This window comes from Neltuma alba, unplaced genomic scaffold, assembly GCF_004799145.2.
Source record: "Neltuma alba isolate B1F8T4 unplaced genomic scaffold, ASM479914v2 tig00011576_pilon, whole genome shotgun sequence".
Classification (NCBI taxonomy): Eukaryota; Viridiplantae; Streptophyta; class Magnoliopsida; order Fabales; family Fabaceae; genus Neltuma; species Neltuma alba.
This window is the reverse complement of record NW_021636230.1, coordinates 183156-255244: the sequence shown is the minus strand read 5'-3', so window position 1 is coordinate 255244 and position 72089 is coordinate 183156. Positions and strand designations below refer to the sequence as shown.

Below are 72089 nucleotides of genomic sequence, written 5' to 3'. Positions count from 1 at the left end.
GAGTAATATCTTGCAACCTATGTGATCTCTGCTGTATGGAAGAATCCCTACCTTATCCAACTCAAGCTCCTTATGAAGGTCACAGAGTACGATCAAAATTTTCTGTTCAACCTTTATCCTCTCAATCAATTCTTGGGCTCTTCCATTTTAGGATTTGTAATCAAATGTGAGGTCTAGTTGGCTTGCAATCTCCTGTTGAATCATCTTCATATCAGGTTTCTTCGTTACAGTTGCACTCAGAACCATATCAAGCAGTTTGTCTCGGCGGACTCTTCGACAAACTTTTACAAGCAAACTGTCTTTGATCTCATCATGTGAGCCATAAAATCCGATTAAGTGAATATTAGGATCAGCTAATGCCTCCATAGCATTACTCAGAAGTGGCCTTCTCAATACTAAAGCATCAGAAACATTTGAATTGGACATGCACCCATATTGTTCACATATTATACCCTCCATTTCGTTACAGTGATCGTTCAAACTCTTGAGAATAGTATTAAACTCGTCCAAAGCATTAATACCATCGGAATTGGACATCATTTGTTCTTGTTCTATGCACCCAGCTTTGTTCTGGTTCTTGTCTTGCGATTGAGGCCTGGGTCTCTGCGATTTTCGTGGAGTGAGATAATGAGGAAGAAGATGCTGTGAAGTTGCAGCAAATCCAATCATTCCGGCAATAATAGCTACCACCCACACTTAATCCTGTAGTGATGTGAGAATTTGCCGTGGCACAAGCAATTCATCAAGAGCGGAAGATAAATACTACCTTTGGTTCTATTTATAAGACTTCGTTTGTAAACTATAAATAAGATCTTATAAATATGACAGGAGGTAGTGTATAGAAACAGAGGAGTACTTTTCTCAGGGAGACCAAGGGTTGCTGACTTGATCTCGGGGAATTAGCTTCTTTTACACAGTCTCCTCTAAGAGGAACAAGTAATAGAATTTAGACACGAAACGCATGTCAACTATGGAGGAGTCAAAGATCCCAGAAACGGGAATGTAGTTTCGTGATTTATATTTTCCTATGACAAGCCAATGTGAATACTTGTTTTTGAGACAAAAAGCAAAAGAAACCGATGCAAAACAGAAGGACAAAGTCATAGTGCTCTGAAAGGTATATTTGATTGTTGTATATCAAATGTTTACAGTAACATCTTATTTATAGAATTCATATCCTATCAGAAACAGACACGCATATATGAAAAGAGGAATCTAGAATACTAATTGAAACATATCTGATATGAACAATGTGGGCTACTTGGGCTTGACATCTTCATACGCTTCAATACTCCCCCGCGAGTGGAACTGGGTTGGAGACACAATGAGACTCGATCTCAGAGTGGCAAACCGGGAGGCAGGTGGTGGTTTGGTGAGTATATCAGCAATTTGATCTATGCAGGAGACATGAAGGATATGAAGAAGACCAGCTACGAGCCGTTCTCGGACAAAATGGTAGTCAAGAGATATGTGTTTGGCACGCGAGTGAAAGACAGGATTAGCTGCTAAGTAGGTAGCACCAAGATTGTCACAGAACAGGAATGGTGCCTCAGGAAGAAATATGCATAATTCATAGAGAAGACTTTGAAGCCAGATAAGTTCAGAAGCTGCCATGGCAATGGCTTTATATTCGGCCTCTGTGCTAGAGCGAGCCACAGAGGGTTGTTTCTTAGAGCTCCAGGCCACCAAGTTAGGTCCAAAGTAAATGGCAAAGGCACCAGTGGATCGACAATCATCAGAATTACCTCCCCAATCATCATCATTGAAGGCAGACAGAGTGGTGGAAGAGGAGGGGGTAATCTGGAGAGCAAAATGAGAGCTACCGCGAAGATAACGCAGGATGCATTTAACGGCGGTCCAGTAGTGATCTTTTGGAGAATGCATGAACTGACAGACTTGATTGACAGCAAAACTAATGTCCAGTCTAGTGAAACTAAGATATTTCAGACTGACAACGATGCTGCAAAAATGGTGAGGGTCTGAAAAATCAGGTCCAAGATGGGCAGACAGAAGGGAAGTTGAAGCCAAGGGAGTAGAAACAGGACGGGCATTGGACATATTTGCTCGAGAAAGAAGGTCAAGAATGTATTTCTGTTGTGACAGAATAAGACCGGAAGAAGAGGGAAGCACTTCAACACCCAAAAAATAGTGTAATTTGCAAAGGTTTTTGATTGGAGGAAAGATTAAGAGCAGGAGTGAGATCAGCAATAGTAGTGGCAGAGGAACCAGTAACCAGGATATCATCAACATGGATGTTTGCCCAAACCATGGTTTGGGTAGAAAATTGCCCAAACAGTCATCCCAAAAACCAAACCATGGTTTTGGGTTAAAACCATGGTTTTGACTCCAAAACAATGGTTTTGGAAAAAGCAAAAATTTTTTGCTTTTGGAGAATAAAGAGAGAGTGTGAGAGCCTATAAGATATGTATCTTGTTATTTTTTTTATAAACATGTTTTTTTTATAAACATATTTAATCTTATATTTTATAAATATATATACATATTAATTATTTATTAATTATATTATCTTATGTATTATTAATTATGTTGGTAAAAAATATATTATTAACAATTTTATTCCTTCAAATTAAAATATATCATAAAATCTATTTTTCTGTAATTATCATATTAACTTATGTCTTTTTTTTTAGTAATTTGTGTATATAAAAAGTGCTTTTGATAACAACTATCCAAATACTCTCACTTCTCAAAATCACTCCAGAATCTATTTTTCACAGAATCTATTCTCTAGAATCACTTTTCTAAACTACGGTTTGGTTTTATCCAAACACACCCTAAAACGTAGAGAGTGACTTGAGAGTTATGACAGATAAATAAGAGCAGAAGTGAGATCAGCAATACTTGTGTTGCAGAAATTAAAACGCTTTATTTGGTGTGGTATGAGATCATGTTTTGACAGGGAAAAATTGACTTGGAACACTTCTCTTTGTTTATTGTGAAATTAATTTAATCCAAACTCTGTTTCCTTTACCATCACTCTTGCCAAAACCAAAAATCAAAATCAATTCAATAATAACAAAACACGAACACAGAAACCGGCAGAATTGCATATTCTACCTTAACCATGGGACTGGGCTTCATGTATGTGGTCCTTTGTGATGTTCCAAATTGACATTGTGCGTTGCCATAAGTGTGTAAGTTTATGAAAGCAAGTCAACATAGAGTCATTAATTTCAACTCGGTGGGACCCATATTGTGGAATTAACATCAACGCCATACACATTTCCAGAACAGTGATCTTCCACATATATCCTTAAAAAGATTATATGTATAACACAAGCTTCCAAGTGTTACACCGAAAACTAAGAAAAATTATTAGAGAACGGAAGCGAGACATATTATTATTATACAAAATCCTATCACAAGAAAAACAAAAACAAAAAAGAAGACATATAATAAGTCCCTTATAACATATATGATTCCGAAAATGTCAACAAAAGTTTAAAGCTTTTATAGCTGAAGAGAATCATCAGACCATGAAATTTATCTGGGTATACATGTGTTTGGACAACATATCTTCAGATGTAGAAGTGAGTAATATCTTTTAGCTTGTATGATCTGCTCCATATGGAATTCCTATGTTACTAAGGTCACGTCCTTTGTACAGGTCACGAAGTACAATGAGAATATTCTGCTCGTTCTTAATACTATGAATCAATTCTCTGGCTCTTTGGATTTGTTCTTAACAGTAAATCCTAGCTGACAAGCAATATCTTCTTGAATCTTCCTCATATCAGGATATTTGGTTACGGATGCGGTCACAACCATGCATACCAAATAGTTGGTCTCTTCGAACTCTTCTGTAAATTCTTTGAAGCAAAGTGTCTTTGATTTAATCATGAGAATCATAAACTCACATTGAAGGGGTGTTTGGATAGAAACCAAACCATGGTTTCAGAAGTGCTTTTACGGATTACGAAGCAAATATGTGGAGGAGATTACCTCGTTTTGCAGAAAAGTGCTTCTGAAATCATGGTTTTGGGTTTCCCAAACACGTATTAGGATCAGCTAATGCCTTCATGGGAATTGTACATATTCACTTGTAATTCTTTTGTAGCCTTCAGTTCATAACATAGCGATTCCTGGATCAACTTGAAAAGAGTATTAAGATCATTCAAAACATCAATATCATTAGAATTGGACATCATCGCTTCTGGTTCTGTGCACCCAGCTTTGTTTTGGTGCTTATCTTGCGATTGAGGCTTATGTGTCTGGGATTTGCTTAAGTTAGACAATGACGAAGAAGATGATGCAAAATTGCGGCAAGGCCAATACCTCCAGTAATTGCCACAGCATACCGCAACATGATTAATCCTATGCAATGAAACTCAAGACTTCAGAGAATCAAATTATTCATAGCACAAAATAGAAACACAGTGATACAGGACAGTGCCTGATCCCCTTATTTTGTAAGCTCTTAAATTAATTAACTAAATTAACTCTATATAGTATAGAGGTCAACCTACATCATCTCTCTCTATGAAGAGCTTTGTTAAAATTTTGAAAATCTTTTTAATTAATAAAAACATGATGTAGAAAAAGAAGTAGTAGGAAAGGAAATTGATTAATTTTTTGTTTCACGTTGAAACGGCGTCGTTTCTGGCTCAAGTGAAATGCCCCATTTCACTTATTAAGAATATGGGTCGGATGAAATTGGGCCATGAATTGGGCTTCTGTGTTTGGTTTTTAGGTTGTTTGTTTTATTTAATTTTTAAATTGGACCGAAAACTATGGGCTTTTGCAATTTTTGTTTCATTTTTATCTTTTTATTTCATTTGGGCTTTTCTGTTTGGGCCACTTTTGTTCAAAAACCTTCTGCACAGTGACATTAAGCAATGATTTGGGCTTCAGATTGAGCTTATTTTTTTACATAAATTTTGTTGTCACTGTTTATTGGGAAAAAAACTTCTATGTGAAAAACTTTTAATTTCTACACATTTATTCTTATTTCCCAAACTAACATTTTGATCTATATAAAAATGTCCAATGTTGCTTATAAAAAAAGACGAAGGGAGTAAAAAATTGATTATAAAATAGTAATAAAACTAATTAAAAACCATGCAAGTAAAGATGATGAGTAAAACTATAATTTAAAAAACAACCAAATCTTTCATTATGCAAAAAAAAATTATGAGAGGTAAGATAATGGAATATATAATATTTTATGAATTATATTTTTATAATATATATATGCACACACACACACACACACCTATTTCATGTCCATTTGTTCACCAAGTCTTTCTTTTTTATACTTCCAAACTCTATATGTAAGCACAGGCCGATGTTTAAATACTTAGTTTACTGAGTCTTTCTTTTTTATGCTTCTAAATTCTAAGACACATGTAAGCATAGACGCATATATAGTATTTTATTATGCATAATCCCAAAAAGAAGAAGAAAATCAGAACAAACATTTAATAAGCCCATCAGAACATAAACATATATAATTTAGGAATCACAATACTTATATCAAGTTCCTATGGTGATGATTTATTTATGCGAATTAAATAACGTGATGAAAAGTCCACCCTGAGAAGATTGTGGCCAGTTTGTATGTGAATGCGTGTGTCTATATAATATCTTAATTTATGAAAGCATTGTCATCCATTTCCAGTCGGAGGGATGCATCTTTGTTTATAATATATAGCTCTTTCTTGTCCATTTGGTTACTTAGTGTTTCTTTTTTATGCTTTCTAAATTTCTACGGTAAATGCAACCATAAACCAAAGTCTGAATACCTAGTTTAAATTTGAAAAATAAAATAAAATAAAATAAAAAAGGCATCAGCTAGTTCAATCGATTAATCAGTTTTATCATTTTCAGTTTCTGTGAATTTTAAAATAATAGACGACGTTCTAGTTCTTCAAATTTTTAATTACGTCATACATTTAGAAAATTAAGAAAAATTAAAGAACACATTGATAATAGACATAATGTTTTATGATGCATGATCCCAAAAAGAAGAAGAAAACAAGAGCAATCATTTACCCATCACAACACACACACACACACAATTCAGAATCTCTGCAACAAAAAGCTGGAGGTTTTTCCAGCAAGTAGAATCATCAGACCATAAAATTTTTTTGGATATGCATGTGTTTGGATAGCATATCTTCAGATGTAGATGTGAATAATATCTTGCAGCCCGTGTGATCTGCACCATATCGAATTCCAACCTTACCCAAGTCAAGCCCCTTGCAGAGATCACGGAGTACGATCAGAATTTTTTGCCCCTTTTTGATCCCATCAATCAGATCATTGGCTCTTTTATCTTTTGACTTTTGATTAAGCGTAAGCCCTAGTTGACTTGCAAGTTCATCTTGAATCTTCCTCACATCAGGTTTTCTCGTTACAGTTGCAGTAAGAACCATATCAAACAAGTTATCTCTTCGAATTCTTCCGTAAACTCTTTCAAGCAACGCAAAGTGTTTTTGATTTCGTCATCTGAGCCATAAACTCCAAATAAGTAAGCATTAGGATCAGCTAATGCCTCCATAACACTCCCCAGCACTGGCTTTCTCCATTCCAAAGCATCAAAAGGATCGCAAATGTAGCTCCCTGAAGGTTTTTGTTCCTCATCCCAAGCTATCATGGTTGGCACTTGGTTCGGGTTCTCATCAAAAGCATTGAAAATGAAGCTGCCTGAAGGTGGTCCGTCATTCCAAACCATCACGTTTGGCTCATGGTTCGGCTTCTCATCAGAAGCATTGGAATTGGACATCATCGACGCTTCACTTGGCTAGGCTTCGAATGGTATCTTCTTCACATCAAAAGCATTTGAATTGGACATCATTGATTCTTCTCTTTGCCAGACTTGGACCTGGTTCGGTTCCTCATCTTTCTTTCTTTCAGACATGTCCGTGCATGTTTCACTAAAATTCAGATTAAGACCAAGACAATGCCAAATAGCAGATATAACAGCCCCCATTATGATCCTGTATTAAAACTCAATAGATCAAATCAGGAAATGGAAATATTTCGGCAGAGAAGTACCTTTCTACGGGAGACCGATGAATGAAAGGAGATTTAAAAAGATCAGAAGCATCTCGCAGAAGCTGACATGTATCAAACCTCAAGCTAAACAGACAAAATAATATAGAGAGGAAATATTGTATTCATCAATATAGAGGCTTGTCAGAAGGATGAGAATGAATTAGATATTGACACGTGTTGCTACAATCGATAACCAAAAAAAAAAAACTGGATAATGTAATGATGATTTATTTATGCAAATTATTAATGACATGAATGAAGTACGTGAAAAGTGAATGCATGAATGAAAAGTCCACCCTCCGCACCTTCAGGCAACTTTAATTTGTGTGAGAATATATCTTACTATTTCAATATTAAATATAAGACTCATTTTGTAGTATAATTTATACTATAAAATAAGTCTTAAAATTATACTACAAAATGAGTTTCATATGTAGGACCGAAAGAGTGTAATTTATGGAAGCATTTGACATTTCCATAACAATGACCTTTTACACAAACAGGACAGAAACTTCAAAAGTGTCACACCCAAAACAAAGCAAAATTATTAGAACGCAAGCACGCAAAGCCACACATATTAGTATTATACATAATCCCCTGTCAAGGAAACAAGATGAAACATATAATAGGCGCCCTACAACATACACATACACACACTTAGATATATATAGTGTGACCACAGTAAAGTGAGGGGAAAACTAACTTACTTTTCATTAATGAAACTGATCATATATATATACAATTGGTTCGGATATATAACAAACTTTACACTGTACAAACTTAACAAAATGTTAACTATTATCACTTGTCACCCCCCCGCAAGCTGGAGCATGAATGTTTTTCATGCCTAGCTTGGATATGAGATCATGAAAACGTGCAGGATGCAGGGGTTTCGTAAACACATCAGCAATCTGATTTGTGGTGCGAACAGGGAGAAGGTGTATGACTTTGGCTTGGACTTTTTCTCTGACAAGATGACAGTCCAACTCTATGTGTTTTGTACGTTCATGAAAGGTGGGATTGGCTGCTATCTGGATGGCAGATTGATTATCACAATATAACAGAGCTGGATGGATATGAGAAACATTAAAATCAGTCAATAAGTAAAGTATCCATTGTAGTTCACAAGTAGTGGAGGCAAGTGCTCGGTATTCAGCCTCTGAAGAGGAACGAGAAACAGTAACTTGTTTCTTGGCTTTCCATGAAATTAAGGAAGAACCAATGAAGATTGCAAAGCCAGTGACAGATCGACGTGAGTCCACACAGCTTGCCCAATCAGAATCACTAAAACTTCTGAGTTTGAGATCTGAAGTAGAAGAGAAAAAGATGCCAGCACCTGGAGATGATTTAATGTATCTGAGCACTCTATGTGCAGCCTGTAAATGAACATCCAGAGGACTAGCCATGAATTGACTTAGCTGCTGAGTTGCAAAACTCAAATCAGGCCGCGTAGTAGTCAAATATTGCAATCTGCCAATAAGTTTTCTGTAGACTTGAGGATTTTCTAAAGGTTGTCCTTTTGTTTTTGAGAGCTTCAAGTGAGGATCCATGGGGGTAGAAGCAGGTTTACAAGCCAAATAACCTGTATCCTCAAGTAATTCAAGAGCAAACTTCCTTTGTGAAAGAAAAATACCTTCTTTGGAGCGAGCAAGCTCTAACCCAAGAAAGTATCTGAGCTCACCAAGATCCTTTATTGTAAAAGTATCATCTAGCTTCTTTTTGACAGAATTAATCTCAGTCATACAATTACCAGCAAGGACTACATCATCAACATAGATAAGAATCACAGTAAAAGAAGAAGCAGATGCTTTATAAAATAAGGAATGATCAGAAGGGGACTGTGAATATCCATAAGAAATCAAAGCCGTAGACAGTTTGGAGTACCATTGACGACTGGCTTGCTTGAGTCCATAGAGGGACTTCTGTAGTTTACAAACCATGTTAGGCTTAGAAGGTGTGAATCCCCTAGGAAGTTCCATATAAACCTCTTCATGTAGGTCACCATGAAGGAAAGCATTATTGACATCAAGTTGATGTAAAAACCAGTTTTTGGTAGAAGCTATAGACAGTAATAAACGTAGTGTAGTCATTTTAGCAACAGGACTAAATGTATCAAAATAATCAACACCCTCAGTTTGAGTATAGCCCTTTGCTACAAGCCGGGCTTTGTACCTTTCTATCTCACCATTTGCCTTAAACTTGGTTTTATACACCCATTTACAGCCAATAGTTTTCTTACCAGGTGGTAATTCTGTGAGAACCCATGTCTGATTCTGCTCAAGAGCATGAATTTCTGCATTCATAGCATCTTGCCAGTGTGAATGTTTAACAGCTTGCGAGTATGTTTTAGGATCAGGGACAGAAGTAATAGTCATGACAAAATTTTTATAACTAGAAGAAAGAGAGGAATAAGAAAGAACAGATGAAAGAGGATACCTAGGAGTTCCTTTGCTTGATGATTGGTTAGTAGTAGAGGTAAGGGCACAGTGATATTCCTGCAGATATGAAGGAGGTTTGTGTGATCTGGTGGAGCGCCGAAGAGTCTGAAAAGAGTCAGGGTTGGTGTGTAGAGGAACAGAGCAAGTTGGAGGGGAGGGAGCAGAAACAACAGGGGGTTCTGGAGTTGGTGTGGAAGTAACAGTAGGTGCAGAAGAATGAATAGAAGATGGAATATCTTCCAAAAAGGTAGGAAAGGATTGAATAGTGGGTTCATTGTCTGTAATAATAGGAGAGGAGGAATTGGTTTTGAAGGGAAACTCAAATTCATAAAAGAAAACATCTCGAGATAGAAAAATATTATTTGTGTGTAAATCTAAAACAATGTAAGCTTTAGAACCAGATGGATAACCAAGAAAAACACACTTTTTAGCTCTAGGATCAAACTTAGAACGATCATGTTGTAAAGTAGATGCAAAACAGAGGGAACCAAAGACTTTAAAATCAGCATAAGAAGGCTTACTATTGTATAATCTCTCAAAGGGTGTAAAATTCTTAATAATGGGAGATGGAAGACGGTTTATAATAAAGACAGCATGGGAAACTGCAAAGGACCAGTAAGCAATAGGGATATTTGAGTGAAACAAAAGTGCTCTAGAAACATTCAAAATGTGCTGATGCTTACGCTCAACAACACCATTCTGTTGAGGAGTGGCTACACAAGATTTTTGATGAATAATGCCCTTTGAAGCATAGAAATCAGTCATGGAAAACTCAGGTCCATTGTCAGATCGTAAAATCTTAACAGAAGTAGAAAATTGATTTTCTACTAAGACTAAAAAATTCCGAAGCTTAGTTCTAGCATCTGATTTATTTTGCATTAAAAACAACCATGTAAAACGAGAGTAATCATCGACAATAGTTAGAAAATATTTGTGTCCTTGGGCAGAAGGGACAGAGAAGGGACCCCAGATATCTACATGTATCAACTCAAAAATTTTATTACTGAAAGTATTGCTTACAGGGAATGAAAGCCTTTTTTGTTTGGCAAAGTGACAAGTATCACATATGATTGAACGAGGATTACAATTGAAACCAGAAAAATTATTGTTCAAAATGGAAAAGGTAGAATTGGATAGATGACCCAACCGTAAATGCCAAAGATTGAAGTCTGAAACGGAAGTTGTAGAAGACACATGAATCTGAGATTGGTGAGTTGATGGTAGCATATCTGCATTTAAAACATATAGCCCCTCAAAAACTTTAGCTGAACCAATCATCTGCAAAGGTTGAAGTAAGTGTATCTGACAAGAATGAGAATAGAAGGTCAGAAAACAATGTAAAGATAGAGTGATTTGAGAAACAGATATAATGTTGAATGTGAAGTCAGGGAGATACAAAACATTGGTCAAGATTAAAGTAGATGAAAGAGTGACTGTCCCTGAGAAAGAGGCAATTGAATGAGATCCGGTAGGCAAACTAACAGAAATTGGAGAAATAGACTGATAGGAAGAAAACAATTCAAGAGAACAGCAGACATGATCAGTTGCACCAGAATCAATGATCCAGGTAGACAAATTTTTAGAAGAAGTAGAAAGAATTTTACCTGAAACAGGAGAGGAAGCGGAAGCAGAGAAATGATTAATAGAAGAAGTAGAAGATTGTGGAGGATTAAGCAGAGTAAGGAGACGTTGATACTGAGCAGGAGACAATTGTGGAAGAATAGCAGCTGTTGAAGAATTTGGTGGCAGAGGCTTAGCAGTAGGAATTGCTTGAGCAGATGCAGAATCATGAGCACTTAATTGATTAACCATGGTAGGAAAACCAGACGAGCGAAATTTGAAGCCAGGAGGAAAACCGTGTTTACGGTAGCATGTGTCTTCAGTGTGGCGAGGTTTTCCGCAGTAGGTACATTGTTTATTAGTAACCTGCTTAGAGGCAGAGGAGGCAGGTCGAGGAGCTTTAGCCATCAAGATCTTGGAGTCAGGAACTATTTGAAGTTCACGCTCTTGTTGAAGAACAAGAGAGAAAACGCGATTCAGCGATGGTAGAGGATCAATGAGCATTATTTGAGACTTAACTGAGGAAAATTGCTCGTTCAAGCCTTTCAAGAACCGAATAACTTGATCCTCTTCACGATGTTTGAGAGCACTCTCAGTGGAACCACAATCGCAAACCTTGAGCGGGCGAATATTGAACAATTCGTCCCATAGAATCTTGAGACGAGTATAGTACTCACTGACGGTCATATTACCTTGTTTCAAAGCATAAACCTCCTCCTGTAAATCAGCCACTCTGAAGAGGTCCGATTGGGAGTAACGCGATTTCAAATCATTCCAGATTTCAGAAGCCTGATCAAACCATAGGATACTTCTAGCAATGGTCGGTGATAAAGATTTAATAATCCACCCCTGTACCAGATTATTGCAACGCTCCCATGCAGGATACAACGGATCTTTGACGGAAGGTGGAGAAATGGAGCCATCAACGAATTTCAGCTTATTTTTGGAAAGCAACGCCATCTTCATCGATCTTGCCCAGCCATGGTAGTTAGCTCCGTCTAGTGGTGGAGCAACGAGCACTAATGCCGGATTCTCACTCGGATGAATATAATATGGACTATTCTGATCAGTGACAGAGGAGGAGTTGAAAGATTCAGAAGAGGAGGCCATGATAGGACGTATCTGGAGGAAAGAAAGCTCGAAAAGAAACAAGAAAGAAACAAGAAAGAGAGAGAAAAAGTGGAAGACAACTGGAAAAGGAAGTCAGAGAAGAAGAAAAAGTGGAATGGCTCGTGATACCATGTGACCACAGTAAAGTGAGGGGAAAACTAACTTACTTTTCATTAATGAAACTGATCATATATATATACAATTGGTTCGGATATATAACAAACTTTACACTGTACAAACTTAACAAAATGTTAACTATTATCACTTGTCATATAGATCTGGAAAACTCTCAACAAAAATTTAACCCTTCGTGCGAAGAAAAGTTGGAAGGAAAAAATATGAGAGAAAATATTATCACCCTTCTTATTTGACTGGATGAGAGAAAACATTAAAAAAAGAAGAAGCAAATATATGAATAACTAAAATACCATTGTCCCATGTTAAAATATATCATGTTTAGAATCAAATTAAGTATCACAATGACAAAATTGTACTAATACTAACATCATTAAATACTAATTGCAGGGATAAAATTATTAAATAAATATTGATGACTCCGTACTTGACCTATATTAAAGACCAAAGAATTTTTCTGAAAAAAACACTACACATATAATGCGGATAGGGAGTAGGGATCAATGGGAGTATATGTAAAGTCGTGGTTGGTGGCATAGATTTTTAGAATTTTCAATTGTGTCTGCAATTAAAACCACCGCTTTTTTGTTACGTGAAAATGTGATCTTAAAGTCATGTTATGTCGCCTAATTTCTACAAGTAACTTCTTTTCTAATTTGTACTCAATTTCTCTCAGAAGGTTAAATGAAGAGGTCTTGGGGAACTTGAATTAGGCTCGTATAGTGCGAAACTAATAAAAATATATGTATTTGATACCTCTAAATTATTTTTATTTTACTATTAAATTAAGTTAAATTTTATTAATGAAATATTAAAAACCAGACCGAGATCAAAGACTCACAGTCACAGACGCGAATGTTAAACTATATTCCAACAAATCATAATTGACTAAATTAATATGAGACAAAACTTAAGTCAAGTTACTTATATTTATTAGGTTAAATTTTACTATTATACTTGTCATTTTATTATTTTTAATTGTTAAAATGTATATGTATACTTATAAATTCACATATGAACACGATTAAATTTTATATAGACTCTTATAAAATAAATTAGGATTTATAAATTTTTATATAAATATTTGTTATTTTATTATTTTTAATTGTTAAAATAGTTATATGCACTTATAAATTCACCTTTGAAATATGTACATTTGTTATTTTGTTATTATTGTCAAAATACGTATGTTCTCTTGTAAATTCACCGGCAAACTTGATCTGATAGATATAAGCAACTTAGCCTCAATGTTGTCTATTTTATGAATAAAACTTAGGTTAAATCAACTTAATATACAATTTTATTTCATTTATTGATGTGTAAACTTTAGATTCCTAAGATAGAGCCTAGTTTGAATTTGACCAAAAAAAAAATCAGCTATTTCAAATGATTCATCAGTTTTATCATTTTTAATTTCTGCTGATTTTAAAATATACCACGTCCTAGTTCATCGATTTCTTTAATTAAGACATGCATATAGAAAAATTACAGAACGCTCGGATTGACACGCAGTAGTTTATTATACATAATCCCAAGACGACCAGAGAATACACCAGAGCATACATTTAATAAGCTGATTATAAGACATATACATATATAAAATTCGGAAGCTCTGCTTCAACAGAAAGCTGAGGCTTTTGTCAACAAATAGAATCATCAAACGATGAAATTCTTTTGGGTATGCATGTGGTTGGATAACACGTTTTCAGCTGTAGAAGTGGGTAATATCTTACAACCTGTGTGATCTGTACCATATGAAATTCCAAACTTACCCAAGTCAAGCCCCTTGTAGATATCACGAAGTACGATGAGAATTTTTTGCTTGTTCTTAATCCTATGAATTTGATGGCTCTGTTATCTTTTGACTTTTCATTAAGTGTAAGTCCTAGTTGACGAGCGATATCATCTTGAATCTTCCTCACATCAGGTTTTCTTGTTACAGTTGTGGTAAGACCCCATGAAAGGGATTATCTCTTTGAGTTCTTCTATAAACTCTTTGAAGAAGAGTGTCTTTGATTTCTTCATCTGAGCCAGAAACTCCGATTAAATGGGTATTAGGATCAGCTATTGGCTCCATAGCATTCCCCAGCACTGGCTTTCTCCATTCCAAAGCATCCGAAGCATTGGAATTGTACGACTATGAAAGTTTTACCCTTCTTACATTCGAGTTTTCTTTTGACCACCCGACTTCGTTCGGTTTCTCAACTTCCTTTGTTTCAGGCATGTCCGTGGGTGTTTCAGTTAAATTCAGATAATGACGAAGACGATGCAAAATAGCAGATATAACAGCCCCCACTATGATCCTGCAGTAAGACTCAATGGATGATGAAACATATGCAAGTACTAGTACTGCACATGAAATGAATTCAGAGCTCGCAAGAAATGGAAATGTAGTACCTTTCTTGAGTGGATCAATGTTAAGATTTAAAAGATCGTTGTTGAGGAATTGAGGAAACTTGATTTAAAAGAACCCTTACATCAACTGATAATTTTAGCTTTGGATCCTATGCGCGCGCACACACATATATGCAAATATATGAACTTGCTCCCTAGGGCATGAAGATGAGAAGCGTCTCGCAGAAGACAGATATCAAGCTAAAAAGACAAAATCATAGAAAAGAAATGCTGTATTGATCATCCTAGAAATGTACAGAGATGAAATACATCAATACGTAGGCTTAATAGAAGAAATAGAATGAATGAGATATTGACACATGTTACAATATATAACAGAAAAAAAATATCTGGATGATTCTAATAGGCTGTGATGATGTTTTATTTATGGTAATAAAATAACACAAATATATTGAAGCACTTGAAAAGTGAGAACATGGATGAAAAGTCCACACTCCGCACCATGCGTCAAGTTTGTGTGTGAAAGCATGTCTATATATATTAATTTATGAAAGCGTCATTACATCTCGTGGTTCCATGACAACAACCTCATATAAATATATATATGTATGTATTTATATCCTCAGTATCCTCAGATTATATAGGGGGCACAAACTTCTAAAGTCTTACACCGAAAACGAAGGAAAATTATCATAGAACGCAAGCATGCAAGCCACACATATTATTATTATTATACATAATCCTATCAACGAAACAAGAGCAAACATACCTTTGACATCAAGTTCCTATGTTACTGATGCTGTTGGAAACATATCAGTCTGTCTCTTGTAACTCTTAACTGCAAACTCCTTGAAGCAAAGTGTCTTCGATCTGTTCATCTAAGCCATAAACTTCAATTATATGAGTATTTGGATCAAACAATGGCCTCCATATCATCATTTAGAATTGGCCCCCTCCACTTTTATCAATCAAAGATGGCTTCAGATTAATTATGAAGTAGCTTCCCCTTGCTCTACCAAAGATGTAGTAGCTGACAATTTTAGTTGTGTTAGTCTCTTCGCTTTTGTTTATGCACTGAAACCAAGAGGAAATAGACAGTCTAAATGACAAACCAAGATCAATCACTTGTTACTTGGAATGCTCAGTATCCTAAAACCCGACGTAGGAACTCTAGTTTAATTTGGATGCTACAGATCGACTTGTTCCCTTATGGGAGGAATAAGAAGAGATTTACATTCAGGTGTGAAGCAAGAGGAAAGCGAGGGGATGAATGAAAAGTTCTCACTCTGTAGTACTTTTCTTACAGGAAACTTGACCTGTAAAAGTTTACTCTTTCCTTTCTTTTCTCCCACCTCTTGGCTGCATCATATTTCCTTCCCCATCTATCATTAACATGTAATGAACTCAGAAAAACCAAAGCTTCAATAATAGCAATGGAAGTGTATGAAGCTGCGGATATAATTTTATTAACTGATCATAAGGTGTATACGGTCATAAACATCCCAAGGATAGCAACAACCCAATCACATGCATAAAATGGAAATAACCAAAAGGTCCGGATGGAAGAGAAATACCTTGGGTGATTACAAGCCACGTGTCTTCCTTGGGTCCCACAAATATGTGGCAGATTCATGCCAACACTATTTTTCCCATTGCACAAACAGTTAGCTAGGCTCATAGCACTCTGTGCATTTTGTCTCTCCTAATTGTTATTCTAGCAACTTCTCCTGAAACTTTAGAGCATGCGTTGGTTTTGAGGGCAACTATCCCAAAGTTTAACTATTTAAACTTTCAAGAAATTTAGATGCTCTGCAATAAAAAAATTTATGTTTTTATAAAGATTTAATATTCAAAATGGTTCAGTTTTTTTTTTAACTTAGAGCATTAAATGTTCAAAAAATTGTAAAAAAATTGAAAATTAAACCTCTTTTTTTTTTTAAAGAAATAAGATATTAAAATGTCACTCATTTTATGTAGAATGTAATAATAAAAAAAGCTCACAAAAAAATTTAGAAAGAGCCCCAAAATTAATAGGCAGCCGGGGCGCAGGTGACACCTCCAACACACACACACAGATATATATATATATATATATATCCTTTAAAGATTATATAGAACACAGGCAATACATAGCAAAAGGAGCAAATATATAATAAACCCCCTACGACAAACTCCCTCCCATTATTCAATTTATAAGTTATTTTCAAAAACAAATATTTCATAAAGCAAAAAAAAAATTGTGAGACATAGGATAATGTAATACAAATTATTTTATAATTATACTTGGATAATATATCCCTCTTTCAGGTGCATTTGTTTACTAGTCTTTCTTATGCGTCTAAATTCTAAAGTGTATGTAAGCATAAACCAAAGTCAAAATACCTAGTTTAATTTTGAAAAAAAAAATTAGCTAGTTCAAATGATTCATCAGTTTCATCATTTTCAGTTTATGCTAATTTTAAAATAAACCATGTTCTAGTTCATTGATTTTTTTAATTAAAACACACATATAGCACTACAAAAAAAAACAGCTCATTACCAATTGAATTAGCGACGGAATAATATCCGACAGATTACCGATGAAGATTCAGTCGCTAAATTTATCGACAGATTAGCAACAAAATTTTTCTGTTACTAATATTAGTAAAGGATTAGCGACGGAATTTCTGTCCACTGCTAAATTTAGTCACTAATCCGTCAGTAAATATTTAGTGACCGAAAATTTTCGTCACTAATTCTGTCGCTAATTTTAATTATAAAATTTTTAGTGATAGAATTAGAGATGAAAAATTTATGTCGCTAAATTGTCTGTCACAGAAGTTTTTATCACTAATTTCGTCACTAATTTTAAATTTTATTATTTTATATTATAACTTACAACAATATATAATAACATAATTAAGAATATAATGATTTAAATATATTTTTAATTGTAAAATAAATTGAAATATTTGTGGAGTTGGTCTTAATGAAGGTATCGACATCATTCAGGTCATCATTAGGTACCTGCTGAGAATAGGAAGACAATCTCATAGAAAACTTGTTTATATGTCATTAAAATCAATTCCCCTTGATTATTAATAATGATTAAAAAATATAATAAGAATATTAGTAACTTTCTTATACAAATTGATATAAGAAAGAAATAATTTTATCATATGTACAATATATTGAAAGATACAATACTCCTCCTATCTTTAATATAAGACCTATTTAACTAATTTGATTAGATTAAAAAAGTTAGGTAAGTTAGTTAATTATAAAAAATATGACATATTTTTTCTACAATGTAACACCCTATCTAGAAACTTGTCATATTTAATACAATATAGGAATGTCAACACTATTTCAAAATTAAAGAAAACAAGTTACAAACTTTATTTCAAAATTTTCTTACTTATTATGTCATAACCATGATATAAAAGAATGAGAGATACAGTTACCAATATAACATATCATGGTTATAAAAGGATTATACTTACTCATTATGCATAACCATGTTAGGAAAGGATTATACCCCTAACATGGTTATAAATAGCCTTTCATATGCCTGATTGACACAGTTTGTCATAATTAATCTAATAAAATTAAGTTTAACTCATTTCGAAGACATCCTCATAAATGTTTCAACATTGATAATATAAAAAGAGATGCATAATGATATCCTAGGTGGCAAATAACTAATGACTAAACATAACCAGTGTTCGGGGTGTGATCGCCAATGAAGGTGACCTCACACCTCCGACTCCTTTCCCGCCGTGGCTCCTCTGTTACGCTTACCTGAAAATTGTAGATGTAACAGAATGAGACTACCGTCTCAGTAACAAAAACTCCTACCTACCTCACCTACCAGCACCCCTAAGAGGCACCAAGTGGGACTAACAATTAAGATAATCATTAAATATGTTACTATCACATAACAGATACCAGGTATCATAAACATATAAGCTAAAAGAAAATATCAACATATGTGCTTGCTTGACTCATCATTTATTATCATTATTCATCATTTGATTCCTACCTCACATCCTCCTTATACCCGTCGACTTGAACCCATGTGCTAAGTCTTAATCATGTGACTGATGACTCTGAAGAGCTTCCCACATGTGTGATGTGGACCGGCCAAAGTTGGCAGAGCACACGTGAGCCATGGGTTCTTCCAGAAAAGGGAGATTCTGCCCCAATAGGTTTACTGCCCAGTATCTTGACAGGGATGCTGCCCTCGGGGGATACTGTCCCAGGATACTCTTGGAGTGTCGCAAATGAGGAGATATTATCCTCTCTAATAGGCCAACCATAGTGCGCTATGGAGGCAAATCACGTGATAATATGTGTATATCAAGCTCCATCACCACACCTATTCCCGAATATTAAACGAATTAATCACAGTCATGACAGTTCTAAATTCTCATCAGGTATCTCAAGAACATGTATCTTAAGAGATTCAAAACATACATTAACCATATAAGATACTTAATATCATATCATACAATAGCATTCTTAGATAATCAAGGGCATAAACATATCATTCCAGAAGCTCATGCTAACATATAAAGCACAATCAAATAAAATAGCAACTTGGATAAATCGCCTTGATCAACAAATAACCTTTCGCCACAACAGACTACACAGTACATCTCAAGTCCACAATTTCATCCAAAAATCACTCATCAGGCTCCTCTCCAGTCCTAAAGTTGTAGCAATTCATTCATTTTTCACAAATCACTCCCATCAAGCAACTTCCAAATGTCTATAAAGTTTTCTGATAGTTTCAAAACAGCTTTCCTATTCCATATTATTCAAGCCTATCCTAAAAGGGTTCAACTTAATTAAAAACTCTTCTTAGAGGAAACGATAGGAGAAAACAAGTAAGAATTCACGTTACCTGGTGTCCAACAAGTACTTACAAGTTAAAGATTAAGACCATGAACTTGGGATCGTCAAACCAATTATCATATCCACAAATAGAAAATATACGTTACTACAGTATCTTTTGGGTAAGCTACGTATCAAATTTTAACCCATAACTCCCTCTTTAAAGTTTCCGAATTATTACTCAGGATTCTAGTTCGTACAATTTTTCTAAGATTTGGAGTAAGAACATGGATACTATGCTTTAGATTCAATTCTTAAGTTTCTTTAGCTTATATTATCTTTAAATTTCTAAATCATGTCATTATAATTTATTCATAAGCCAAGTACAAAATCTTCAACTTATAGCCTATATTCTATTTTTGAAAACTTAGAAAAACATATTTAATACAATTTAAATTATTCTCACTAAAGATGTTTAATTATTAATCTAACCGTTGAAATTAAAATATTATATGTCTTGAGTCTGTTCTCCAAATTTTGGCTTGATCTAACGGTGAACAATTTTAAAAATGATACTTTACTACTCAGTGCCCTATCCATAAAATCTGAAAATAAAGAGTTTAATGCATATCTAGTAACTCATACCTCAGATATTGAACCACTAATCCAACCGTTGAAATTGACGAAATAGATGTCTCGGATTGGAAGACCAAATTTTAGCCCGATCCAATGGTTTGCGGACTTGTACATGGCACTTTGCTGAGACAGTCTCAGTTTTTTGCGAAAATATTTAACTTATTGTTAATTCTTCCCTACTACCACCTATTTATAGGCTCATAGAGTCTCATCTTCATATTATTTAGTCGATGTGGACTTCTTAACCTTTTTGTTTTATTTATCAGTTCATATATAAATAGTTATATATATACACACACATATAATCATAAATATTTTAATTGTTTATATATAATTAACCACTATTAAAGTAATGTCAATAAATATTTACTCACAAATTTACTTAAGTCTTAGAGATTAAAATTAGGATGTTACATACAACACTATAATTAATTATTTTTTTTAATATCCTCCCTCCCTCTTCTACTTGATTATGGTTGAAGGAGTATCTATAAGGGTAATTTTAAAAAAATTAATAAATATGAGAAATAAATCTTATATTTAGGATCAAAATCAACTCAACAATTTGATCCTATATTAAGGACCGGAAAGTATATGATAAAAATTTAAAACCAAAAAATAAATTTATATAAACACAAAATAATATTGAAGTGAATTTTGAATTTCAATCATGATATAATTAATACCCAATGATAGGGATTGATTTTGGTCTTCAATACAAAAACAAATAGTATATACAAAGAATTTTAAGAAAATAAATTATATAGGATATATATACAAATAGAAGAATATTGTTTATCATAATCTATTCAATTCATTTAATTTTTTATATAGAATAAGTTATTAGATTTTATTATAGTAGCTATTTTTTGAATAATAAGATTTTTTTTTCTAATTATAAACCATTTTCATCAAATATATAAAAAAACATATAGATAAAATAATATAATGTAATATAATACATATATAGTTAAATTGTATATCTTATCAATATTAATTAAAAAATAAATTTAAAAAATATTTTTATGAAAAAATTATTTAGGATTTAAAATTCAAAATCAGTATCATTGGAAATTAAAATCATATTAAAAATATTTTTAAAAAATAAAACATTATAAAATAAATAGAAAAACAAATATTTAAAAATTATTTTGTTATAAAATAGTTATGATTAAACTTATCATATAGTTTATTTTTAGTTTTTAATAATATATTTGTATATATAATTGTTTATGTAAAAAAATATTATCTATATATATATATATAATTTTACATAATAAATTAACATGGTCATTACAGCTGGTAATGATTTGTACCATATGGAATTCTAACCATACCCAGGTCAAACTCCTTGCAAGGGTCATAGAGTACAATGAGAATTTTATGCTCATTCTTGATCCCATGAATTAGTTCGTTAGATCTTTTATCTTTTGACCTATGATTAAGTGTAAACCCTAGTTGACGGGCAATATCGTCCTCTTGAATCTCCCTCACAACAAGTTTTCTTGTTATAGTTGCAATAAGAACCCGATTAAACAGATTATCTCTTTGAATTCTTCTATAAACTCTTTGAAATAGAGTGTCTTCGATTTATTATCTAAGTCATAAACTCTGACTAATTAAGTGAGTATTTGGATCAGCCTATGCCTTCATAATGTTTCCCAACACTGGCTTTCTCCATTCCACAGCATCGAAAGCATTGGAATCGCACCTACCTGAACATCGACAGGTTGATGGGACTTGCACTGCAAAAAAAAAAAGATTTTTAGCCACGACTTTTAGAATCACCGTTAAAATTTGACTCTTTGCGGTAACAATTTAAGTCACTGCTGAAAGTTGCTGTTAAAATTTGACTTTCAGCTGTGATCCTAAAAAATTGCCACTAAAAAAGTAAATTCCAATGACGATTTTAATTGTTGTCATTGGAAGTCGAACTTTTAGTGACAACTTTGAAAGTAGTCACTAAAAGTGTGAATTTTTACAACTATTTTTTCTCACCAACAAATCTATTTTTTTATTTAAATGTAATATTTAACATCTTAAAACATTAAATGTATCATTTTATGATGAAAAAATAAAATAACCTAATAGTATTTCATTTTCATAGAATTTATGTTTGAATTAATGCTTTAATTAAAATGTGTTATATATTTATAATTATGTACTATATGTACTCTTCCTACGATACTTTTAACGGTAACTTTTTGTCACTGCTAAAAAACTTTTTTGTAATGATTTTTTGTCGTAGCTGAAAGTCACTCAATTTGTTGCGACTGAAACATATTAGCAACAATCGCTGTAGCAGTTACTTAATAACGACTTCCTGTCGCCGTGAAAAATTTTGAGTGGTAGTTTTTGACCTAGAACTGTAACAAAAATCAAGTTTTTTTTGTAGTGTTGGTTCGGCTCCTCTTCATCACCTCTCTTTCTTTGAGGCTTGTGCGTGTTTATTCCTCTCAAATTCAGAAAATGACGAAGACGATGCCAAATGGCAGCCATAACAAAACCCATTATGGTCCTGCATTAAAACTCATGAATAGATCAGGAAACATGGTTGCTGGTACTGCACATGATTGATTTTAGCTTTGGATTCTACAACCTTGCTCCCTTAGACATGAAGAAAAGAAGCAACGCAGAAGCTGACATGTATGAAACCCCAGTAGGATTGTTGGAAAGGAAAAGAATGAATCAGATATTGACACGTGTTGATAGATGATTTTAGAGGCACACACGGATAATTTGCAGCTGGGGCCTTCCTATATTCCCACTCTGGCTGTGTCTGCCTTCTGTAAAATCTATAGCGTAACAGTATTGAGTATATATATATAAACAAGTGTGTGCGCGCGCGCGGCAGGCTGGAGTCAATAATTTTCAAGTTTCAACTCGGAGGGACCCTACTCGTGAAGTTATGAGCACCCGAGACGCCTTTTCAGTTTTTCATATACTGTCTTTTATCTTTAATATGAAAATAATTAAAAAATTAAATAGTAAATATAAAATTTCAATTTATTTCTTTTTTTATTTTTTCTAAATATCTCCATTAATTAAATGGTTTTGATGAAAAATAATTAAAGATAATATTTTAGGAAAAGTAAATTTATCGCATCCTTAAAAGATTATATTGCACAAACTTCCAAGTCCTAATTACACAGGACTCTAGGTCCACTTACAACGCTAGCGACACGTTATTATTATTATGCACAATCCGATCAAGGAAAAAGGAGAACATATAATAAGCGCCCGGCATATGATCCGGAAATTCTCAACAAAAGTTCAAAGCTTTTATATTCAGAAAATTTCAAAAAGAAAATACTTGGATTAGAAAATCCTCTAAAGGTAACATGAATTTGACAAATTTCAAATTAGTCATAATAATCAAATCCGAATTTTGAAATGATGGTAAATTTACAATTTTATGCTTTAATTTTTTTAATTAAAATTCCTAAGACGCTCTCACTCGTCGACCGTCAACCCATGTCAGAATACAGGTGAGCCGCTTTTGGCGACTGGCAACTATTTTTCTGAGAATTTTTAAATATTCGTCACATAATTAGCAAATGTTATAACGATGTTCATAAATCTATTAACGACATTAATCACATGTTTTCCATGTTTTTTAACTAAAATTTTTTCAAAATCCATAATGTGATTAATAGCTCCTATAATGATATTCACAACTCTAATATTATTAACCACATGTTTTTTAAGTTTTGAAATTAGAATGTTTTTTTAACATTTATAACGTGATTGACAACTCTTAAAATGATATTCACAACTCTATTAATGCCTCTAACCATTTTATGTCATAGGTTTTAGAACTGGAAGAAATTAAGGGAATATGAACCACATTAAACTCTAATATATGTAATATGCATTTAATTTATTAAAGTAAACCATATATGTTAAAGTCATAATATTAATTTAAAAACCTATCATATAAAGTGGTTACTGGAGTTAATAGTGTTGTAAATATTGTTATAATAGTTGCTAACCACATTACGAATATTGAAAAGCAATCCAAGTTTAAAAACCTGAAATACACATTGCTAATAGTGTTAATAGAGTTGTAAATATTGTTACAAGAATTGTTAATTATATTTATAAATGCTAAAAAAATCCAAAAAAATAGTTAAGCCAATCTCTGGAGCTTTGATGGCTAGCAGCCCACCTGAATTCTCGCATGGGTTGCTAGCAGCCAGCGGTCGGTGAGGTTGACTCGAGATTTCTTTTAAAAGAAAATTAATGGGCAAAATTGTTAATTCACCAATAATTTTTAAAATTTCAATTTAGACATTATGACCAATTTAGAATTTGTTAAATTCAAGATACTTTTTATAAATTTTGAAATTCAAGTATCATTTTTTTAAAAAAAATTTCTCGATTTTATTTGGGTTTATAGGTCAACCTTTACACATCAATAGGTACGGAAAGATCAATATTCCAAGACGTAGAAAAAGACCGGTAAGGAAAAGAAAAACAAGACGTAGAAAAGGAGTAGTAATATATTTATGAATTTGAAGCGGCTGGGTGGTCTCCAATAAGTTCCATGAGAAATTTCATATTAAAGGAAGGAATATCTCAAGAAACCGTCATGCAGCTTCATCTTCATGCTGAAAAAGCAACCTGCGAAGTTTCTTTATGGTCAGCCATGCTGAAAAAGCCCTGCCATGGCTTGAGGATATGCGTCAGCTCCTTTTTCCTCTTTCCGTCAAACATATGATCTGGGAACTACTAGTCCAATCCTCCTCTTTCATTACGTTTGGTGGATCTTATCTCTCCCTCACTTTTCTTTTCCCCTTTAGATGGCAATCAGTAATCACAACAATTTTGTAATTGAAATGGAGTCGATGCTGGAAGAAGCTGAAACAGACATGGCTGCTGAGTGCTGCTGCATCTATAGGGTGCCGAATGATATACGCAAATTGAATGAAGATAGCTTTACCCCAAAGGTGGTTTCTATTGGCCCTTTTCACTATGGGCATCCCAGACTAAAAAACATGGAGAAGTACAAGCTTGTGTATCTCAAGCAATTCCGTAAAAGAATTTCCAGCACCATAAGTTTGGATAGATTAATCAGCTTCGTAGAAGAGATTGAGCCGGGCGTTCGTCTTCATTACTCAGAGCCTATTGAGCTTAGCAATCAGGAACTTGTGAAGGTGATTCTGCTGGATTCTTGTTTCTTATTTGAGCTATTTTTGAGGTCATATTATAGTGAATGGGATGGTGTTATTATGTTAAAACCATGGCAAGCCACTACCGTAAGAATAGATTTGCTCTTACTTGAGAACCAGCTGCCTTTTCGTGATCTTGAAAAGCTATTCAGTCGGGTTTTTCCCTCCAGCATGACTAATGACAGAAACCCTTCATTTCTTCATCTAACTTTTGACTATTTTGCTTATTACAACAACGTGAAATTGCAACCTCAAGGCGTTACCATTAGCCACTTCGCAGATCTTATTAGGACGTTTCACTTACCACCAATGAGTAGTCAACCAAAGAGATTGCGCAAATCAGTAACATATGTTCAGAGTGCAACTGAGTTAGCTGAAGCAGGGGTGACACTTAGAAAAAGTACAAGCTCATGCTTGCTAGACTTCAAATTTTCAGGAGGAATTCTTGAAATACCAGAATTAAAAGTGGATGATTGGACTGAGACTTTGCTTAGGAATCTAGTGGCGTTAGAGCAGTGTCACTATCCTTCTGATTCTTACATCACTGATTTTGTTGCCATTATGGACTTCCTTATCAACACAAGCAGCGATGTGGATCTCTTAGTTCAGGAGGGAATCATCATTAACTGGTTAGGAGAATCCAATTCTGTGGCCAACTTATTCAATAGTCTTTGGAAGAATATCACACATGTAGATTTCAACTCCCATTACTCAAATGTTTGCAAGGACTTGAATGCCTTTTGTAAAAGTCCTTGGAACAACATGAAGGCCACTTTGAGACATGATTACTGCAACACTCCTTGGCAAACTGCTGCTTCTATTGCTGGAATTCTGCTCCTTCTTCTCTCGTTAATACAAGCAGTCAGTTCTATCTTACAAGTGTTGCAGCAATTTAAGCAAAGCTCATCGCATTGAGGTTCTCTTTTCCATATATTGTAATGTGCAGCAATTTTTATGGGAGTTGTTAAGAAATAATTGTCTAGAGCTGTCATCCTTAATACCCATGTATTCTTCTCATCAAAGTCTCTCAACTTGCTTCAATGTAAAAGTCACTTATTTAATTAGCATTGTTTAGCTGATTATGTATCGATCTATTCTTTTCTTCCATGTGTGACCAGATTTAAGATTGTGAGAATATTGGTGGAAACCAACTTCCTCATGTAAGGATGACAGAAATTCTAACTTGTAATATTCAGTGGGAAAATTTTGAATGCTAATTTTGTTGAGTATTTCTGCAATACAATTAGCACTTAAATGATGTTAGGAGTAAGGGACAACGTTGCTTGCCATTGGACAACAGGGCATGTGGTTTCAGCAGGTTAGACAATAGGATGGCAAGGTTAGGCAGGACATCACGTTGTGTGGCTACTAATGTTGCCGGAACCATATCAGTCCGTCTTTCATCTTTTCATCTAAGCCATAAACTTCAATTACGTGAGTATTTGGGTCAGCCAATGCCCTCCATAACATCATTTAGAATTGGCCCCCTCCATTCTGAAGCATCAAAGGCCTCAGAACTGAAAATACAGACTCTTGTGACTGATTCGATGTCTTCAACTTCCCTGTTGATTTCTTTGTTCTGTTCCTCATCTTTAGTTTGTGGCTTGTCCATGTAAGTTTTGCTAGGAAGGACATAATGAAGAAGAAGATGCCAAATTACAGAAGGCCAATAATTCTGGAAATTACTAGAATAGCCCACATTAATGGAGGGACATCATGAGTTCAGACGATTTTTATCAATAGAGGATGGCTTCAAATTAACTAGGAAGTAGTTTCCCCTTGCTACACCAAAGATGTAGCGTTTAATATCTTAGTTCTGTGTTTTAGTCTGGTCTCTTGGCTTTTTGTTTCATGCAGTGAAACCAAGAGGAAACAGAAAGTCCGAATCAGAAACAAAGATCAATCACTTGTTACTTGGAATGCCCACTATCTCAAACCCATGGGCAGGAATTTCGAGTCCTGAATTAGTGAACAAGCTCCAGTTGAAGGAACAGCATTTGTTTGAGATAAATGTATGGATGCATTTCGATCTTTTCTGATCCTATGCAGAGATAAGAAGGGGAATTAGATTTGGGTACGATGACAAATACACACATTCACATTAATTAGACGAGATTAAGTGCTATTCCTTTCTTTCTTTCTTTCTTTCTTTCTTTCTTTTTGGTGTGTAGTTAATTGCACAAAGAAACTTCTTCAGCAGTAGAAACTAAGCAAAATTACATAACGCAACTCACACATACCATGGCACATAATCCTATCAAGAAAAAACAAAAAGAACAAACATATAACATGACCCTTAAAATATGTAATATTAGTTTGAAATAAAAAAGGCTGAAGCTTTTAGAAGTGAAGAGAATCATTGGGCCATGAAATTTATCTGGGTATGCATGTGTCTTGATAGCACATCTTCAGTTATAGAAGTAATAGCTTTCAGCCTGTATGATCTGCAGTATATTGAATTCCTGCCACACTGAGGTCAAGTCCCTTATACAGGACACGAAGTACGATGAATACATTCTGCTCGTTCTTGGTGTTAAGAGTCAATACTTTGGATCTTTTTATCTTTGGATTTGTTATAAAATTAGCTTCTTTTTTGGTGGAAATCCAGTACCATAAGTGAGGAAGAAGTAACAGTGTTTACAGATAGGAGTGTGAAGGAGAGAAACATCCCAGAAACTGCAATGCAGCTTCGTGATTATTGGGAGGCAAAAGTAAAGACTTGTGTTTCAGAAAGTGCTTATTGTGTGAGATGGGAGATAATGTTTTGACTGGGAAATTGACTTGGACCAGTTCGCTTTCTCTCTTGGTTTATTGTAAAATTCTTTTCACCCAAAATTTTTTTCCTCTACCATCATTAACATTATTGTTTTCCTGGTAGAACAATTACACTCAATATGAGAAGCAATAATTCAGCTCCAGAGAAAGGAAAAAAAACAGAGAAGCAATAATATATATATATTTGCTAAATTTGAGAAGCAGTACCTTTCAACAAGATAATTAAGTTGGTTATGGTATATAGGGCACTAAAATCATATTTTGAGATTCAATTTATAATTAGTGCCGTATCCATGTCATGTATAGGGGTTATTGTGTCCCCCCAGCCGCTCTAAAATGATTTTCTTTTATCATGTATGCAATATTACTAAGTAATTTATATTTGAATATTGCTGGGTTCAAATGAAAAAAAAAAAGTAATTTTTTGATTTCATTTTTAAATCATCAACTTTGTTTGGAGGGCATTGACTCATCCCTCACAGCCCACTTATTTTTGATTAAATTATTTTGATCTTTAGTCATGGCAAGAAAAATTATTCAGTAAATAAGTGGTGATTTATGAAAGCAAGCACAGGCTAAGGGCCCATTTCAACTCTCATAAGTAGTTTTTCAACTACAATTTAAGAAATATAAAATAAGTATGTGAGAGAAGTTTTGTCTCGATTTATATAAAATGTGTTTATATTTGTTTTGATTTATATGAAATGTGCTTATAACTAAGATATTGAAAATCAGACAAACCTTTGAACCAGCCAAGATAGTAGGTTAAAAGTTAGTGGGTCAAATCGGAGTCAAACTAATGAAAGATAAAAAAATAAAAATTAAATTAATTTAATATCTTGAATCTCTAGCAAAATAATCATATACTTATATTTTCTTTTCGTTTTTCTTATAATTCCCTTGACCAATTGATATCATAACATCATATTATTAAATTCACTAAATATTTATTCTAGCAAAATATCAAAATAGATTTATGACCTCAATAAAATCACGAAATAATCCTTTAGTTACTACTAATTAATAATTTTTTAACAGCAAAATAACTTTGAAAAAACACACATACAAGCAACTGGGTTAACCCATTAAAATAGTCAGGTTGACTGGATTACACGAAGTCACCCCCAATCAACCTACCATTGGCTTTCTGTTGCCGACCAGACTGGCCAGGTGACTAGTTGGCAAGTTTTTGGTCTAATCCTACTAGTTCGGTTTAGTTTTTAATACTATGTTTATAAGTGATTCTAAACTACATTTAAGTCCAAACTAAGGCTGAGTTCTGAAAAAATGGGGTAGGGTGCGAGATGAGGCCTTCATGAATAAGACAGGGAGAAAGAATGAAGGGGAGGAGAAAAAATCATGGAAAAAAAAACATTCCTTTACAATTTTGTTATAATAATAGAAATAATGAAAAAAAAAATGGCGAGGAAAGATGAGTTCCTGAAAATGAAAGTGTGAAAGGAAACTATGAATGGGCCAGAGAAATAAATTTGGCTCCTCACCGACAGGTCTAGAGCTGCCACACGCATGCCGAGGCATGTAAAACTTTTTATCCTTTCTTTAAGTTGAGAAACTTTTTTTCCTTATTTTTCTTTTTTACATTTTCATTTTTATAATTTTTTTAAATTTATTTACATACTATATATTTACCTAAAATAATTAATACTCCCTTCGTTCCTTATTATAAGAGACGAATAACCGAATTACGTTGATAAAAAAAACAGTTAAAATTAGTTAAGAACAATTAATATGTAAAAAGTATAATTTTTTTCCAAAAATACCCTCATTAATAAGGAGAGAGAACAATGGTAATTTATTAAAAGAAAGAGAAGTGGAAAGGAGAGAGAGTGTGAGTTGGAGACAATAAATATGGGTAAAATAGGAAATCAACACAAAAAAGTAGAGACAACTTTTAAGTGTCTCTTATATATAGGAACATACCATAAGCACCAAATGTCTCTTATAATAAGGAACGGAGGGAGTATAAAATAAGGGTAAATGTATATTTAGCACATTAATCTTATTTTTTTAAATATATTTAGCATCCTGATTTCATATATAATACATCCAACACCCTCATCTTATTTTTCTGATGTATCTAGCATCTAAATGTTTTTTTTTAGTTACAGCACTCCAAATTTTACTGTGTTAGATGCATAAAAAATAAGATTAAATATATCAAAGCAATAAAACCAGGACATTGGATCTACTATACAAAAAATTAAGTATAATTAGAAAATAAGATCAGGTATTAAATGCACTCTTACCCAAAAATTGAACATGTAAACGTATTTTATTATTATTAGTAATTTGTAAGATATATTATTATCTTATAAATTTGTTAATTTAATTATGAATTGAACTATTTAAGTTTATTTTTAAATTATTGGATAAAGTAATATTTTATTTTTATGCATACATTATTATATATGCATAATATTATTTTTATTTAATTATTATATTACTGCTTCGGCTATCAGTACGACCCATCAGTGTGTCCAATTCAACTTTTAAAATATTGTCATAAATTACAATTTGGAGGGACTCTTTCGCAACATAGGCAAGGTCTGTAGGGCTGCCAATTTAAATGGTGAACATTTTTAAGGGTTAACTCTTGAAAATTAAGCATTCGCCATGTTAAAGCCAGACAAAACAGAATCTAAACCGTGTTAACCATAATCTCATTTCACTTTATTTATTTAATTTTGATTTCGACATTTAGACTTTAAGATAATTTATGTTTTGTTTTTTAAGACTTGTATTTGTATTATTCAAATTTAAAGCTTGATTTGATTCTGATCTTTTGAAATTTATATATGTATAAAAATATTCTTCGGGCTTTCGGTCCCACCCTTAAACCATGTCACCTGGGGTCACTGGTCAGGATGGAAAAAAAATCCAAATTAAGGCAAAATGACTTATTTGGGCCCGACCGATTCATTTTGACAATTCTAAAGACCATCTATGAAATAGACTTCCACTTTGCATTCATTTCTATGACTACAACACTGACTTGCACGTGTTTTGGCAAATTCAAAGTACTATCTCCGGTTTTAATTATAAAATTTCATTCGTAGGTTATGAAAAAGATTTTATAATCAAAATCAACAACATTAAAAATATAAATTTGAGTTGTGTTTGTTAAAAAGAATAAGAAGTTTTAAGAAAGGCGAAATTAGAAAGAAAATCTCTAGTGTATTAAAAAAAAGAGGAACATCTCCACTAGTATATGTAGTTGACCATCATAGCTTTTTATTATTTTCGATTAATAAAATACATGCCTACCAAACATAAGTCTTCTATCAATATAACTAAAGAAATGTGACTCGGCGACTCCGATAAGAAACTATGCTATTCTCTACAGTTGAATTATAATATTATCCCTTTTTTATTGGAAAATATATTTATGTCATTTATTCCTTTTCTAAATTTTTATGTTGAAATAATTTTTTTTTAACAAAATAAGGTGCTTAAATACTCTAAAGTTATCCATGAAAAAAAGCATTCAGCACCTGAAATTTTCTTTTCTCTATGTCCTGAAAGTTTATTAAGAAAGAGAACTTTTCAACCATAAAATTTATCTGGACATGCATATGTGTTGTTTTAAAAATTAAAAAAAGAATTGATAATTGAGAAAAAAATTCATTGGCTAATTTTTATATTTTGGACAAATTACCCATAGAGGTCACGTATAAGAAAATTAACATACGATTAACTTTATGTTATGTAATATTTTGATTTTAGCAAATATTTATTTGAGGCTAAACTTTTGAGATAATATTATAATTATTGGATAAGTATTGGTGGCTGGGCTTGTATAATATCGGAGCATACATTTATTTGAGAAAGAAGGAAAGTGACGCAAAAGAAGAAAGGAAATATAAATGCTTGGGAATCCAAATTAAACAGCACGCAATCAATTAAATAAGATGAGGTTTTTCCTTCATATAATGTGATTTTCGGCAATAAATTTTTCCCCATTGTTTTCTCGTTCTTCCTGTTCTTTCTTCTCTTTCCTCGTTTGCTCCACAAGCCTTTTCTTTGCTTTATTTTTCAGTCCACTTTCCTTTTTTCTTGTCCTTCACTTTCCTTCACCTTCCTTCTTTTTTTTTAACTTTTTCGATCTTGCTTTGTCTTATCCCCATGGAATCAATATCATCAGTATATGAACAGTAACTTTAACTCCAGATACAACAAAGTAATTTTCTCTGGGAAGAAGAGAAATTGCATCCCAGGCTCAAGGATAGGAATAATATTCTAGAAATTGTGGTGCAGCTTTATGACCACACTCCAATAAGGCAAGCGTGTGTTTGTCTAAATTTTTTATTTTTTTTAACATGAAAGTTTAGATGACTTGAGTCCTAAGAACTTATCATAACCACAACATATCCTCATATTTAGAGATCGCTTATAGAACTATTTATAAATTACCCATCAATAAGATCCTTATATCAGCAGTGAGATTTACACTCACAACCTTATGAGTTATTAATTGACTTCTTACCGGTTAGATTAACTTTGGTTGGCACTCCATTCATATTTTTATAACAATAACCTTCCATACATATTTCCTTAAAAGATTGTACAACACACACAAGCCACACATACTACTATTATGCATGATCATGCGAAGGAAAAAAGAGCAAACATATAATACGCTCCTCACAACATATATGCTCTGGAAACTCTCAACGTAAGTTTAAAGCTTTTATACATTAACAGCGAATCATATGACCATGATATTCTTTTGGGTATGCATCTGGTTAGATAGGACATCTGCAGTTGTAGAAGTGAGTAATAACTTGCAACCAGTATGATCTGCCCCATATGGAATTCCTACCTTACTAAGGTCAACTCTTTCATACAGGTCACGAAGCACAAAGAGAGTAGTCTGCTCGTTCTTGATCCTACGAATAAATTCTTTAGCTCTTCCAGCATTAGATTTCTGGTTAAAGGTGAACCCTAGTTGATGAGCAATATCCTCTTGAATCTTCCTCACATCAGGATTTTTGGTTACAGTTGCTGTCACAACCATACCAAACTGTTGATCTCTTTGAACTCTTCTGTAGACTCTTTGAAGCAAAGTGTCTTTCATCTCATCATCTGAGCCATAAACTCCGAGTAAGTGAGTATTAGGATCAGCTAATGCCCCCATAACATTCCCCAGGGCTAGTATACTCCGTTCTGAATAATCAAAATCATTGGAATTGAACGTGCCCGATTGGACAACCTCCTTTTCATGACAGAATGATTCTTGGAACAACTTGAAAAAAGTTCAAAGATCATTCAAAACATCATTACCATCGGAATTGGATATCATTGCTTCTTGTTCTGTGTACCCAGCTTCGTTATGGTTCTCGTCCTGCGATTGAGGCTTGTATGCCTTGGATTTGATAGAAGTGAGACAACGACGAAAAAGACGAAGCGAAACTGTGACAAGGCCAATAATGCCGGCAATAATTGCTATAGCAGACAGCAACAGCATTAATCCTGTAATGATCATGAAAAACATAATACCCCTTTCATAACAGTGTCATTGTATTCCTGCAACAACTCCGAAAGAGAATAAAGATCATCAAAAACATCAATACCATCGAAATCGGACATGATCGTTTCTTTTGCTGTGCATCCAGCTTTGTCCTGGTTCTCATCCTCCGATTGAGGCTCGTGTGTCTGGGATTTGGTTGGAGCGAGCTAAGAACGAACAACACGATGCGAAATTGCAGCAAGGCCACTAATTCCAGCAATAATTGCTACCACACCCCACATGTTATCCTGTAGCGGTGTGAGAATTTGCTATTACACATGAAATTCATGAAGAGCATATATAGTGACAGAGGAGTACCTTTCTCAGGAAGATCAATTGGTGAAGGCTGAAGTGTTGCTGTTGGGTCTTCAAGAAATTAAACTAGCTTCTTTTTATACCGTAGAGTCTCCTTAGCGAGGAAGAAGCAAATAGAATTTAGATAGGAGTATGAAGGAGAGAAAGATCCCAGAAATTGGAACTCAGCTTCGTGATTATCCTTTCCTATGTCTAGTCAGTGTGAAGACGTGTTGCAGAAACTACTTTAATGGGTGAGATGTAGTTGTCACTTGTCAGAAGAATTTAATGGGACTAGGAAATTGACTTGGAACAGTTTGCCTTTTTTCCTACAACCATTACACTCAAGAAACGATGTACGTTAACAAGAAAAGCAAGTTGGTTAATTATGGTATATAGGCCACTAAACCATATTTTGATAATTAATTTATGTGCCTGTTTGAAATAGTGATAGGATTTTCAACTGTAATACACAAAATATAAAATAAATACATAAGAAGAGTTTTGTCTTGTCTTATATAAATATGTTTATAAACACATCTCTCAACAAGCCCTATAACTTGTGCCGGACCTAGGATGGATTAGACCGAAGCCTATAAGATTTTGGAGTCTAAAATATAATAAACTAAGGACTAAGAGTTACTATTTATAAAATACTCTTTATCCTTCGGAAGGAATGCTTTTATTCAGCTTTCTAAAAGGAAAACTGAACGATGCATGATATATACGCGGGTGTGAATGATATTCACATGCTAAGGAGTTTTTTTCTTTGCAACCCTTCTCCCTTTCTATTCTCTCATTCTCTTTTTACAACTGTATTTGTATAACTAAAATCCGATCCCGTTTATGCCATCAGATTGTGCGTGGGTATCGGAAATATTCATTTGCATTCTAGGTACGCCCGAATTCAAAAAAAGGTTATTGTGTCCACCTATTATTGGTTGAGGCCCATTGAAATGGCTTTGATTCGTATGGATAGATCCGGTTTAAAGTGATTTTCTTTTATCACATACACCTTGATAAACGTTTGGGAAAACAGAAAGAAGTTTATCCCGATTAAAAGTTTCTATCGCATATACAATATTGCTAACTGATTTATATTTTGAAATAATTCTTTCAAGTTAAGTTGTTTTATTCACACTTTTTAAATCATCAACTTTGTTTGGGGGAACATTGATTCAGCAGATTTACATTCAAGTGTGAAGAGAGATTTACTTTCAAGTGTGAAAAGTCCTCCCCCTGTAGTAATTTTTCTTATAGGAAACTTGACCTCTAAAAGTTTACTCTTTCTTTTCTTTTCTCCTTTTTCTTGGCTGTATTATATTTCCTTCACCATCCATCACTATCAGTAACATGTAATGAACTCAGAAAAACTAATGCAATAGTAATAGCAATGAAAGTGTATGAAGCTCTGCATATGTTTTTATTACTGTAAACAGCAATAAACATCCCAAGGATAGCAACCAGATCAACACTGAGATAACAGAATCATCAGATGCATGAAAGGCAAACAACCAAAAGGTCCAGATGGAAGAGAAATTTCTTGGGTGATCACAAGCCACGTGTCCTCCCTGGGCCCCCCAAATATTTGGCAGATTCATCACATAACATTATTCTTCCCGATTATGCAAACAGTTAGCAAGGCTCGTAGCAGACCATGCATTTAAGTTAAATTATTTCAACTTTCACGAAATTTAGATGCTCTGCAATAAAAAGCACTAGATTGAAGGTTTCTTGGCTGAACCATGCTTTTAAATTAAATAGACCATGCAGCCAAAATAAAAGAGATGAAAAACAAGTCACCTGCCATTGCAAAACGGGAACAGATGAGTAACTTCTGCACGAGATTGATGAAAAGATTCAAAAGACTGTTGCCTGGGACTTGAGGAAACTTTTGATAATAACTTAAGTTTTACAAGCCTGTTCCCTTAATAAGAGGCAGAGAAAGATCCCACAAATTGGAAGCCGATCACAGAATTGTACGTTGTGACAAGTGTGTATGTATCTTTATTTATGACAGCAATTAATTTCAGCTCGAAGGGACCCATCTTGTGAAACATCCGCTCCATTCACATTCCATAACAATAAACACAAGCGAGATACAGTCATTAAAAAAAGCAAATATGTAATAAGCCCCTTATAACATGCTTCTTCCCATTGATCCTATCTATAAGTAATATTCAACATATTTGATAACAAATAAAAGAAAATCTTAAAACTCATTAACTCAATAAAAAATTTAACAAGTTTTCGACTGCGCTATAGATAGTTCAAATAAGACACCAACACTTCAATAACATGCATCAATTAATGGGTGTAGAAAGGGAAACTTGTAATTGGAAAAAAAAAAAAAATCAATGGCATACCTTATAAATTAGAACTAAAAAGAATTTATTTTTCTCACTATCTTAACAATGGGACAAGAGAGAGCATAGGATCTATAGAAACTCTAATAAGAGTCTAAAGCTTCTACCAATGAAAAAAATCATCGACAGTGAAATTTATTTGGGTATGCATATGTTTGGATAGCAGATCTTCATCTGTAGAAGTGAGTAATATCTTGCAGCCTGTGTGATCAGCACCATAGGGAATTCCTACGTTACTGGGGTCAAATCCATTATAAAGGTCACAAAGTACAATGAGAATACTCTTCTCGTTCTTGATCATGTGACTCAATTCTTTGGCTCTTTCATCTTCGAATATGTTTTTAAATGTAAAGCCTAACTGACGAGCAATATCCTCTTGAATCATCCACACATCAGGATCTTTGGTTACATCTGCTGTCACAACTATATCAAACAGTTGTTTTCTTTGAACTCTTTTGTAAAATCTTCGACGCAGACCATATAGAATCTTAAAATAAGGGCCATAAACTCCGATCAAGAAAAAATTAGGATCAGCTAATGCCTCAAAAACATCCCACGGGATTGGAATACCCTGTCCCAAAGGATCAAAAACATTGGAATTGGACATTTTCCCTTGTGATTCAAACAGATTCCCATCAGAATTGGCAATCATCGCTTCAGGTTCTGTGCACCCAACTTTGTTCTCGTTCTTGTCTTGGGATTGAGGCTTGTGTGTCTGGGATTTGCTTGGAGTGAGATAATGACGAAGAAGACGATGTGAAATTGCAGTAAGGCCAATTATTCCAGCAATTGCCACAGCAGACCGCAACATTATTAATCCTGAAATGAAACTCAAAGACATGATTGTTACAAGAAGAAAAAAGGAAGAAACCCAAGATATGGGAGAATTTAATTTATTCAGGGCACAAAATTGAAATACAGTGACAGAGGAAAACCTTCCGCAAGGAGATCTATGAGAAGACTAAAACAATTGTTGTTGGGTCTGGAAGAAATTAGCTTCTTTTTCCTGAGAGTCCGACAAGAAGTAACAGGGTTTAGATCGGACTATGAAGGAGAGAAAGATCTCAAAAAATTGGAATGCAGCTTCGTCAAGTGGTCTCTAATTTTGTATATAACAAGTTAATAATTTTTTAAGGAACACTAATGATGAATGACCTTACAAAAATATGAGTATATTTATTTTATTTTTATTTTTTTGCTAACATATTTATTTTATTGTTAGCGAGATTATTGTTATGTATTTCTGGGTTTAATAAATATTTTATAAATTTTAAAGGTGAGTGAGTTTTAAAAATTTTATGTATGCGTGTCATGTCTGATTTTGAGTGTTAAAGTTACTTCCTTTCATACTTCATGCTAGAGGTTAATTGAGAAAATATATAAATAATTATAGAGGATTATGCTTTATATAAAGAATGAAATGTTAGCGTATTTTTCATCAATATAAAAATAAAACTTTTCTCCTAGAGAGAATATTAATCCTTCATTTTCTAGTGTTAATAAACCAATCTTTGAGAATGTCTAGCAGCACACTCATTAAACAAATTTCAAAATCTCACTTAAATGTATAATCTAAAATAAAAAAAACAAATAGAAATAATTTATAATTTGAATTAGATTTTAAAGTTAAATAATACTACTTCCTGTCCTTAATATAATAACTAGTTGATTAATTTAAATAGATTAATTAAGTTTGTTAAGTTAGTTATTTGTAATACATATGTGTTATCTTTTTCAGAATACACTTTCCAATTATATTTATCAGGTAAAACTACAATTCGATGAAATCTTTAACTTGTACAACTACTAAAAAGATTACCTAAGAAAAAATAGATAAATATAAGAGACAAAGTAAATTGGGTTCTTATATTTAAAACCAAATTGAATATCAAATTAGCTCTTATATTAAGAATTGAAGGGTAGTACATAAGAATTAAGATATCTAGAAAGAGAATGTAGAATTGAAAATTAGAAAAGAGTAGAAAAATTCAAAATCTACAATCTAAAAATACGGCTCATAATTTAAGACGCAATATTTTGAGTATTAGTTTTTTTTTTTTTTACTGGCAATATTTTGAATGTTAGTTAGTGTTCATTTGCTCTAATAACTTTTATAAAAAACGCAATATAGGCAATCATTATAGACCAAAACCGACTGTCAGACTCTTATGAGTAGGCTGATGATTAAATCATATATTTTGCATTACGATTTTTGTAAAGATTTTTATTTGAAATTTAGAAAATACATGGGAAGTTATTATTTGGAGAAATCCCAAAAAATGCCTCTTCAATTTCAAAATATAAAAATGTGTCATAATTTGTTTTTTTAAATATAGTCAATTACTATATTAAAATATAGTAAACAAGATTGATTTGAAATTTTGAATTAAAATATAGCAAACAAGATTGATTTGAAATTTTGAAATTCAAGAGATTTTTTTAAAGATTTTCCAAAGTTATAATAACCATGAAAGGAAAAAATAGTAAATTATCTATATGAAATATGCTTGTTCAGCTTGTTAAAAGATCAAGGTAAAACATAAATTACATGGCAGTAATATACATTGGAAATTACTCGTCTTCATATAAGTAGGTAATATTTTTATTAGAAGATTTTAAATTTAAATATTTATGATGCTGTAATCGCAAGCTAGTGGCCACATTTATGTGAGAGTTGGTATCATCAGATTTATCGTGAGGTTATGAGATTTGTTGAAGATTTAGTATTTATATTTTTCAAGCACACTACGTAGTTTAGTTTAATTCTCTTCGGAAAGAAAAAATTACAATCAAGTCCCAAAGAAAAGAAATAAATACTATAAGATCTTAGTAATACTTTAAACAATCTGTAATGATAAGTTTCACTACAAAAAAGGATATTAGTAACGGAATTTAGTGACAGAATTTTATTCCGCCGCTAATCCTTCACAAATTCCGTCACTAAAATTAGTGACAAAATTTAATGACGGAAAATTTCCGTCACTAAATTAGTTAAGGATTGGTGATGGAATTTTATTCCGTCACTAGAGACGAATTAGTGACAGAATTTTATTGCGTCACTACATTCTGTCACAAGTCCGTCACTAATGTTGTTTTAAATAATTAGTGACGGAAATTTCGTCACTAATTTATGTCACCAATCTTTCACTAACTCTCATTTTGTGACGGAAATTAGTGACGGAACTTTTATGTACTAATTTTCGTCGCAATTCCATCATTAATCTGTCGCCAAAAAATATAATATAAATATAGAATAATTATTTTTTAAACTTATTATTAAATAAAAATATAATATATCATAATTTTTAAATAATATATTATATAAAAATTAAAAAATACAAATATTATAAAATAAAATAAAAATATATAATATACTTATTATTTTATTAAATATTTGAATAAAAATATAAATTGTTAGAAAATTTTACTAAAATATAAAAATTAAATTCAAAGAAATAATAATATTTTAAATTATATAATATGTATTAAATTATGTATATAATATTTATTATATATATTTGTATTGTTATTAGAAATATTATATATATTTATTTTTGTAAAAGAATTTCGCAAGTACTTCTTAGCTCAATTGGCAAAGGTTTCATCATGCGCACAGGAGGTTTCAAGTTCAAACGAACACTTCTCCACAAATTGGCTCAATTTGTGACGTGGACAAAGCGATGACGTGGTGGTTCATAATGATGGACATGTAGCGACGATGTGGATGAAGAGATGATGTGGCAATAGGGGGGAGAGAATAGTTGGTGAGGTGGTAGCTATTGATGACGTGGCGGGTCATAGTGATGGATACGTGGCGATGATATGGTATTTTAAATTTACAAAATAAAAAAAATTTAGCGATAAAATAGTGACGAAAAATTTCGTCACAAATTGGTGATGGAAATTTTTTTATGATATCCATCACTCATTAACGATAGATTAGTGACGAAAAATTTATGTCACTAATTTCTGCTGCTAATCCGTTACTAATTAGTGGAATTTTGAATTCCATTACTAATTATTTAGTGATAGTGGAATTAGTGACGGAAAAAATTTTGTCGCTAATTGAATTCCGTCACTAATTCGTCGTTAATCTGTCAGTAATTTTGATTAGTGATGGAAATTTCATCATTAAATTTTGTCACTAATTTGATTTTTTTTTTTTGGTAGTGTTTTAGAATGGAGAATAGAGAATGGTAACTTCTGGAAGTTATTTTAAAATTTTGTTCTTTCTTGAAACATCACTGTAATTCTTCTCTTTAGAAAAGGAGAAATAGGAAAGAAATGCATGAATGATTTGTAAGTGTCCAAAGATAAAAAATTTGGAAAAAAACTTAATTTTTAGTCTTGTAGTTTTGACTCCTTTGTAAATTAGTCCCTACAGGTTCACTCAGTCTCTATAATTATAACCGGCCCTTTTATAATTTAGTCTCTATCTGTGTTAGATATATAATTTCATTTTTCTAAAATATAAGGACTAAAATATAAAATGATTAGAACCATAGGGATTGAGTTGTAGGAAATCAAAGTTCAAGAAGTGAGTTACAATAAGCCAAAACTATAAGGACTCTAAAAAATTAATTTTCCAAAAAATTTTAATAAAGATAAATTTGAAAAATTTTATTTATTTAATATATTCTTTAGTATATAAGAATGAGTTACAAGTGGCTTGTGATCCCAGTTGTACAATGTAAGCGAGGAATGCTACTATTACATAGTCCTATTGATTTGAACCTTTTTAGTCGTTTTGGGTTAAATAAAAAATAAAACCAAATATAAATGCAATATAGTGCACAATCCAGATCGTCTCTCTCGCGGAGCCTTTTTATTTGAAAATCTAAGCTAAACTAAGTACCGAAACACTGAGAGGGTTTTAAAATTGATTTTCTTTAATAAAACTACTTTATAAACAATGCAAATTAGATAAATCCTAATTACTATTTTTTGGGGGTTTTTTTAATAAAATGATAAATGAAAATATTAATTTGGATGTTAAGGAATTTAATGATGAGATGATCTTTAGAAATGAACTAATGACTATCCTAGCATGATTAATGATGTGAGAGTAAATCAATTGATAAGTATCAGTTTAGAAAAGTTATTCCTTTTAAATTAATGCTCAACTAGAACACTAATTATTTGTTAAATTCACTTCAAGCATAATCTCTACACAACTAGTATAAAAATCATACTAACAATGAATCAACAATGGCATAAACATATAATTAAATATATATTCATAAACCCAAGTACTCAAACTTAAAATTACCAATCCAAATCTCAACAATTCTAATCCAAACCAAAAATTGCAATTAGCAATTCTAAGTTTTAAACTGCACATAACAAATTTCAAACCAGAAATCATCAGTATACAATTTAAACTAAAGATGAGAATTAGACTCTTTTTGTAGCTCCCAAGCTCAAGTCATTAAATTCAAGCCCAAAGAGTACAGTAAAACTCAGCCACTCATTGCTTTGAATCTAGTCACAACGAGCTCCATAGATTCAGCAGCGATGAAGAAGCGGTGACAATAAACTGGTGAAGCCAAAGGAAATCTGAACAGGATGAAGGGGGAAGAAGGAAGTCTGGTGAAGGAAGAGGGAGCACCGACGGTGAGGAAGATGAATGGTGATGATCGATGGTTCAGGGACGTGGAATGGAGAGGATCAAAGCTTGTGAATGTACAATGTTCCCCAAGGTCTGTGTGTGGGGCGTCCTCATATTGATGATGGAAGAAGAGTCTTTAGAGGTCCCAATAGAAGGCTTGTGTGGCGGCGTCCCTCTCTCCCCTTCTGCACGATGGCATCCCTTTATTCTAAACCAATCAAATGACCTCCAAATTGCCATCCCCAAAACGCTGTGCAGTGGTCCTTTATTCATTGATTTATTTTTTTATTATTTTTTTCTTCTGTTCAGCTTCTAATTTCAATTTGTCCTCATTAATCTGCAAAATAATTTAACAATATGTAATATCATGAAGTCCCAAAATAATTATTTAAGAACAAACATAAAGATATGACAAAATTATCCTTCTTTTTTTTTGCTCTATTTTAATAAAATCATTCTTTAAATGAAATTAATCATAACAAATGCAAATTAACTTATTTTAGTTAATAAAAGCCCCCAAAAGATATAAAATAATAAGATAAAATAGAGGTTTATCACCTATCAAGGAAAAAAAGAGCAAACATATAATCAATAAGCCCCTTATAACATATATGATCCGGTAACTCTCAGCAAAAGCTTAAAGCGTTTATACATTAAGAGAATCATCAGACCATGAAACTCTTCTGGGTATGCATGTGATTGGATAGCACATCTTCAGTTGTAGAAGTGATTAATATCTCGCAACCTGTGTGATCTATGCCATATGGAATTCCAACCTTACCCAAGTCAAGCCTCTCGTAGAGATCACAAAGTACAATCAGAATCTTGTGCTCCTTCTTGATCCTATGAATCAGCTCGTTGGCCCTTTTATCTATGGACTTCTGTCTAAAAGTGAACCCTAGCTGACTTGCAAGTTCATCTTGAACTTTCTTCACATCAGGTTTTCTTGTTACCGTTGCAGTAAGAACCAGATCAAACAGATTATCTTTTTGAATTCTTCTGTAAACTCTTTGAAGTAAAGTGTCTTTGATCTCATCATCTAAACCATAAACTCCAATTAAGTGAGTATCAGGATCAGCTAATGCTTCCATAACATTCCCCAGGATTGGCTTTCTACTCTCCAAAGCATCAAAAGCATTGGAATTCCACAAACGTACACGTGTTACTGATTTGATCAAGCATTGGTTCGATTTGTCAACTTTCTTTTTTTTAGGCTTCTTCGTTCGTGTTTCACTCGAATTCAGATAATGACAAAGAGGATCCCAAATAGCAGCTTTAGCGGCCTGCATTATGATCCTGTAGTAAAACTCAACAGATGAGGAAACATAGACATTAGTGCTGCAAAATAAATGAATTCCGAACTTATACGATATGGAAATACTTTAACAGACAAGTACCTTAGCTTTCTTAATTAATTAGGAGATTAATGGAATGATAAAAAGGTCGTAGTTTAGGACTTGAGGAAACTTAACTTAAAAGAGCTCATACGTCAATTTATAAATTTTAGCTTTAGATCTTACAAACTGACTGCATATGGGAGGGAGAAGAGAAGCATTGATAGCAGAAGTTGACATGAATGAAGCAAGGAAAAGTCCATTGCGCCGTGGTTTTGGACTAGATAATTCCAGAATAGGAAAAATGACGTGGATATATAAACTATGAAGCAAGTATGGAAAGTGATGAGTTGACAATGGTATTGTCACTTTTTGGACTCGATAGTAAGACAAACACTATGGCCCTGTTTGTTTTTGTTCTTTGCTTTCTTGTTCTCAAAACAATTTTATAAAATTGTTTTTAAGAACAAGTTTTGGAAACAAAAAATAAAAAAAATTGTTTAGAAAATAATTTTTAAAAAATCACATTTAAAAAAAAATATAAAAAAATTACACTTTGACAAGTGGTAGTTATCATTGACAGTGATAAGTAGTAGGTAGTAGAAGAGAAGAGAAGAAGATTTCTCCAATTTTTCAAAATAAAAAATAAAAAACAAAAAAAAACAAAGAAAACATGTAAAAGTTGTTTTGGTTTTTCAGTTTTTAAAAACATATTTTTGTTTTTTTTAAAACAATCAAATAAAAAGAAATTGCCAAACAAGTTTTTTTGTTTTCTATTTTTAAAAGCAGAAAACTGCTTTCAAAATAAGAAACCAAACAAGCTCTATAATTCTAGAATTAGAATTGGACCATTGACTAGTAAGCAGCAATCATGTAATGAGTAAAAACTCCACATTGTCAACTTGACTCTCCCTCACAAGCAAATTTAATTATATCTATTTATTTTAAAGGCAAAAAAAATGCACCATTAATTTTTGAATTTTACACAAGATTTCATTGTTGTCCTTTAATTTTATCAAGTATATTTCCTTAATTTTGTAACCTTTTATCTTTTTAATGAAGCTGTCTTTTTATTTAAAAAAATCATGTGTATTATTAATTATTTAATCCTAAAATTTCTTCCTTAATTTCATAAATTAAAAAGTATTTTCAGCCCTTTAATTTTAATAATATAAATAAAAAATGCAAACATTAAAATTTTAAGTTGTTAACAAGACATTATTAATCAGATGCTGACATATTAAGTTTAGTTTTCAAAATAACCATAATTATTAAAAAAAATTATAATTTGAGACTAACAGTAGTTAGGTTAGAGAATTGATGAAAAAATACCGCTTTTTAAAACTAAAAAATATACTGCTTTTTACAACTAAGGATCAATCTAAAACTTTATGTAAAATTAAAGAATCAGAGGTTCACTCTTACCTCTAATCAAATGTGAAACTTTTGGTTTGATTTGCACATATATAACAAAATTATGAATTTATTGCCAAAAGGATGCATTACTGTCATTGACACAAAAACTAGTAGCAGCTATAAGCAGATGAAGATTCATTTACTTAAAGTAAAGCGGCAAGAAAACTAGAAAGATTTGCGCTGCCTGGCTGTATTGAGAATCATTATTATGAAAAGACATCTGCGTTGAAAATGCTTATTATACAATTTGTAATTTTATACACTATATGCCTATTTCTTGTCCATTTGCTTACTAGTCTTTCTTTCCAACGCTTCTAATAAGGCATAAACAATGAATCACAAACGGTAGCAATAACAATGTTTGCAACTGAATATTTTAGTTTCTCTGTGGTAATTTGGTCTCATGGCTCTTGTTTATGCAGTGAAACCAGGAGCAAGTAAAAAGACAGAATCAGGACAAAAGGTTGAAGCTTTTTGAAAATCAGCATCGAAATTTAACTGGATATGCATGTTGGTTTTAAGGGCAGGTTTTTCTATCCAAAGTTCAATCATTTTGACTTTGAAGAAATCTAGATGCTGTGCGAACAAAAGCACTAAATTGAAGATTTATTATTGGTTGAACCATGCGTTTAAACTAAATACACCTAAAGGAATCAAAAACTACTCACCTGCAATTGGAGAGCAGTACCAAAGGAGTACCTTCTGAGGGGCTGGAGATGAATTGAGGATCGAAGACTGAAATGAGCTTCTTTTTATACCATAGAGTCTCCAGAAATTGGAATGCAGCTTCGTGAATATGCAGAATATGAAGGGGAGAAAGATACCAGAAATTGCAATGAAACTTCCTGATTATGCAGAGCCTAACCCAGAAGGACCATTTAGAAAACTGGCAAGCAAAAAAGCAAAGACCTACTTTGTGACAAGTTTCCACGTGGGTGCGTGTAATCTATATAGCTTAATTTATTATTTTTAATAAAAGACAATTTTATTGGAACAAAGCTAAAATGATACACAGTTAGACTTTTTCAAGATGATGTAACCCATGCAAATTAATAAAGCGCGTGAAAAAGAAATAATGCAGATAATCTGACTTGAAGCAATGAATAGAGTCAATTTATGAAGGCAAATAGATAGAGAATCAATCATTTCAACTTGGAGGGACCCGTCTTGTGGAATTAGCACCCGGCTACTTCTCCATTCACATTTCCATAACAATGATGATTTTTAAATAATTTTTTTAAAAATAAAAAAAAAATGAATCTGAATCATTCATATGTTACTCTTTGATGGCCACCACATCCACTTCCTAAGTTCCTAAACTTCCATATGCGTACTACTTTAATTTCAGAGAAATAATTATGTACTCCTAGAGTACCAACTCATCTATGCTTACGAATGAGAATGCACCAGCTCAAATGATTTTAAGCTTCCGTGGCAGCCTACTATTGTTTATTATTTTATTGTTTTAAAATTAAAAAATGGTTAGGTTTAGCAAATTCCTCAGCTATCCCTCCCTTTCTCCGGACCTGGCTTCCCTCCGCTACCCTGGTAGTCCGCTGCCTCTCTGCTACCAGAAGCGCACCGTTTAGCGCGTAAAATGACAAAGGGGATAACCCAAAAAATTGTACAGCGCCAGAGTCTTAAAGTCAATGAAACTTAAAAAAAAAAAAAAAAAACCTGGAAAAAGGCGGGCAGGACATTCATTCTCGATAAGGAACAAAAGAAATATTTCCAAATGAAAAAAATTAGGGGAAAAAAAGACCCAGCCACAAATTTTAAGATCCAAGTAATAATTATTCGGATTGGGTTCAACACTGTATATGTACTGCTTTCATCTCTAAATATACCATTTCTATCAAAATTAAAAATTAAAAATATAAATATTTCCTGCTAAAATTCAAAATTATTTCATTTTTCAGTTTTTCTTAACATATTTCAAGAGATGTGAAAAAACTATTGGTTGTTGAGAGAGGTTCACAGCAATTCGTTTTGCAAACAGATATTTTCGCATTTATTTAATGATTTCTTTACTTTTTTAATAAATGATCTTTTCAAAATATGCCCATATTTAATGAGGGATAAATGTAAGAAAAATTTCAGGGAAAAAAAATCCTTGATCTACTAATTACTCATTGAAGTATATTAAAAAGAACTGAAAAGTGAATGTGATAAATCCTATTTTATATTGATTTTTCATATCTTATTTGGGATTTTTATCAATTAAATTGGGCTTAATTGCATGTATTATAATTAATTTGGATTAACTGTGATTGGATGAAAACATTGCTAAAAAGGGCAAAAATATCATATTTTTATGATTTATTTTAACTGATTACTTTTTTGAAAGATATGATATCACAATATCTTAGATTTTATTGTGGAAAATTTGGGAGAAATTGAAAAAAAAAAAAAAAAGCTGGAAGAGAACGAGCAGCGGTGGGAGAATTAGGGTCTTTCATCATCCTCTTTTATATATATATATATATATATATATATATGAAAATACACAGAAGGAGGCGGCACTACCACATCACGGAATCATCATCATCATCTATCCCCCTTCTCCAAATGTGCGTGCCGCTGTGATGATGCTCAGAAGGTTTGAGGAGCTCGGTGGAGCAAACCAAACTACCATAAGCAGTTGAATCTGATCTCCCCAAGGAGCAGAGAGTTGTGCCAGAGCTTGGAGCAATTAATTAGGGAGTTTTAATAATATTCTTATCTCTAATTTCAGTTTTGCATTTTGGTTTATCTTAGTTAGATAATTGGATTGTGATTCTAGATTTACAGTGGTAGTGTAGTTTGGGATTTGAGTATTGAGTTTGATAGCTGTGCACTTGGTTTGCATTGTTTAATTCTTACCTTGATTGCTTGATATTGGATTGAGTTAATTTAATATTAATCTTTTGAGTTAAGTTTCTGGTTCAATCTCGCAGTGTTAAGATTGTTGAATTTTGATTGTGCAAAGTTATTAATCTCTTCCAATGGAGCTTCCTGAGGTTGTTAATGCTGTTAAGAACTCTTTTAGTTAAGGGGCTTTCATTACAGGTTAATCAATCTAAGTTTAAGTGGTTGCTTAAACTAGCTGATTTCTTGGAAATTAAAGCTCTATAAATCTTTTGAAGCAACGAAGGCATCCTTTAAAGCTCTAAAGGAGAATTCATTTCAATTTTTATATCTTTAATCAAGTATCTTCTAATTTTTAATTTTAATTTACCTTTTCACTATTTTTATTAAAAAAATCCAAAAAGAAGTATTTAGAATTATTTTCAATTTAGTTTGCAAAGCAGTCCTTAATTAAAACAAAAAAAAACCTTTTTAATAGCAATTTTGATTTTTAGTTAATTTAGGACCTAGTTAATTTTTGGCTCCAATAAGAGAATGACTTTGGTTTGCATCGCTTGCTGCATTCTAAATTTAATTTAATTTGACTCCAAAGCGACATTGAGTATCAAAATGCTTTCTTAGGGGAAAAAATCTTAAATTCTGGTAAGAAATATTTGATATTCTTAATTTTGATAGAAAAGGTATATTTAGAAATGAAAATAGTACATACACCCTATAAGACACCTTTTAAGAAAAACTTTTAGTCCTTTTTTATAAGACACTATGATAGTTTCAGTGAATATTAAATTTTTTTCAATATATGTCCATATTTAATAAAGGTAGCGAGAGAGTATAAATTAATATATGATGTTAGAATTTAGTATAGTTAATAACAGTGATATTGAAAAGGGAGAATGACAAAAAAGCAAATTGAAAATTACTAAATCCCAAATCAGGTTTGTAAATGTGACAAACGTTCTTTCAAAACTATTTTAGATTAAATCCAACAATTTATTTGAATGATTAACCATGATAGAAAAGAAGAAACCTTAAAATTTTAAAATCACTATCATGGTTAAAAGAAATAAACTTATATTACGAGCCACATCTATCGTTAACTTGGGCTTTGAACTTTCAAAATCCAGAAATATCATTCAACCGTTAGCCCAAACCAAACTTATACTTTCAAACACATGAACTAATAAAACATTTTAATATAAGTCATGGAGCCCATTAGTCAAAAGTCAACACTATCAAATAAGCATAATACACAAAGTCTTAAATATCTCTAGCCTTTAAATGGCCTCCCATATCGGATAATAGTAATTAAAAGTATTAGTTTACAATATTAGAGTATATGGGCCCTATGTGGCAATATATAACAAGTCAACACATAAAACAAAAGCAAGGAGGCTATACAAGCTATAACCGTACACTATGCCTCTGAAGTCTTCCCTGATGGGCCACCACCTGAACTATCACCTGAAGATAGTAAAAACCACGGAGTGAGAGAAACGCCTCAGTAACCAACTTTTCAACTCATCATACATACTAACATGTGCTCGTGAGGTGTCAAGTGGGATAATTATTAAATCTCAATATCTATATATTAATGAAAACACAAATATGCATATTCAAATAATCTCAATCATTCAAACCCTCATAACGCGAGCTAACACACAAGCTACATAAGTCTATCCCTCATTATAGGGGATCAAACCGACCTATAGGCCTATCCCACACTTTGGGGGACAAATTAAGTAGTCACAAAGGTCCATCCCTTATTATAGGCCTATCCCACACTTTGGGGGACAAATAAAAAACCACAAGGGTCTATCCCTTACTCTAGGGACGAAGGAAGAAGCCAACCAATGTGCACCAATGGCAGCCTTATCACGTGGTAGGATAGAGCTCAATCCAAAATCCAAACAATAACCAACCATTCACAATATAACAAAAATGTCTCAACATTTTCTCAGTATAATCCATAAGATATAAATCATATATCTTTTCAAAACTTCTCAATCACAATTTCAAAAATCCCACAAGACAATTTTCATAGCTTAAAAGGTATAATATATCTACTCAAATTCCAAATAACAAATATTATTAAAAAATAGGAAAATACTCACAAACAATATATTAGTACATATAACAAGTGGAAAGTGATTAGCTCTCGCCAAAGTAATACTAAGGATTGCCACAAGGTCAATCCTTTACTCAACCAATAATTAATCTACACAATTAATATAACCACATATTAATATAAACTAACTAATTAATAATTAAACTTATCTATATTAGTTAAATTTCTAATTTAATTAAATTTTTATTCTAAATTCCTCCAACTCTCATAACCCAAATTATTAAGTATTTTAGAAATAACTTAAAATTTCTAACAAGCCAAATTATTTATTTACTACCTCCAAATTATTTACCTTAATAAAAAGGATTTTCCACGATTTCCAAATATAAAATTATTATGGTCTAAATTCTAAAATCACATTTTAAGTTTAAACCTCAAAATCAAACTATCAAAAATTCAATAATACTTCAAATATTTATAAATAAATAATCTAATCAAAACTTTAATGGTATAGTTACCATATATATATTCCATAAATAAAAAACTTTTTAGCTACAATAATTATTTTAAAACCTCCATTCACCCAATAAATAAAATTAAACCGATTAAAATTTCAATAATATATCAAACAATCCAAATAAATTATTTAACTTGAATTTAATCGATAAAAATATGATATATCCCATAAATAACAGATTTTCAACTAAATAAATTAATTTAAATACTAAAACTAACAAATAGAGAAATCTAAACCGATTAAAATTAAAAATTCATTTATTTCTAAATTTCTATAGTCATCTTTTATCAAAACTCAATACTTAGATCATATATAAGTTTTAAAATTTTCTCCAGTCACTATAGTAATAATGTGAATAAGAAGCTCAAAATATACAAGGAATATTCATAAAGAAAGTTTGATAAAGAGAAGTAATTTTATATACCTAAAATATCTTCAAAACTTACCCTCTCCTTCACCGGTATGCTCCTCTCTCTCACACACTCTTCAGCTCTCTCTCTCTTCTTCTTGCGCCTACGGGGGAAATGAATTGTGGGGGGTATTTAACACCCCCACACATTTATTGAGGGAGGAGGATTTCAAACCCAACCCTCAACCCCCATCCCCCTTCCTCAAACTTTCCACCGAATTCAGTAGAAAGTTTGACCTTCTTTTTTTTTTCAATAAATATTATAATAAAATATTATTATTATATTATCTTTTAATTATTTTTTTTGAATTTTTTTGGACCGAAATAAAATTTATGATATTACAGTCAATGACAACAAATTTTTGTTGACGTTTCTTATTTGATATTTACAAATTCTCTGCTTCTTTATTTTGTTAGTTTTCCTACTAAAAATAGCTTAAATTTTAAGATAAATTTAATGTATTTAACTGTTTTTATTCTTATGTGTAAATTAATCAATAGTCTTTTATAATAAGGAGCAGAGTGAGTATAAAGTGCTGAGCCCCAATACTTGAATCTTAAAATTTGTGGCTGGGTCTTCTTTTTTTTTTTTTAATGATTTTTTTCATTTAGAAATATTTCTTTTGTTGCTTATCCAGAATCGATGTCCACTTTTTGCCTATTTTTTGTTGCTTCATTGATTTTCATTCTCTGGCATTGCAGTGTTTTTGGTTGAATCCCATTTGTCATTTTACACGCTAAACGGTGCGTTCTGGGGAGATCGGAGAGGCGGCGAACCCTAACAGTAGCGGAGGAAAGCCAGACCCCCCCTTCCCCCCCCGAGGCTGCGCCTCTCTTCTCTCTTTCTCATACTCACTCGCTTCCCTCTTTGTTCTATCTCAGATTTGCTTACTTTCTCCATACATTGACGACCTTTCTTCGAGAACGACCATTGAACCGCGTCCTCCATCTCTCCCCATCGTGTTCCAACATGCTGAAGACTGTGGTAGATAGATTAAAAACGCATTGGAGAAGGAAGCACCTTTAAATCCTATGATGCCCTTCATCTCTTTCTTGTTTCCTTCTCAAATGTTGATGACGGTGGTTGAGACGTTATCGACAACATAGGAGAAGAATGTATTGCTCTTCATTTTATTATCATTCGTACTCTTCTACTGATATGGCATTCTCCATCATCTTGTAGAATATAAGCCTCTGAATTGTTTTTCATATATTCCCTTTTTGGCAGATCTGGGTTGATCTTATAGTTCTAAACGTTATTAAAAATGAAAAAAGCATACTGAAAGCTGGAAGCGAATAACAAAAGAACTTTTCTACTTGACTAGAAAAAGAATGAAGGTTTATATGTGAACGAAAGAAATCTTATTTTTTCAGATAGTGAAGGTTGGGCGGCGCTTCAATGGCAACAAACCAAAGGAAGAGAGAAGTGATATAGAGAGAGAATGCAGGGAGGGGTAGCCGAAGAATTTGCCAAACCAAGTCATTTTTAGTTTTGGAAAAATTAATTATTTAATCCTTATAGTTTAACTCATCGCGATTCAGCCAATCATAGTTTAACTCATTGCGACTCAGTACTCATAGTTTTTTTATGTTAGTAACTCATGGTAGATCGTGCTGATGTGTCATTCATGATACTAAACTTTGTTGAGTTGGACGTTATATCTAGTAAAATAAAATGACATGGATTTTCGTTTTTCAAATGGGATCTAAAACAATGGAGCATCTTTAGGGTGAGAGGAGATTGTGAGCTTTGAGAAGGGGAAGAACATGAAGAAGGCAAATGGCGACCGAGAAGCCACGATGGAGTGCGGCGGCTGAGAAGCTATGGCGGGGTGCATCTTTCGAGAAGCTATGGTGGAGTGCGTCTTCTGCAACTTTGCTGCATCTTCCTTATTATGATCCACGCACTTACTTGCAGAACTTTCATCGGGGCTCTGCGCTGGATGAACTAGACAATTTGTCTAGATCTTTCTCTGCTCGCTTTGCTAATCCTTCTAGATTAAGTTGTTATTACTTACTATAACTCCTTCCAGATTCGCATTTTATAGCACTACTGAGCAATTGTTATTACTTTAACTCCTTTGCTAAAGGTTAATTAAGTTGTAGAGCTAAAATTTCCCGGAACTTGCAATGGTTTGTTTCTTAAACTGAAACAGAATAGCTCTAATCTGTGAACATTTTGAGGTAGATTGTTGTTGTTAGAGGTAGATTTGATTTTGGTAAACATTTTCCATTATGAACCTCTTTGTCTTTTTTGGATCTCTTTATCATTGGGTTTCCCAGTATACTGAAAAAATTGTGGAGAAATGAGAAGCCAGAGAATTTTGATAAAGGTTCATTTCTCCATACCATCCAGCGATGCTACGTGTATCATTCTCTCATTTGCACTACGACTTCTCTGGGTGAAAAAATGAATTTCATTACTCAAAAAAATTGTATCCAAAATTAAAGCATACTAAAAAAATATACTAAATAATAGCCCACAAGACTAAAAGGAGAACCAGCCTATTAAACTAATCATGCTTCTACAGTGGTTCATCTTTTTAGCCTATAGCATGTACGTGAGATAAAATGGATTTTTCACGTTCAATTTCATTGATCTGGTTCAGGTGTACAACGAGCCACATTTTGCAAATGAGAGGTTGTTTATTGATGATGAAGACAACTTGCTAGCTCCAGGAACAAGCCTATTAAACTAGTCATGCTGGTATAGTAGGCTATATTGCAGATTAAGAGAAAGTAGTTGCAAACCAAGAGAAGATAATAGAGAGCTTGAAGAGAAGGATCAAAATGCATTACATTTTGGAAATTGGATTGTTTATGGTCTCACTGCTTTTGTTGCCTGTAGCTATATACTAGTTAATAGCTTTTATGAGTTTTGTTCGCTGTAGTTAACATTATATGCTTTGTAATAGGTAGTAGGTATTGTTTTGGTGTAGACTTAACAAGTTAGGAAGGGAGTGGAATGTTACAGCTGTTGTTTCATAATCTTTTTGCAGGTATCAATTGTAATGCCAATTTGGCAAAGACGGGTCCAATGAATGAAAAGTTAATTTTGAATCTGTTTAATCTCTTATGTTCATATTGATTTATTTCTGGACATGCCATTTTAATTGTAATGCCTTTTTGCTGTCATATTCTATTTTGTTTGCTGTCAAATTCATAATAGGACATGTTAAAAATTAAGTTGACAGATTCAATATGCGGAATCAAAACAGGCCATTTTCTAAATGCTTTAGACTTAAACACATCCACTCAATAAACTTGTGGTCCAACTTACAGCTTACAATGGTACAAAGGAATAGATTTCAAAGAGATAAAATGGTAGAAGCAAATTTTGATTCATTACATTGGTCTTTGCCAACTTGACATTAGAATTCATTTGCAAAATACTTCCTGCGTCAAAAGTTAAATACTGCTGAGGTGATATTGCCACAGAAGTTATTCTATTCGGTACAAGAACAAAAAGTGTGCAGTCAAAAAGTGTACAAGATACAAATATCCAGTTCATCATCTGCCCTTGCGGCTGTGATGACGATTGTTGTGAACTACTTCCAGCTTGTTGTGAACTACTTCTAGTATTGCATGTTCTTTTATTATGACCATGCTTTATGCAAGAGCCACACTGAAGACTTGTATTAGTCCTACGAAGCTTATTAGGACATGAAGGCTCATCCGGTCCTCTTCTTCTTAATTTTGGTGATCTTCCAGGCCTTCTATGATATAGTGGTGGGTCTAACTCTTCTTTATCCACATGTTCCCACAAGTCTTGTCCATTAATTGCATTGACCACAGGAAAATAACAATCAATGTAAGCTTGTAGCTTCATCTATCCATCAACATAATCAAGGGGCTCTTCTCTACATGCATAATCAATCGTGCATTTTTGGTTGATCAGATGTAAAAACCCAAAGTCTTTGTCTTGCCAATATCATTAAGAAATTTTGTCCAAAAACCATGACCATGAATCTTTATTCTCACCTTCAACTACCGCTACTGTCTACGGAAACTATTGTTCATTTGGATCCTGTCCCACAGCTACAAGCAGTATATCACCAAAATGTCCCTTGAGGAACCATCCGTCTAAGCCAACTATGGGCCCGCATGTCACTAAAAATCCTCTTTTAACTGTATCCAAACATAGGTATAACCTCTTGAACCTAGGCGGTCGGTCAATGAAAGGACGATCAAGGAGAATTTGAAAGGTAGTTTCATAATTTCTTCGACACACCTCATTCCTATAGTCCCATAATCTCCTATATTACTAAAGTGTCAAGGCACCCATATTTTTTCTTCAACATTATCATCACACTATCACCATATGCTTCATCACTTTGATAACTTTGGGTATTAAAATTATTCTCTTCATTACTTGAACCTTCCTAGCTCCAATCAAATCACCTATTAACTTGCATTACATGGTTAGACATATATAGTGAAAAAATACATTATAATATTAAGTAAAGGTGTCAACTTACTCATGTCACTAGAATCATCCATGTAATCCCACTCCTTATAAATTAAATCACCCGCTATAAACTATAACTAAACAGAAAAAAGTAGTTAAAAACCATATTACGATATTTAATCAATATCATTCATGTACCTAAGTAGTTGAAAAGCAGAAAACAATAAGACTATGGTCGAAAAGCAAAAGACAACATGATTATGGCGGGACTGCCAAAGTTTGCCATCATTCATGTACAATAACCAAAATCTAATAAATACACCCACTTACTGTCGTGTGAAGATAAAGGCCACAGTTTCATAGGCAAACAAAACTTGATAAATGCATGAACTTCACAAGCAAACAAAGTTGGTGGGCCACATTGCACATCGATATACTGTTTAATAATTTTCTTCAAAACAAGCAAACCTCAGCCTTTTCAATCACTATGATGTGTTCTCTTTTTTGGTGTGGTAGCTCTTTTTTGGTTGACAAAAGTATTTGGCCCTGCTGAGAAAATATTCTATCGCTGAGCAGCACCAGAAAGGTTTTCTTTTTTTTACAATCTTTCAATAAGCCAAGGCGTTGTAATTATGGATGAAGATAACATTGTTAGGAGGAATTGGAAAATGAAAAAAGCATCTGCAACATAATAACAAAAGCAAGAATATGCACTAATTTAGATTATATTGTTATATATGTGAATGTGTTGTCTGTGTTTTTGATGATTTTACTTATATCTAGGGGTGAAACGGGAGAAGAGGCCTTTGAATCATCTCAAGAAGCGTTCAAATATTTTTCATGATTTTGCGTGGAAAGTGATCAAAGTTTCTACAAAAAGTTACAAGAAATTGCATTGATGGTTCAGTAATGTAATTACCACCCTAGCCCATTTGGATTTATAACCACAAGATTTATATATTCTTCACAAGCAAACAAAATTGGTGGGCCACATTGCACATGGATATACTGTTTAATATTTTTCTTCGAAACAAGCAAACCACAACCTTTTTCACTTGCTACTCTTATAATCCTAAATATAAGTGTAATTTACACTGCAAAAAAGATTTTATATTTAGAATCGAGAAATACTATAAGTTCTCTATTTTGGTGTGGTACCTCGACTGCCTTAGCTTCTTCAAAGATCTATTCAGTAACCCATTTCAGAGTCTTAGGTTTCAGAACCGCTCGCTCAGAACAGAGGGTAAAAAGAAGGGCATAGAAATTGAAGGAAGGTGAACTGAATATTGTCTGTAACTTGGAGCCAACAGAAATCACACAATCACACGACCCCTGAACATCGATTAGCAATGATATTGAAGCTATTATGACTGCTCAACCTGAAAGCAACTCGACCGTTATTTTTAAGTATTTTTCTTAATTTCATCATATTCATAAGGTGAGAAATATTTTTATCATATTTATAAATGGTATCATTGAATTTTTAAGATAAACATAATTATTTATCTTTTATTTGTTAATATATTGTTATTTTCTCGAAAGTGTATACATAAAATAAGAGTGAAGACAAGTTTTCGTTATTATTACTAATCAATAAAAATATCTAGACTCTATAAAAAGGGGAAGACAAGCTTTCATTTTTTTTATGGTAAAAAAGTTATTTATAACCGTTATTTTACAAACAAAAAAACAAAACAAAAAATCCAGAGTCGATTGAATTTCAAGTCTTAAATTTCACCAACACAATAAGAATGACCTGTAAGTAGGATCAAAAGAAAGTAAAGAAAAAAGCTTTTATGGTCCTATTTATTACTAACATTATTATTTGTTAATATAAGAGTACTATTTTACCTTTTATTTATTATTGTGTAGATTGTTATTTCCTAAAAAAATAAATATTAGATAGAAGTAAAATTGAAAAGTTGTTAAATTTTAAAACAGAATTTTAAAATTTTTTTTAATTTTGATAAAACATATTAAAAATGACCTATAAATAGGTTTAGAAAGGAAAAATATACCTCCAAAGATTATACAACACAAACTTCCAAGTCTAACACCAAAAGCTAAGCAAAAGTATTGATCACCCTCTAGTTCAAAATATAAGATAAACTTTGTCCATTTGCGTTTATCAAGAAATTAGTTAAAAATTTAAAATTAGTTTAAAACAATAAATATGTAATGCATGTTTTTTTTAAAATATGCCCTTATTAATGAAAAGAATATGTAAAAGATACAATAAATGAATCAAAAGAAGAAAGAGAATATATGGAGATAAAATTAAAAAAAACTCATTAAATATCTAGACAAAAATGAAGTTATCTTATGGAAAAAAAAAAAGCTTCTCTAACAAAATTTAGCTTATATTTTAAATCGAAAGGAGTATAATGGAAGGGACACATAAAATTGTTAGGGATGATTAATCTCTAAATCCTTATAGTTTTATCTGATTTTTAATCAGGTCCTCATAAAATTTTTTTTATCAGATCATTTTACTTTCACATGTCTTTAATTAGGTCCCTCCGTTTTTTTTCCTTTTTATTAGGTCCTTATAGTTTCACTTATTTTTTAATTAGATCCTTTTTAGTTTTAAAAAATTTATTTATTAACTTTATTCTTTAAAATTAATTTTATTTTTTAATTAATAATCATATAATTGGACAAAATGATTAACACAATCATTTAGTAATCAATAATAATGATAATAAATAATTATATTTAAATATAAATTATTTATAATTATATTCTAATTTTAGAAAATTTTATTATTATAATTTGAATTTTATAATTATAAAAATTAGAATTGAAAAATAAATAATACATATGCTTAACTAAAAATTTAAAAGAATATTAACACAAGATTATTATAATAATTTATTATTTATAGAATATTATTATTTATAGAATAAAGAAAAAAAACTACAAGGACCTAACTAAAAATAAGGTAAAACAATAAGGACCTGATAAAAAGAAAAAAATTCATAAGGACCTGATTAAAAACATGTGAAATTATAAGGACCTGATAAAAAGAAAAAAATTATAGGGACCTGATTAAAAACCAATTAAAACTATAAGGATTTGCATATTAATTATTCCCAATCATTATACACAATCCTATCAAGAGGGGGGGGGGGAGAGCAAACATATTTTCAAGAAGAGGAAAAAAAGAGAGCAAATATATAATATAGCCCTTGAACATAAATGATCCGGAAGTTCTCAACAAAAGTTTAAAAGAGTTTATATATTAAGAGAACCAGATGACCATGAAATTCTTTTGGGTATATATGCATATAGTTAGATAGCACATCTTCAGTTGTAGAAGTGAGTAACATTTTGCAGCCAGCACCATATGGAATTCCTATCTTACTAAGGTTGAGTCTTTTGTACAAGCCACCAAGTACAACGAGAATATTTTGCTCGTTCTTGATTCTATGAATCAATTCTTTTGCTAGTTTTCGCTTTAGAATTCTGATTAAAAGTAAATCCTAGTTGACGAGTAATATCCTTTTGAATCTTCGCACATTAGGATTCTTGGTTACTTTTGCTGTCACAACCATACCAAAATGTTGGTCTCTTTGAATTCTATAAGCTTTTTGAATAGAAGGGGAATGATTAAAAACAAAAAAAAAGAATTTGCTTTAACTTTCTTGCAGCATGGTCAAAGAAGAAGGAAGTGTCAAGAAGGCATTTCCTATCAGGAGAATAAGGTAGCTGATTTTGGGTGAAAAATGTAGTAAAAACTGTGCGAGGCTCAAAGATGAGTTGATTTAAAACAAAAGCAACTCTAGACATTTTCAAATTTCACAAGTGGCTCCACTTTATGGGGGGGGGGGGCCAAAAAAAAAATTCAGTAGTCTGCTCCTCCTGCTTTGTTCTTGAAACAATACAGTTACCATCCCCTGTCACAGTACATATGCCTTCAGAAGCGACAAGAGGCTAGCCAGAAGAGAAATTCTTTAACAGAGAAGTACCTTTGTTAAGAAGATCAATGGAAAAGATTTAAAAGATGGTTGTTTAATTTGGGACTCGAGGAAATTAAACTTGATTTAAAATAGCTCACGGGTCAGTTTTATAATTTTAGCTTTGCAGGAAGAAGAGAAGCATCGCTGGAGTTGACATGAAGGAAGCCAGAAATGGGAAGTCATGATATGATGAATGAAAAATCCACCCTCCACAGGATCGTGGTTTTGGACTTTTTAAACATATCATGGTAATACATAGGCATGATATATGATTCCATAATTTGATTAAAATTGGAAGCCGCTCACTGATTTCCATGAGAAGTGTCCTTTCCTTCTACTTTGTTTCTTTTTGTGAGTTTCGATTTTTCGGTTAGTTTTTATTTTTTAATAATTCTGTTTTCGATATTCGGTTTGGTTATTGGGAAAAAAATTTAGTTAAAACCAAAAAATTGAAATACATATATAATATATTTATATTTAATAAATATTGTTATAATAGATATATATGTGGTTGTATCTGAGCTAGAACAATGCATTCACTTATATTTAGATTTAATAAATATACTTATAATAAATATTATTATAATAAATGATATTGAATAATGAATATCATTAATTAATGATTGTAGTTATGTTTTATTATGTTTTTCTTATCTAAAATTGCTTTTTTATTTATATATTTTGGTTAACCAATTAACTGAATCAAAATATTTTGGTTAACTTGGTTTCAGTTAATTTGATTAATGGGTTCAGTGTTTAAAATTTATTTTATTCAGTTTTTGGTTAATTAGATTATTATTGAAAACCGAACTGAAAAATTGAATGCTAATTTCTATTTGTAAGGACTTGAGGAAACTAGCTTCTATCAACTGCGAGTGTCCCAGGTTCGAATTCAATTATGACTCTAGCTCCAGATGCAGTATGACAAATTAATTTCCCCTGGGAAGAAGAGAAATTGCATAACAGGCCGAATGAGAGGAATATTCTGCAAATTGTGGTGCAGCTTCGTGACCATACTCCAATTAGGCAAGAGTGTCTGTGTCTTAATTCATTAAAGCAAGTCGACACAACAGAGTCATTAATTTCAACACGAAAGGACCCATCTTGTGGAATTAGCACCCCAACTACTGCATTCACATTTCCATAACAATGACCTTACATATATATCCTTAAAATATGACTATAGAACACAAACTTTCCAAGTCTTTCACCCAGAACTAAACAAAATTATTACAGAACGCAAGCCACAAATGCTAATATTACATAATCTTATCAAGGTAAAAGAGAGCAAACATGTAATAAGCCCCTTACAACATAGATGATCCGGAAACTCTTCAACAAAAGTTTAAAGCTTTTATACATTAAGTGAATCGTCAGACCATGAAATTCTTCTCGGTATGCATGTGGTCGGATAGCACATGTTCAGTTGCAGAAGTAAGTAATATCTTACAGCCCGCATGATCTGAACCACAAGGAATTCCTACCTTACTCAGATCAAGTTCCCTGTACAGATCACAGAGTACGATAAGAATATTTTGCTTGTTCTTTATCCTTTCAATCAATTCTTTGGCTCTTTTATCTCTGGACTTGTTATTAAAAGCGAAGCCTAGTTTACGAGCAATTTCGTCTTGAATCTTTCTCACATCAGGATATCTACTTACAGTTGTTGTAACAACCATACCAAACAGATTACCTCTCTCGATTCTTCTGTAAACTCTTTGAAGAAGAATGTCTTTGATCTCGTCATCTAAGCCATACACTCCAACTAAGTGTTTATTAGGATCAGCTAATGTCTCCATAACATCGTCCAGTACTTTCTTTCTCGATTCTAAAGCATCAAAATCATTAGAATTGCACCAACTCGCCTGTGCTTGAATTCTAGGCCCCCCTTTTTCAAGAATATAACGATCATTCGAAATACAGCATTGTGGGACATCAGTACCATCGGAATTGAACACCATCGCTCCTTGTTCTGTGCACCCAGCTTTGTTCTGGTTCTTGTCTTGCGATCGAGGCTTGGGTGTCTGGGATCTGCTCAAAGTGAGATAATGACGAAGAAGATGACGATGCGAAATGGCAGCAAGGCCAATCACTCCAGCAATTGCTACAGCAGATCGCAACATTATTGATCCTGAAACGGAACTCAAGACATGAGAGAATCTGATTTATTCAGAGAACAAAATAGAAATACAGTGACAGAGGCATACCTTTCTCAACAAGACTAAAAAGATTGCTGTTTGGGTGTTCAAGAGATTAGCTTCTTTTTTTTTCTGGGAATCCGAGAAATTTTGTGGGAAGAAGCAACAGAGCCTAGATAGGAGTACGAAGGAGAGAAAGATCTCAGAAATAGGAATGCAGCTTCGTGATTATATTGTAATATGGAAAGTAAAGTTGAAGACTTGTGTCGTTGAAAGTACTTTGACTGGAATATTGACTTGTAACAGTTCGCTTTCTCTTTATTGTTCCTGTTGTCGTCGTTCTGTTTTAAAATTCACTTCTCCAGCAATTAGGGTGTTTCCTTCAACTTCCTTACAAAAAATACACTCAATATTTAGTTCGCTGATCACGTGTTTATCTCCAGAGTTATTAAATGTGAGCCAGAAGTGGAAGCTCTTGAATCATCTTCATATTTGAATTCACATAAATTTGTCTCTGTAAACCATTTTATGAACTTTTGAGTATCTAAGATCGGCTGAGCTTTCCTCCTTCTTCGTCGCCACCTACATGTAAATAAATATATACAGAAATACATACATATAAAATGACTTCGCTAGCAAATAAGGGGTGGTTTAATTATTGAGTTACATTGCTCAGACATGCTAGATATGACATCACTAAATAAATTTCTACATATATATGTGTTTATATATACCAGGCCATACTAAATTATTTCGACACAGTATAAATGGGCAAAATTCCAATATACAGTCTTCAAGACACATAGTTGTGTTTAGTAAAAAGCACAAGAAGTTTTAAGAAAGGACGTCTGTTATAAGTTCACTCCCACCCGACATAATTAAGAATGAGTCTTCTTCTATAAGATAATAAAGAAATGCCACTCCCTTCAGAAAAATCATGCTATTCTCCATAGCCGAATTCTAATTATCTCTTTTTTATTATAAAAGATATTTATGTCATTACTCCTTTTTTTTAATTTCTTATGTTCAATATATTTTTTCTTTCATGTCAAACAAGTAAACTGGTTTTACAGAAAGTTTATTTTCTTTCTCAATTTCAATTCCCATCCATTTTCCCGCTTTCCTAAAAGATTTTTTTTTTTAATTATGCCAAACAAGATATCACTAAGAAACTTTCTTCACCACAGAGCTTCCAAGTCTTGCACCAAAAACTAAGTTTATGTTTGGTACAGAATATTGAAAATAAGGAATAAGAATTAGGATTGAAATTAAAAACACATGTTAAAAGGATGCTTAGTATGGGTGTTTCTTATCGCACAAGATTAGGCAATCTCATATAGATAGGATTGGGAAATACCACCTTCCTCATGGTATTTCCCAATTCCACATATATGGATTTGTCTAATCCTAAGTATTATATAATTACTTATATTAAACATCCTTTTAATATAATTTTACATTTTCAATCTTAATTTCTTTCCCTCATTTTTAATTCTTTGCGCCAAACGGGACCTAAGAGTATATAATCTCATGGGGTGTAGCACATATACAATAAACCCTTACAACACACACATTTAGTAAACTCTCCTTAAAAGGCTGAAGCTTTTATCAAAGAGGAGAATTTTTAAACCATAAAATTTATCTGGGTATGTATATGTTTGGATAGCATATCTTCATCAGTAGAAGTGAGTAATATTTTGCAGCCTGTGTGATCCGCACTACGTGGGATTCCTACCTTACCCAAGTCAGGTTCCTTGCAGAGGTCACAGAGTAGAATGAGAATTTTCTGCTCGTTCTTGATCCTATAAATCAGTTCGTTAGCTCTTTTGTCTTTGGGCATGTGCTTAAGAGTAAATCCCAGTTGATGAGCAGTATCCTCTTGAATCTTCGTCACATCAGGATACTTGGTTACAGATGCTGTCACAACCATACCAAATAGTTGGTCTCTTTGAACTCTTCTGCAAACTCTCTGAAGCAGAGTGTCTTTGATCCCTTCCTGTGGGCCGTAAACTCCCATTAGATGAGTATTAGGATCAGCTAATGCCTCCATAACTTCCCCCAGGATTGGCTTTCTCCATTCTAAAGAATCAAAAGCATTGGAATTGGAAATTTGAGCCTTAGCCTCCATTTCATCACAGTTTGATTCGTGCAACAGCTTGGTGCGAGTATCAGAAAGACCATCCAAAACATCAATGCCATTAGAACCAAATGTCATCGCTTCTGGTACCGTGCACCCAGATTCATTCTGGTTCTTGTCTTGTGAAGTGAGATAATGATGAAGAAGACGATGCGAAATTGCGGCAAGGCCAATAATTCCGGCAATTGCTACAGCAGCCATCAACATTATTAATCCTGCAATGAAACTCAAGACATGAGAATCTAATTCATTCGGCGCACAAGATAGAAATACGGTGACAGAGGAGTACCTTTCTCAAGGAGATCTATGAGACGACTAAAACTATTGCTGTTTGAGTCTTCAAGAAATTAGCTTCTTTTGTCTCGGAATCCAATATATATCATAAGTGAGGAAGAAGAAACAGAGTTTAGATAGGAGTATGAAGGAGAGAAAGATACAAGAAATTGGAATGCAGCTTCGTGATTATATTTTAAGGTGGAAAGTATAGGCGAAGACTTGTGCTGAAAAAAATATCCTCAAATGCCGTATTGTGTTTTGACTGGAAAATTGACCTGTAACAGTCTTCTTTCTATTTTTATATCTGTTTTTGTATTTGTTCTGTTTTAAAATTCATTTTCCCAAAATAACCGTGTTTCCTACTTTCCTTCGCCATTCAATAAATTTTGTATTGATTTCAGCAGTAAAATCCTTCTGAGTAAAATCAACTTATGCTTTTCCTCTTTCTTCTTGCCAACCTCCATACGAATATATACAGAAATACACACATACTTGCGTATGAAACGACTTCTATTTAGCAAATAATGGATGGTTAGACTTTACGAATTACATGGACTGAAATATTGAGCCATCCTGATAAATAGAGTAAGAACTTGGTACATGGATTATACAAATTATCTCTTCAACAAGAGTGGAATGTATTCAATCACCAAAGTTCTGATACATACACCAAAATGGATCATTTTTAGCTCCATTATCTTATTCTCCCAAGAAAAGAAATTATATCAGCTCAGCATATAGTCTATTCACTCATACTCTGAAAATTCAACAAAAATTATTAGCAATGTGGCAAGGAGTACTGGGAAGCTAAGAGTTACACAAAGCAACCCCTTTGTGGGTTCTCTGTAAAGTTAAATTCTCCAAATTTCAATGTTCCCTCATCGTTAGTTCAGGGCAGACCTGTCTGTCCCTAGCTTGATTCTTTTAATTCTATAGAAATTTAAAAGTTCTGCGAAGACACAATTTGATTATATAAAACTCTGCTTCCTTCAAAAGAAGGATGGAGATGAAAATGATCAAAACAGTTGTTGGCAGAGACAATATGTTTGCTGTTAATAAACTAAATCCATCTTGGATTTATCAACACTGTGGTCGGCTCCAGTTAGTTAAATGTAAAGCAACTCACCACTCCCCATATAATGCAACAATAAGAAGAAAGGGGTTTATCACTTATTATTAAAAGCTACATTGCTCAGGCAAGCTAGATATAACACCATAAATAATTTTGTAGATATATATATATATATGTATATATAAGGCCATACGAAATTATTTCAACATAGTACATTAGACATACATTTTGAGGTGTTCAAGGAAAAGGAGCTGTGCGTTTCATTTCGGTCACTTCAAAGTCAATGGCGAATCCCTTGCCATGTTGCTTCCAGTAATCTGCCATGGGACTGATCATTTGAGGCTCTTCAATCTCCATCCTTGAGCTCTGGAGGCTCTCAGAAGAAATGCCGTACTTGGAATCCCTCTCGTGTCGCAGCTCTGGTCTCACAATCCCAGGACTTACAGATTGTGGAGACATCATCAGTGCTGGAGCCCCCATTGGCAGCTTGTCCCCTGTTTTCCCAATTTCCCACACATCAAAACTCGATCATATTGGTATGACCTCTGATAAATTTGGGTTTAATAAGAGCCCCATTTAGATTTAATGATAGACAGATTCAGTAAGAGATGGTAAGAGTCCATCTCATCAACTATTCGTAATGTTCATATTGGATTTGTCTGTTACTGAATCCAAATGTGGAAAACTTCCAGTAGAACAACTTTGAAGATAGTGTATATACCTCGATCAAATTGCCAGGTGCACCAGAACTTGCCATATGTTTTGGCCAAGTTTTCAAGCTCTGGCTTGGCGATCATCTCAGGAACTCTGGGGTTCACCCATATCCCAGATTTTATCTGCATCCATCCGAATATTCTTCCTTTTAGTTATAAACTAAGCTATCTGTCATTAAACGATAGAAACAGAAAATCTACAAGTATCAAATACTTATGAGCTCAAAACCTCGTAGGCATGAGAATGCCAAAGCTTCTGCTCCTCCGGTGGAAAAGTTTCAAATATCTTATCCGAAACAATGTACTCCACACCTGTCACACAAAAGAGATTATCAAAAAGCACATCATTTTATACTCATCTTACGTATTATAGCACACATATCAAATAATTCAACTCTGTGATCTAGCCATCTAAGGCCTCCTAAGTGTCGTAGTTGAATATTTAACAACTACAACAAGATATATTGAGCAGCTATTTCAACTCAACTCCTCTATCATGTGTACTCGTTCAAAATATTTCAATAGCGAACTTTGAAGAGTTTTTTTTTTGGTTGGGGGGGCGGAATTTGTACCAAGGAGGGGGGCTCTGCGGTCGTTGGAGGCGTAGACGGCACATTGAACGAAGTCCTCGGAGAGGCGAGAGCAGAAATGGTGGGTCTCGATCTGGCGGCTCATATCGTGGCTGAAAATTGCGAAGCTGCACACATGCATGCTGAACTGGTTGATCGGTTTCAGCGACTGCATAATATCGGCCCCCGTGTCGACCGCCTTCTGCGTCATAGACATCGGTGCTCCCGGAACTGGTTCTAATGGCGATCCCTTCGCCGGTGTCGGATCCGGTGACTGGTCGGTGGAAGCCATGGACTCCGTCGTCGGAAAGCTTGCATTGAAGGAGAGAGTGAAAGTTGAGATGGCTTATAAAGCGGAGGAAGAGGAAGATGGATGAATGGAATGGCTTACGTGTGTGAGGGGATGGGGTCCCACGTAGACATGCATGCATGGTGCTCACGTGGCAGAGATTACTGAGCTGTGTGACCAGCTGGTGAGTGCACAGCAAAATGGGTGTTGTGGAATGCAAGCTGCTCATGAGAATTTGGAATTTCCTTTCCTGTATGTATTTTAAATGAATAGAATTAATTCTGTGGACATCTTGCTCTCACACGTACAAATAATGGAACTTATTATAAATATTTGGGTTAATAACGTTTGTTAGTGCCTATCATTTCATCAAATTTTTATTTTGATTTCTACATTTTCAAATCGTAGTTTTTGATCTCTATAACTTTATAAGAACTTAGTCTAAGTTAACATTGGACTAAAATTAAACTCATTAAAAGTACGAAGAGCAAAACTTGTCTAATTCTTGCACTTTTAATGAGTTTTAATTTTAATACTTAACAGTGTTAACTTTTAGTTAATACCATTAAACTAATTAGACCAATTTTTAATGAAATTATAGGGACTAAGAATCATGATTTGAAACTATAAGAACTAATACCAAAATCTGATTAAACAATAAGGATAAAATATAATATGAACCCTAAACGTGTCTTAAAACCACGGAACAAGAAGTTAAACATGTGTTGTTCCAACAGTATATATTATGTATACGTGCCTTCTTAGGGTCGTCCTTCACCTAGCTTGCACCAAAACTTGGTGCTCTACTTAATGGTTTTCCTATGACAGCTCTTGTGACTCTGAATTTACCAAAGAACAAAAAACCGGACCGGACACTAAACCGGTTAAAGTAGTGGTTTAAGGGTTAATAGGGTAGACGGGGATTAACTCGGATCAGACCAGTCATATTAAAATAATATAAAAAAATATTATTAATCACCACAGAAATCAAAGTAGTCATGATTTAAAAATATAATTTTTGTAAATTTTACAAAAACATTGATATTTACTTATAAAAATATTTTATAAAGGTAATATTTAAAATATATGATTAAATAATAAATATATATTATGTACATCATATCCCTATTTTTCTTTGTACCATCAGTTCATCGTGATCCCTACTCAAATTTTATGGGAGAAGGTGCCATACCCACGATGTCAACTAAGAAGGAGTAAAAGCAGCACCCATGTTAGTGGTTATTAATGAAAAAGCAGCCTTTTATTATTTTGCTTTCTTTTATTTTGAATTTCTTGCCTTCCATGAGCTTAGTCTGGTATCCGTATCTCTTCGTGCTCCTCTGTTCAAGTCTCTCTCTCTCGTCTTGCCGTCAATGAAGCCTCCCCTCTCACTGAAATATTTTCCCTTCTTTTCCTGTGTATTCTAAAAACTACAAAGCTCTTCATTGTATTTTCATCATGATTTATCAGTTTACGGTAAGTTTTTCTTTATATTTTCCCTCCTCTTTTCCTTCTCTTCTTCCTCTCTTTTTTTCTGGTAAGGTCCTTCTTCTCTCCCACGATTCAAACAAAGGATACAGAGAACCGGGTAACCCATTCCAACCCGCGGGTTACCTAATCTGACGCCGGTTTGCATCGGTTTGTTCCGGTTTCTCCCGGTTTGGTCGTACACCGGTTTTGTTACTAAACCAGACCGAAAAGCTGGCCGGTTGGCCAGTTTCCGGCCTGAACCGGCCGGTCCGGTCCGGTTTTTCATTCACTGGAATTTACAGTTAATGGTACGTAATTTCAGGAGTCCAAGATCGTTAAAAAATAAAAGTTGAAACTTCTCAAGACTGACACATTGAGAATAGACAATATTTTCAAGTGATGATGAGTCACTGAAAATTTACAACTAAAATGTATGCTTTTTCAGTAATGAGAAGCCCACAAGAGAAAAGATATTTAGAGTTCTTCAAGACTCTAAAGCAACATCTCCAAGTGAGTGGTGTCATTGTCAACGACGTCAACAAATAAAAAACTGAGTTATGGTTAGATGGCAAATATTGCTATCAAAACTGAAAAACAATGATTTGTTGGCTCAGACAAATTGGTGATATTTTCATTCCCCATCTTTTACAATGATTTGTCAGCTCTAGTAATCGTAGCAAGAAGTCTTTATTATGTCTATTTCCTGATTGCAATGGGGAGAGATGTATTTTCCAACTCTTCTGTGATTCCCATCAGATCAGATCAGGTACATAGATATGGAAATTGAAACGGATCATTCTCAAACTTCTCACTTCTTTCATGACTAACCTGTGCTTCATCAAGCGGTGCCCAAGTAGATATTTGCAGAAAAAAAAAATTTCATGAAAAAATGGCACCTAGACTGATATGGAAAAGGGTTAAAGTGGCTATAGGCTTATGGCAGTAACAGTGAAAGTTCATCCGTTTTTTTTTTTGTTGGGGGGGGGTGCATGTTGACTAGACAGAATGGTCAGAGAAGGACCTTACACAGCTCATTTAAGAAACATGTCCAAAGAACTTCGCTATATGATATTCCTGTAGGTTTCTGAGCTTCAAAGAGAATTGAATATTGTAAACTTTGCATTGCAGATCAGGAATTCAGTTAAGTTGAAAAGAATTACGCAGACCACTCTTTCTCCTGGTAATGCTTAATTGGAACCATGGAACTGCAACATGTGAGTCGAAGTTTATGCATTCACCATCAAGAAGTGTAAGTATATGATTAGATAAAGATAAACTGAAATTTTTAACAAGTTTAATGGGGACTTTCAAATTACTCCAAAGACATTATTTATGTGCATTCTATTGTTATTTCTGAAAAATAACTCAGTGGTTTTACGTAAATAACTTCTCACTTCGCAATAAATTAAGATCTTACTGTCTCAAGCCACGCAGTTAAATGGATTGGGGGGAAAGAAAAGCCAAACTTTGCCCATCCATACGAAGGTAGAAACTGAAGAAGCATGTTTTCCATCAAAAGAACCAAGCAAATATCCTCCCTTTTGTTTTTCTCTCTTTCTTTGTTCATAGCTGTACAAGGCAGAACAAACCTCTTTGAGTAATTATCGTGCGAATAAGTTAACAGTTATGTTATCTCGGAGCTCAGTTTTGATGTTATTTTGATACTGGTTGATAAATCTGATGAACGTATTTTATTTATTGAGTGAAAGTATAGCTGTCTTTAAAATTGTGTATTCCACCTAACATCTCATTAGCCTGTGTTAGAGTATGTAATAAGTAAGGATTTAGTTACTAAGATGTTGTCTTATTCTTGTTGTTTAACTTTTTTTTTTCGGGTGAAAACTCCAAAGAAAAGATGTCAGGAAAAACTCTAGAAGATTAAAGTTATATTAGCAACTTGTAACACCTTCTCAATATCAGTGTATGTTGTTTTCTGCATATTACCACCCTATAACTTCTATGTTTAACTGGTTCATGTATAATCATGTTTTTTGGGCGGTAAGCTAGTTTAGCTTCACTACCAGAAAAGAGGCTTTTAACGGCGGTTAAAAGTGGCTTTTAACGGCGGTTTTGAAGGCGAAGTTGTTAAAGGCGACGTTGAAAGGTAAGGAAAACACGGCGGTTTTATGTTTAACCGCCGTGAAAAGTGGACTTTCCACGGCGGTTAAATATAAAACCGCCGTTGAAATTTTACTTTCCACGGCAGTTTATAAATAAAACGCCGTGGAAAAGGATTTTAACGGCGGTTATATGTATAACCGCCGTTAAAAATGATTTTTTTTTTAAAATTCTGCTTTATTTTCGTGTTGACCACCCTGCAGTTTACAGTTCCAAACAAATGTAGGCAGTGCAGATCACGCAGAACAAGATCAATTAGCTAGTTAATATATACAGCAATGAAATTTTTTTTTACACAATTCGAAAATAGGGAAACTGGCCAATATAATAGAACTAAGTGGTTACCAAGGAAATCATGAACAATATAAGAGGGAACCGAGAGAAAGCATCTAACAATGAATTTTTTGAGAAATAACCTATCTATTTGAAAGCTAAATTTCAATTTTTTCTACCAATGTTGTTGACAAAGTGTCCCTCATCAAGTTGATGTCATCCATGAGATATGGCGTAGTATTTTGAAATATCTGTTAATCAAAAATAACATAGTAAACTTAGTCAAAAATGTGAAATAAATTGAAGAACGTCATGCAACGTAACTCATCTTCATCTCGTCTAATTTCTCTGTCGTTGCTGTCTCAATTATGTCATTCATGTAGCGGATGACATAATATCCACACTCAACATGTCCTTGTTGACAACGGTACTAAAAAAATAAGATATAAAATTGAATATTAGACATTATTGATTATAAACATTAACTTTAATTCATCAAAAAATGTTTAAAAGTTAGTTCAAAACAACATATACCTGTGGAAGAATCCATGTTGGTGCTTGTCTATTTTGTTTAATCGCCACGACATTAAAACTATGAAAAGCCCTATCAACATTATAAGAGAAAATAATATTAGAGCATGCTTGTATAAACTTCACAAGTAATAAATATATAAATAAAAACTAACGTGTCGATGACATCTTTGGTTTCTTCGGATGGACTTCCATGGAGTGAATCGAACCAGTAAACTTTGTTGTCAAAAGGGGCACAAACAATTAGAGTCCAATGATAACTGCAAAAGGCAAACCATGTTAATTATAACCCAACACATACAACTTGTATATCTCAAATACAATAATACACTTACCCTTCCACGTAAGGTGCAAAATATATTAGCTTTTTGGTCTGACTCATTGCGGTCATAATGTAGATTGACCTTGCTTCCACAGTATTAAATTCTTTCCGCACTCTTTGAGGACACATAAAGCTATATGTTCTTTCAAGTCCTCCGTTTCGAAAGATTTGATTAAAATGCCTGTTGTTCAAGTAAAAAACATTAGGACATGCATGAAGTATAATATGTAATAAGAAAATGATATTGTAACTTACAAAATAGCAAGCTGCATGAAGGCTATATCAAGCTCCTCAAAGTTGAGGAACTGAACGAGGTCTCTCTTGTCAATGGTGAAGTCATATGTTATATCTGAACCCACAACCCCCAACGGCATCTTGAAAGTCACAGGCTTATCCATGTTTGGCACCATGGAATGAAGAACCTCCAAACTAGAATACATAAGCGCAACATCACTAGGAAGAGGCAAGAGTACAGGATCAGATGATGCGCTCGTTGTGGCCTTCTTTGCTACCGCCTTCTTCACTATTAGCTTTGTAATAAGTCTCTTTGGCCACAAAATGAAATGTCCTTTAGCTTGGGCCAAAAGTCGAACCTCATCAGTAGGATTAGGCACTGGTGTACCCCCCTGACCACCAACAATCCTCTCCACTGTCACCCTTGCTTGATTGCTCGGAATTTTGTTGCCGTGAATCGTTGTGCCCATGAATGCTCGACCATTAGCAACATGAACAGGTGAATTTTCATAATCCACATAGAGAGAACACGGCATCCTATTGTCTTCGACAGGGTCAGGGCTAGGGTCAGGGTCAGACACTGTCAGTGGCTGTGTCTGATTATTACTGCCCTTTCCGCTTTTTATCACAGGTGAACCCTGAAACATAATATGAAATTAGTTAAGAAACATTAAATAAGTTTAAATGGATCAAATGAATCTTTAGAAGATTTAAAAAGATGTGTGATTATTACCTGGGAAGGTTCAGATACTCGGGGCATCTGGAATCCGCTCGTACCCATCATCATCAAAGTCTGTTGAAACTTGGCATCGAATTCATCACGTATCTTTTGCATCTTTGCCATGTGTTGTTGACTTAGTTCAGCTCGAACTCTCTCTATTTCTTCTTGTAGTCGTTGGTCGAGCTCCTCTTTAGATACCATGTTAGCGGAGGATGATCTGGTGCTTCTTCGTGAAGCACAGCCAAAAAATTCTTTAATACCAATCCCTTAGGGGCCCCTCGGACTCTTCCGGGATGGTCAGCCTTTCCAATAGCAGTGGCCAAGATATCCATCCGTCCTTGAGGGATGAATGTACCTTGAGATAGTTGCTCCTCAAGTGTATCCTATATCATTAAAACAACAAATTCAATTTAAGATAATTGAAAAAAACAATTAATGAAGCATAATTCTTAAATATTACTTAC

The 72089-nt window shown here is 33.3% G+C and overlaps 5 protein-coding genes and 1 long non-coding RNA gene across 6 annotated transcripts; 2 read left to right on the top strand and 4 right to left on the bottom strand.

Annotated features, from left to right (window-relative positions):
* Positions 1-24806: 24806 nt before the first annotated feature.
* LOC114715133 (UPF0481 protein At3g47200-like) lies at positions 24807-26152 on the top strand. Its single transcript, XM_028899924.1, has one exon. The coding sequence runs from the start codon at positions 24869-24871 to the stop codon at positions 26150-26152; it is 1284 nt and encodes a 427-aa protein (XP_028755757.1). The 5' UTR covers positions 24807-24868.
* A 6586-nt stretch (positions 26153-32738) lies between these two features.
* Positions 32739-33167, bottom strand: LOC114715132 (disease resistance protein RPS5-like). Its single transcript, XM_028899923.1, has one exon. The coding sequence runs from the start codon at positions 33165-33167 to the stop codon at positions 32739-32741; it is 429 nt and encodes a 142-aa protein (XP_028755756.1).
* A 9206-nt stretch (positions 33168-42373) lies between these two features.
* Positions 42374-45251, bottom strand: LOC114715156 (probable disease resistance protein At1g61300). Its single transcript, XM_028899950.1, has 2 exons — positions 45226-45251; positions 42374-43103 (listed from the first exon to the last, which is right to left on the bottom strand). The coding sequence occupies exon 2, from the start codon at positions 43094-43096 to the stop codon at positions 42473-42475; it is 624 nt and encodes a 207-aa protein (XP_028755783.1). The 5' UTR covers positions 43097-43103; positions 45226-45251; the 3' UTR covers positions 42374-42472.
* A 6539-nt stretch (positions 45252-51790) lies between these two features.
* Positions 51791-52503, top strand: LOC114715157 (uncharacterized). The gene is made up of 3 exons (XR_003737524.1): positions 51791-51874; positions 52125-52458; positions 52486-52503. It is a non-coding gene; the product is annotated as an uncharacterized LOC114715157 (long non-coding RNA).
* A 7397-nt stretch (positions 52504-59900) lies between these two features.
* On the bottom strand, positions 59901-61119 carry LOC114715155 (probable disease resistance protein At5g47260). The gene is made up of 2 exons (XM_028899949.1): positions 60970-61119; positions 59901-60893 (listed from the first exon to the last, which is right to left on the bottom strand). The coding sequence occupies exon 2, from the start codon at positions 60883-60885 to the stop codon at positions 60136-60138; it is 750 nt and encodes a 249-aa protein (XP_028755782.1). The 5' UTR covers positions 60886-60893; positions 60970-61119; the 3' UTR covers positions 59901-60135.
* A 3503-nt stretch (positions 61120-64622) lies between these two features.
* LOC114715124 (oil body-associated protein 2C-like) lies at positions 64623-65961 on the bottom strand. Its single transcript, XM_028899915.1, has 4 exons — positions 65671-65961; positions 65328-65410; positions 65107-65221; positions 64623-64879 (listed from the first exon to the last, which is right to left on the bottom strand). Exons 1-4 carry the CDS (start codon positions 65957-65959, stop codon positions 64623-64625), a joined length of 744 nt encoding a protein of 247 aa, XP_028755748.1. The 5' UTR covers positions 65960-65961.
* Positions 65962-72089: the final 6128 nt, after the last annotated feature.

Excerpts from the sequence above, each read along its gene's own strand:
- LOC114715133 (XM_028899924.1), top strand. The coding sequence starts at position 24,869 with ATGGCAATCAGTAATCACAACAATTTTGTAATTGAAATGGAGTCGATG.
- LOC114715132 (XM_028899923.1), bottom strand. The coding sequence starts at position 33,167 with ATGGGGGCATTAGCTGATCCTAATACTCACTTACTCGGAGTTTATGGC.
- LOC114715124 (XM_028899915.1), bottom strand. The coding sequence starts at position 65,959 with ATGGCTTCCACCGACCAGTCACCGGATCCGACACCGGCGAAGGGATCG. Across the intron at positions 65,411-65,670 it reads CCGCAGAGCCCCCCTCCTTG|GTGTGGAGTACATTGTTTCG; the intron begins GTACAAATTCCG and ends TTTGTGTGACAG. Across the intron at positions 64,880-65,106 it reads CACCTGGCAATTTGATCGAG|GGGACAAGCTGCCAATGGGG; the intron begins GTATATACACTA and ends TTGGGAAAACAG.
- LOC114715156 (XM_028899950.1), bottom strand. The coding sequence starts at position 43,096 with ATGCAGGCCGCTAAAGCTGCTATTTGGGATCCTCTTTGTCATTATCTG.
- LOC114715155 (XM_028899949.1), bottom strand. The coding sequence starts at position 60,885 with ATGTTGCGATCTGCTGTAGCAATTGCTGGAGTGATTGGCCTTGCTGCC.